A 71,870-nucleotide genomic window follows, 5' to 3' on the forward strand; every position below is an offset into this window, starting at 1 on the left:
TGGGATGACTGAAGCCATTGTTTTCGGTCCCTGCTCCAAACTCCAATCCCTAGCTACCAACTCCATCCCTCTCACTGGCAACATTCTAAGTTTAAGCCAGAGTATTCACAACTTTGGTGTCACATTTGAGCCCGAGAAGAACTTCCGACCTCATATTCATGTGATCACGAAGACCGCCTATTTCCACCTCCATGACATCGCCAGACTTCGCCCCGATCTTAGCTCAGCTGCTGCTGAAATCCTCATTCATGCCTTAATTACCTCTAACCCTGACTATTCCTGTGCACTCCTGGCTGGTCTCCCACTCTCCATAAACTTGAGGTCATCCAAAACACTGCTGCCCGTGTGTTAACTCGCACAAAGTCCCATTCCCCTAGCACCCCAGCGCTCGCTGATCTACATTGGCTCCCTGTGATGCAACATCTTGATTTTAAAATTTTCATCCTTGTTTTTCCTCCATGGCTTCACCCCTTCTTATTTTTGTAATCTCCTCCAGCCCCACAACCCTCCGAGATATCTGTGCTCCTCTAATTCTGGCCTCTTGTCCATCCCCAATTTTAATCGCACCACCAATGGTGGCCACATCTTCAGTTGCCTAGGCCCCAAGCTCTGGCATGCCCTCCCTACACGTCTCCAACTCTCTACCTCGCTTTCCTCCTTTAAGACTCTCCTTAAAACCTACCTCTTTGACCCAGCTTTTGGACATCCGACCTAATAGCTCCTTATGTGACTTGGTGCCATACTTTGTTTTATAATTCTCCTGTGAAGCACCTTGGAATGTTTTTTATGTTAAAGACACTACATAAATATAAGTTGTTGTTGGATGTGAGTGTCGCTGGCAAGGCCAGCATATATTGTTTGCCTCTAATTGCCCTTGAGAAAGTGGGGGTGAGCTGCCTTCTTGAACCGCTGCAGTCCACGTGGTGTAGGCAAACCCACAGCGCTGTTAGAGAGGCAGTTCCAGGATTTGGGCACAGCGACAGTGAAGGAACGGCAATATATTTCCCAGGATGGTGTGCGACTTGGAGGAGAACATGCAGGTGATGGTGCTGCCATGCGTCTGCTGCCCTTGTTCTTCTAGGTTAGGGGCGGGCTACCATTTTTCCCTGAAATGCTTTTATTTTAAATTGCCTAAAATTAAAAACTATTGGGAGTCACAGGATGAAAATTCTGCGTTTCAAAAACCAACTCTCTGGTCAAGTTCATAATTTGCATATATAACAAATAGAATACATGTGCTAAATTTATGTATCAATAGAAAAATAAACAAAATTAAAAACAGACCTACCTCTGAATTATTGCATATTCTTATCATAATTTTGTCAGTAAAGTGATCTTTAAAACAAATTTTAACTTAGAATTAAGACAATATTTTTGTATATTGATTCTCATGATAACAAAAACCTTTAGCAGCACATTCAGCCATATTAGAAACAAAAGTCATAACCATAAAACCTGTTCCTTGAACAAAAGGCATTATCTATAACCACGGTGTAAATATACCACTCGAACATGTTTATTTAGAGCACGATAATGTATTTCATTAAAATAATCATTTGAAACCGTAAAGTGCAGCAGAATGATTAGCCTTTTATCTACACAATAAAAACATGGCTCTTACTTTTCTTGACTTTTTTAAAGGCTTTTTTCATGTTAATATGATCCAACTGGAAAAGGTTGGGAGCTGCAAATATGTTAAACAGCTGCATGCAGCTCTGGAGCATCAGGTTGCAGACCTGTCGTCTAGTTGGTAGAGGTCCTGAGTTCAGAAGGTGCTGTTGAAGGACCCTTGGTGAGTTGCTGCAGTGCATCTTTTAGATGGTACACACTGCAGACACGTTGTGCCTATGGTGGGGTGCCAATCAAGTGGACGGCTTTGTCCTGGATGGAGTCGAGCTTTTTGAGTATTGTTAGAGCTGTACCCATCCAGGCAAGTGGAGAGTATTCCATTGTACTCCTTTCTTGTGCTTTGTCAATGGTGGAAAGGCTTTGGAGAGTCAGGAGGTGAATCACATGCTGCAGAATACCCAGCCTCTGACCTGCTCTTGTAGCCACAGTATTTATGTGGCTGGTCCAGCTAAGTTTCTGGCAATGGTGACCCCAGGATATTTGATGGTGGGGGATATGATGATCGTAATTCCATTGAATGTCGAGGTTGGGGTTAGATTCTCTTGTTATAGATGGCCATTGTGTGGCACTAATGTTACTTGCCACTTATCAGCCCAAGTCGGAATTTTGTCCAAACCTTACTGCACACGGCATGTAGTGCTTCATTATCTGGAGTTGCGAATGGAACTGAACACTGTGCAGTCATCAGCGAATATCCTCACTTCTGATCTTATGATAGAAGGAAAGTAATTGATGAAGCAGCTGAAGATATTTGGGCCTAAGACACTACCCTGAGGAACTCCTGCAGTGATGTCCTGGAGCTGAGATGATTGACCCCCAACAACCACAACCATCTTCTTTTGTGCTAGGTATGGCTCCAGCCAGCGGAGAGTTTTGCCTCTAATTCCCATTAACTTAAATTTTACAAGACCTCATTGATGCCACACTTGGCCAAATGCTGCCTTGATGTCAAGGGCAGCTACTCTCATCTTACCTCTGGACTTCAGCACTTTTATCCATGTTTTCTCCAAGGTCTGGAGTCAAGTGGTCCTGGTGGAACCCAAACTGAGCATCAGAGCAGATTATTGGTAAGTAAGTGTCGCTTGATAGCACTGTCGACAACCCCTTCCATCACATTGATGATTGAGAGGAGGCTGATGGGGCAGTAATTGGCTGAATTGGATTTGTCCAGCTTTTTGTGGACAGAATATACCTGGGGAATTTTCCACTTTGTTGGGATGGCAGCTGTACTGGAACAGCTTGGCTAGAGGTGCAGCTAGTTCTGGAGCACAAGTTCTGCAGCACTACAATGGGATGTTGTCAGCGCCCATAGCCTTTGCCGCATCCAGTGCGCTCAGACATTTCTTGATTATCAGGTGGAGTGAATCAAATTGGCTGAAGATTGGCTTTTATGATGGTCAGGAAGAGGCCGAGATGGATCATCCACTCCACCCTTCTGGTTGAAGGTGGTTGCAAATGCTTCAGGCTTGTCTTTTGCACTCTTATGCTGGGTTCCGCCATCAATAAGGATGGGGAGCCTCCGCCACCTGTTAGTAGTGTAATTGTCCACCACCATTCAGGACTGGATATGGCAGGATAGCAGAGCTTTGATCTGATTCGTTGGCTTAGTGGCAGGAGGCAGAGATGATGGTTGAGGGTTGTTTTTGCGATTGGAAGCCTGTGACCAGTGGTGTACGTCAGGGATCGGTGCTGGGACCCCTGCTGTTTGCAGTGTACATTAATGATTTAGATATAGGTTGATATAGGAGGTATGATCAGTAAGCACGCAGATGACACGAAAATTGGTGGTGTTGCAAATAGTGAGGAGGAAAGCCTTAGATTACAGGATGATATAGATGGGCTAGTAAGATGGCCAGAGCAGTGGCAAATGGAATTTAATCCTGAGAAGTGTGAGGTGATGCATTTTGGGAGGACTAACAAGTCAAGGGAATATATAATGGATGTTAGGACCCTAGGAAGTACAGAGGATCAGAGGGACCTTGGTGTATAGGCCTGCTCAGGTTGGAAAAAAGAACCTGACCTGAACCCAACCGAACCCGAGCCCGACCTGGCCCGAGTCCCTCCAATTTTGCACCGACCCCGACTCGACCCGAGCCGAGCCCGACCATCCATTTACTTACCTTCCAGACACCGACCCTGCAGGAAGTTGCAACGTTATAGTGATGTCACTCGTTCACGGCGCAGACCCAGTTTTGTCTCGGACTCTCAGCTCAGCTAAGTTTTTTTAATTTCAATATTTACAGCAGAGCACTTACCATGTGTGTCCGGCCCGACCCGACCCCACCCGACCCGGGCCCGAAAACCAAACCCGCAAGAGGGGCCCGAAAACCAAACCCGACACATGGCGTCAGGCCCCGTCAGGTTCTGGTCAGGTTGCAGGCCTTTACCTTGGTGTACTTGTCAATAGATCACTGAAGACAGCAGCACAGGTAGATAAGGTGGTTAGAAAGGCATATGGGATACTTGCCTTTATTAGATGAGGCACAGAATATAAGAGCAGGGAGGTTGTAATGGAGCTGTATAAAACGCTAGTTAGGCCACAGCTGGAGTACTGTGTAAGGTTCTGATCACCACACTATAGGAAGGATGTGATTGCACTGGAGGGGGTGCAGAGGAGATTCACCAGGATGTTGCCTGGGCTGGAGCATTTCAGCTATGAAGAGAGACTGGATAGGCTAGGGTTGTTTTCCTTAGAGCAGAGAAGACTGAGGGGGGGATTGGATTGAGGTATACAAAATTATGAGGGGCATTGATAGGGTAGATAGGAAGAAATTTTTTCCATTTGCGGAGGTGTCAATAACCAGGGGGCATAGATTTAAGGTAAGGGGCAGGAGGTTTAGAGGGGATTTGAGGAAAAAATTTTCACCCAGAGGATGGTTGGAATCTGGAACTCACTGCCTGAAGAGGCAGGAACCCTCACAAGATTTAAGAAGTATTTAGATGAGCACTTGAAACACCATAGCATACCAAGCTACAGGCCAAGTGCTAGAAAATGGGATTAGAATAGATAGGCTTGATGGCCGGCACGGACACGGTGGGCCGAAGGGCCTGTTTATGTGCTGTATAACTCTATGACTCTAAGAACATAAGAAATAGGAGCAGGAGTGGGCCATTTGGCTCCCCGAGTCTGCTCCGCCATTTAATAAGATCACGGCTGATCCGCAACCTCAACTCCACTTTCCCACCCAATCTCCATATCCCTCAATTCACCTACAGTCCAAAAGTCTATCGATCTCAGCCCTTTGGGGTAGAGAATTCCAAAGATGCACGATCCTGAGTGAAGAAATTTCTCCTCATCTCAGTACAAAATGCCGTCCCCTTATCCAGAGGCTTTGTCCCTGGGCTCTCCAGCCAGGGCAAACAATCTCTCAGCATTTACCCTTGTCAAGCCCTCTCAGAATCTTAGATGTTTCAATAAGATCACCTCTCATTCTTCTAAACTCCAGCGAGTGTAGGCCCATTCTACGCAATCTCCCCTCTCATCCCAGGAATCAATATAGTGAACCTTTGTTGGTACCCCCCTCTAAGGCAAATATATTCTTCCTTAGGTATGGAGACCAAATCTTCCCACAATAATCCAGGTGTGGTCTCACCAAAGCCCTGTTCAAGTGCAGCAAGACTCTAACCCCCTTGCAATAAAAGCCAACATATCATTTGCCTTCCGAATTGCTTTCTGTACCTACATGTTAACTTTCTGTGTTTCTCGTAAAAGAACACCAACTCCCTCTGAACAGCAACATTTAATAGTTTCTCACCATTTAAAAATAATTCCGTTTACGAATGAAGGATATATCTGCTATAGAGCGAGTACAATGAAGGTTCACCAGACTGATCCCTGGGATGGTGGGATTGTCCTATGAGGAGAGATTGAGGAGACTGGGCGTATATTCTCTAGAGTTTAAAAGGATGAGAGGTGATCCCATTGAAGCAACTCAAGGGTCTTTCGACAGCATCTTCCAAACCCATGACCTCTACCACCTAGAAGGACAAAGGCAGAAGATGCATGGGAACACCATCACCTGCAAGATCCCCTCCAAGCCACACACCATCCTGATTTGGAACTATATCACCATTCCTATATCGAAGGAATGGCGATATAGTTCCAAGTCAGGATGGTGTGTGGCTTGGAGGGTAGCTTGCAGGTGATGGTGTTCCCATGCATCTTCTGCCTTTGTCCTTCTAGGTGGTAGAGGTCATGGGTTTTGGAAGGTGCTGTCTATGGAGCCTTGGTGCGTTGCTGCAGTGCATGCCACTGTGTGTCAGGGGTGGAGGGTTGTGGATGGGTTGCCAATCAAGCAGGCTGCTTTGTCCCGAATGGTGTCGAGCTTCAAATGTTGTTGGAGCTGCACACATCCAGGCAAGTGCAAAGTATTCCATCGCATGCCTGACTTGTTCCTTATAGGTGGCAGAGAGGCTTTGGGAGTTCAGGAGGTGAGTTATTCACCACAGAATGCCCAGCCTCTGATCTGCTCTCATAGTCACAGCATATGTGTGACTAGTCCAGTTGAGTTTCTGTTGATGGTGCAGGATTTGATGATAGTACAGCATTTGATGATAGTGATGCCATTGAATGTCAAGGGGACTAGGTTAGACTCTTTCTTGTTGGAGATGGTCATTGCCTGGGCTTTGTGTGACTCAAATGCTTGCATGCTGGTGAACGGAGACTAGTGAGAAGGGAGCAAGGCAGTGAGCAGAGATTGGGGAGAAGAGTCGAGCAGCGTGGTCCCTTTATGCTTGGTGATTGACGGGTCCGAGGTGATTGGAGTCTAGCTTTCCCTTCGAGAATGTGAAGCTCCCTTAGCTATGTCCCAGTTTACTGGTGACCAAAGATGTCAATTATCATAACTGCCCAGTTAGAGTGGTTTAAATTAGCTCAAACATGAAAGTTGAAACAGAAAGACAGAGGGAAACCATTGCTGGGATCTTCCTACCAACAGCTGGTGTTGAATATGGAATAAACAGAAATTACACTGAAATAAATCAAGTTGTCCACTTTCAAAAATGCCTTTCCAAGTTACAGCCAGTGATCACTGTAATTCCAGTACAGTAATTCCTCGAGTGGCTCAGTGTGATGCAGCAGCTCCTCTCTCTCATTCATTGTATGGCAGGTTACTCCTCAGTCCCGATCACTGCGATTGAGAGTGACCAATAATTCAACTTGCACATAACACTGTACCAGCAAAAAACACAGAAACTGTTTAATCCTAAAAAAAATTATTTTCACACTACATGAATAAAAGGATTAGAGACTCCACATGCTCTCGACTCTTCCTTTCCATCTGTTTTCCCTCTGTATATCTTCCTGTCAAGAACCTTCTATCTCTGACCAGACTTTATGGGATCTCTATAAACACAAACACAGAGACTGTCCAATGTGCAAATGTCAGCAAACAGTTTGTGCTATCTGCTGCGGCCACATGACCCCACAGAGCTGGAAGCGAGATGCATGGCTTATCAAAATATGTTGCTTATGTTTGTCAACCCTACTCTGGATCTGGGCTAGGACACTATGCTTTGTGAATGCTAACTAGAACACAGTAGGAAATGAAAAATAACCTAAATAAACACAAAGTGCTGAAAACTGGCCACAGGAGTTGGGAAGGGAGGGTCTTTAATACTAATGTCCCTCAGAGACTTGGCCTTGTTCTTACAAATCCTGAGTAACCCTAGTCTGTCACATTCCCTCAGTGAATCCGCTTTACTCCCCTAAACATATCGGTTCTCTGGAGGGGCCACAATTCCCCTGGCTCTTCCCAACACCTATTTACTGCAGTTCCAGTAGTGCTAATACTGTTCAGTCAGGCTGTGCGTTTATTTCATGAATACTGGAGCTGAAAGCACAACAGAGAGCCACTGTTTGCATTTCTGTAGGACATGGGGAGTCCAACTATTTTTGACACATAACACCCGTTCTCAGAAAAGGTATTGGCTTTTATGATGGAAGATGTTGGGAATAAAACTCCAAAAGGGGCAGTGACAGTTTGAGTCTCTGATTACAATAAAAACGCCACAAAGGCTTGAGATCCACTGACAAAAACAAACTGAAATGTGGGGCAGGTTATGTGAAATGCTCAATGTATTCTCAAACTGTGTTAATGCTGAGCGACTGTTTGCAGGTTTGTTCTACAACCAGTCAAAACCAATAACTTCTAGTGAGGGATAGCAAGCAGGGGTATGAAAGCTCAGAAACAGCAGGAACCACTCAGCCAACTCCTGCCATTTCTCCACATCCTTTCTAACCTTCATTTCCCAAGTAACTCTCTCTTTTAAAGCTTTTGCATTCGGGGTTCTGAGGGGCAGTGTTTCTGCATTCTCACATCCTTTGAAGAGGTCTTTCCTAAATTCCCTGATTACCAGCTTCATTCAAATTCTAAAATATCTACAACCAGTTCACTGCAGGGTGAGTATGATTCACAGCCAGGTCCCCTGTCCGTCCCTTCCTACAAAGCTCAAGGATTGAACCTTATTGTTTGCTTTCCCACCTTTTCCTCACTTCCTCTCTGAAGGACACTGACATTTCAAGGGTTTCTGCTCCACAGGTGAGAGTGTGTCAGCAGGTAATTATACCATCACAGCTGAACTCAACCTGTCCCAAGCCACAGTCCATGCATGCATACATCCAGTAAGATTACCCCCTACACAGAGCATAAAGACAATTGCATTAGCTCCTCGGTCACCCTGGCTGCGATGGGCTGGCAGCATGGACTGGGGATCAAAACCCGGGACTTGAACAGAGCTGGAGCTTGATTTACACCTAAAACTACTGCATCCAGCCAACTCGAACTGAAATGGAATTGGGTAGCCAGGTACCTCCAGCATCCACAGGTTACATAGGGTCTGATTGTTATGGGATGGGGTAGCCTTGTATCTCTAGAATCTGTGGGTTATGTATGGTCTGGTTATTTAAGAGATGGGGCAATGTTTTATCTCTAGAGCCTACAAGTTACATATGTTCTGGTTGGGATTTGGTTATTCTCGCACTAACTTCACAACTGACAACTACATAACGATCCCTTTGTACTAAGCACTTGGAGAATTCTATGAACCATTATATACAGAGCAAAAACATGGGCCATCCCTGCTGCAATATTCTGAGGAAGGTCAGATTGTGGTGTAGCAAACAGTCTAACAGCGTTCGCTGCATGCACTCAGATGCTAAGCATTTTAATTAAGGATCAACAAAAGAGACAGCAATGTATCGCGTGCCGCTGGTGGTTGGAAGACCCTCGTGGTAGTGGGTCAGTCGCCCTGGGTGCATGAGGGCCCAGCCCTTCCGAGGAGCCTGGATGGAACAGTTGTACCTGATGAATCTGCAGCCACCTCCCTGCAAGAGACAGAACAAGCCTCAGTATGACAGCAATGGTCTGCTACGTCAGAGCAAAGGCTAAATGTATAATGAGCCAACCTATATTATAGACAGACACACTGGTGTCAATAAACTCCACACAGACTTAAATCAAAACTGGACCCTTTCTGGCCATTGTGTCTATTGTACTAACTAGATAAAGTCTTTTGGCTATCAGGAGAGCCTGAAGAAATGTGTACTTGGACACCACAATACAGAGTAAAAGGATGAAAAATTTAACATCCAACATGAACAGAGACTTGACTGTAAAGATGGCTCTGATATTACATCCTCTCCACAACACACGTAGAGCAACTGAGCACTGGCTGCAGTTGGGGTATGGCACTGGATTCAGGGAGTTGGGATCTGGGGCTGGGAACTGGACACCGAGGCCTGTGTGCAGGGACAGAGTTGTCTCCAATAACACTGCTGTAAACCAGAAGCACCACATTGGATCCACACTGAGGATTAAAGAGTGGCTACGCGACCTGACGACATGTGTCGTGTTCGGGTCGGGTCTCTCTTCCTCCAGTATTCGGGCTCAGGTCGGGTTGGGCTGGACGTGGATAGTGCTGCCTTGCAGAAGTAATCTTCAAATGAACATTCGGGACGTCAAGGCGGGAAACATGCAGTCCGGACTCTGCGCTCTGCAGTAAAGCCTGGCTACCCGACCAAACCTGACTACATGTGTCGGGTTCCGGTCAGGACAGGCATTTAAAAAAATTAAAGGACTCAGGCCTGGGTCGGGTTTTAACTTTATACCCAAGCCAGGCTTTACCAAGGATCACTGTTTCCTCTAATGCTAAAGCTGATGCCAGAGAAAGCAGATGCTCTATCTGGCCCCAGGACTGTCTGACATGCATTTCCCACCCAACTGTAGTTAAGACAAGTGGTGGAAGGGTCAAGTAGACTTGGAATGTGGATCCCACTCTATAACTACCCCAACATAACACCCAATTGCATAAACTCAAATTATTCCCTCTTCACACCCAAGATATTGGCAACTCTTAAAAGCCATAAATTAACATTCTCCTTGAGAAGTCATTTTCATTCAGAAAAGTCCTGATAAAGCAGGTCAGTAATCTTGAGTGCAATGGATTACAAATGTTAAACTGATAGAGCTATCCTTTAACTTAGAATTTCTGTGTTTCTGGTTCAGAAACTGGGCCCTTATTGTTCAGTGAACCTTAGGGGTTTTACTTTTACAATTATTTTGATCCTCAGTCTCAATCTTCACTTCCTAGTTTGGTGGAGACAGGGGGAATGGTACTATCGGTCCACAATAACCCCTTCAGTAAAGGTGGCAGGATAAACAGAGACAGACAGATTCAGACACAGACAGACTGACAGACAGGGACAGAGGCAGACCGACTGTCAGAAATACAGGATGAGGGGTTCTGATATCTTGTCTGAAAAGCACAAGTTGGATGCTTAACAATCCAGAGATAAACAGCAATAGTTAATATTGGAATGAAAATCAAGAATAAATATTTCATTCATTTTATTCCTCAGGGTCTTGTCTCAGCAGGAACTGTCCCATCTTGCAGGGAGGGGGGTGCTTGACTGTCTTCAGTCCATCTGGACTCTCACTGTGAATGGTGAATGAGGAAACCACTGGAGTGAGTGAAAAGGCCAGAATTGGATGGACAGGAATTTTGTTTTCAGACTAGCTGGAAAATCAAATTAAATGAAATGTTGCAGGTAAACAAGTTGCAGACACTGGGGTCAGTGACACAGCCTCTGTGCCCAGTGTGAGGGGGTATCCTGGGATCAACTCAACTTGACACCAAAAATCACAACTGGTATCAGGAGCTCTGATTCAGACAGTCCTGCTCATGAGTGTGAGAATCTCACAAATCTTACCGTAAATAAATATGGAAACACCCAGTGTGAAAATCCAGCAACACCGTGAAACGAACGATTTATCAGAAGCCATCCCACAGCTGAGTTAGGTCAGAGTCCTGACACAGCCTTTCCTTCCCCACAGCATTAAAGACCACCATTAGTTGAATCATCAAACATCAATCTGCGCTGACTGTTAATAATTAGAACGACCATGCAACCACCGAGTTTGGAACATTTCACAGCTCAAACATATCATCAGAAACATGCAAGACCAGAACAAAGAGGAAGAATTGATTTACCAAACTGAGGACTTTGCGGAGGATGACTCAGTAAATGTCAGTGTAAATATCAGAGCCATGCATTGATTCTCTGTGCATGCTCCAGTGGAAGAGCCCAGGAAACCCGCTCTGTACTCAGGCACAGAGTGAACCAGACAGGCCCGTCCCCAAGCATCAGCCATACAATTTACCTGGTAGTCAACTCCAACCTTGTTGAGTGCAATGTTTACAGTAAAAGTGGAAGCATCATGATGTGGCATTAAAGATGGCTGTTCATCAGGTTTATATCTAACTACAAAGGCCAGGTCAAAGAGCGCCTGCAAGAAAGAAGAGGGGTGTGAAGCAATACCATGCAGCATCCATTACAGAGCAACATTGGGTAGAGAGCACCAAATCCCATCTTACAAAGCCCTGTGTCCTCAGGCCATGACTTCATCTAGGCCTCAGCTACCTCCATTGTCATGACAACTAGGCCTTGTACTTTTCCTGCATACAGCAGCAGCCAGGTCTCAGGCTTCATCCCAGGCAAATCTTCCTGCTGTAATCCAGTGAGACTGAACCGGTTTTACCTCATAATCAACTCCTGCCCTGTTTAGAGCTACGTTAATAGTGAAGGTTGAGGCATCATGGTGGGGTTCAAGCGAGGGCTGCTCCTCAGGTTTGTATCTCACTACAAAGTTCAGAAATGAGTACGCCTGGGAGGCAGAAGTTTAACATGGAAGAAACAAAACCAGCGTTAGTAACAATGGTGATAACAGTTATCAGTTGTTACAGTTTATCATTTTATAACAGGCTTTTAGTCTTTTAGATGTTCATTTTAATCCCTGTTCCTATTGGTTTGTGTCTCTAATCACTTGTTTATTAATGTAATAATTATGTTTATTACTAAATGGAATGGTTTGGAATTAGTTTTCTCTCTGTTATTTTCACAGTGTCTTTCTCCTCACTACCTCTTGTGCTCAGTGCCACAGATACTTCTGCCTCTGTTACCACAACCAAAGGGGTCATGTATCATACTTGACCCTGCCTAGACAAAGTCATCAAGTAATTCAACTGTGGCAGCATCAGAGCAGAGTCCGATCCTGACCTCAGCTGGCTGACACACACGCATGTACATCACAGGACAGAGATCAGGAGCAGGAGCCTCAATCACACACGGGGAAGGAACCATGGGCACTCTGTCTCAGGGAGGGGATTCCCAGTCACTCTGTGCATTGTGGGAGGGGTGGATTCCCAATCACACCTGGCGATTGAAGAGTAACCACTTGATCTGCTGTGAGAAACCTGGGAGATAAATCACAGGGGCATTAAGAAAATTATATGTTTTTTCCCCAACATCTCTGAACACTTTTGTTTATTAGTTACAAAGATATTGGACATGGCATAAGGCTGTTTCACCGGTTGGGGCAATTGGAATCTGTAGGTCATATGATGAAACCTCTAGGAATATGTCCGACCAGAGTTGGCAACTTTGCCCCAGGAAAGGTTTGCTGTGACAAGTTTTACTTCATGCTCGAGCCTCAGGCCTCAAACCTCAACGTCCAAGTCTGTGCCCATACTTCTTGATGTAGAGACTCTGAAAATGAAACATTTCCACCCTGCTGCTCCATTAGTCACATTTTTTAAAAAAAACAAACACCATTAAGGAACAGGTAAGGAACAGGTTAGGAACAGTTTTAAATGGATTCAACACATTTTGGTCTCCTTATTCTCCAACTCATTCTCTCAGTTACTAAATCCCCAGAGATAATCAACAGGAAGTTAAACTAGGGTCTTTGCAGGAACAAACTTCCTGTAACTTATTATTTATTCAAAGTTACATTCACCATGTCTAAAGGGGTAGTCCCTTCAGTGCAAATCGATGAAGCCACGTCATTTGGTAATCAGCTTTGCAAAAAGCCTTTTATCTGTCCTTGGACCATTCTTAGTTCTCATCTATATGCTGCCCCTCAGCGACATCATCCAAAAACACAACAATTTCCACATGTACACTGACGACACCCAGCTCTACCTCAACACCACCTTTCTCGACTTCTCCACCATCTCCGATTTTGCATGTTGCTTGTCCGACATACTATATTGGATGAGCAGAAACTCGCTCCAACTAAACATCGGGAAGACCAAAGTCATTGGCCGGGATTTAACGCACATGCCCTGCCCACTGGCTGGAAAGTCGGGGCCGAGCCCGCCTCCGCCAGCTCTGGAAGCCACAGTGCTATTTTGTGTGGCTCAGGCAGTTAATTGCCTGATGTCATGGCTTCTGCCCCTCTGAGGCAGCATGTCCTGCCTTCAACAGCTGCTGGACAATCAGAGCGCTGGCAGCAATTCAGTCCCAGTAGTGGCCACTGCTGGGATTGCAGCAGGCCACAGACCAAGCCAGTGATGGAGGCCAGAGAAGAAGGTGTGGCTCACCAGGGAGTTAGTCACCAAGTTTGGGGGCAACCATTGGGTGGCCGATCAGGATGGATCCCGACCCACCCCAAATATGCAGGGAGGCCACCAGGCAAAGTGCCCATCCGCCACTGGTAAAATAGCAGTGTGGGCGGGAAGAGGCCCTTAAGTGGTCACTCCCCTGCTGCTGGTAAGATATCGGCAGAGGCTGGTAGGTGATGGGCGCACCATCCCACCCAAGTTTTGCACCCCCACTCCCACCGCCTGCTCCCGGGGAAGTGAGTGGGGGAGGGGGCATAAAATTCTGGCCATTGTCTTCAGTTCCCATCACAAACTCCATTCCCTAGACACTACCACCTCTCTCCCTGGCTACTGTCTGAAGCTGAATTGGACTGTTTGCAATCTTGGCGTCTTATTGACTCTGAGCTGAGCTTCTCTCCCCAGATCCACTCCATCACAGAGACTTACTTCCACAACTGTAAAATTGCCCATCTCCGTCCTTGCTTCAGCTCATCTGCTGCTGAAACACTCATCCACGCATTTGTTAGCTCTATACTCAACTATTCTAACACACTTCTGGCTGGCCTCTCATCTCCCACCCTCAATAAACTTTAGCTCATCTAAAACTCTGCAACATCCCATTCATCCATCATCTCTCTGCCCACTGTCTGCTGCCCATGTCCCATCTCGCACCATCCCATTCATCCATCACCTCTGTGCTCACTGTCTGCTGCCCATGTCCCATCTCGCACCATCCCATTCATCCATCACCTCTGTGCCCACTGTCTGCTGCCCATGTCCCATCTCGCACCATCCCATTCACCCATCACCTCTGTGCTCACTGACCTAAGCAACACTTTGATTTTAAAATTCTCATCTTTGTTTTCAGATCCCTCTGTTTCCTCACCCCTTCCTATCTCGCTAACCTCCTGAAGCCCTCAGAGATCTCTGTGCTCCTCCAGTTCTGGCCTCTTGGGCCCCCCTGATTTTAAGGGCAGATCAAACACAGACTCCATTTTGACCTAGCAACTGATGTTCCAGCAACACTCCCAGTCTCTGGTTGTGATTAAAGGGGACCAACCCTCAGGCTCTCATTGGGTTTGAGTGGCTATTAATGCTGGTGAGGGGAAACAACTGCCCAATCATGCAGAACCGGACAGCAGGACTGACCTTGGTGTAATAGCCCGGGTAGATCTTCTCTGTTAAAGGTGCAATGTACTCTCTTAAAAACTTCTGCCATTCTCTCTCATATCCAATCTGATTCATGTGAATGTCAATTGTTGGCACATTTTCATACCCGCCCTGAATACGCATGTCCTGGGACAGAGATGGAGAAAACATTTCGAACATTTAGGAGCTGCGCACGAATACGCGGCAGTAATACATGATTCTGCAGTGCCACCTGACCTTTAAACCCGGTCGCTCTCACCTTATTGTTTCCAGTTGACCATTGTCCAAAATGTTCCATCTCCTCAACAATGTCGTCACAGGCTCGTTCAGTGAAAATAGGGAACCAATAAACATCCGGACAAGGCTGTAAAACAACACCAACATGAAGCAAATATATGGCTTGGAAACTGTGCCGTGCGGCCGGCTGCCAGTCTATCGGCCCGAATGCCTTTCGATCAGTACCCCTCATGCTTGATCACGCACTGGGCCATGCCAATCAGTGTCCATGCAGCTGGATTATCCCAAATCTGTCATGAGACCATATGCAACAATTCAGAACAAAATGGAATTTTACAGCCTTGTAACACTTGCAGCTGCTGTGTGTGACCCTCATCAGAACAACACTTCATTGCTGGAGTACACAGCCTGCACTGCACACCTTTTACTATCACACATTGTTGTTAGACACTATTGTCACACATGAGTATTACACACAACTGTCACACACAATTTTAAAAATTACAAGGCTTTTTGTGTGCTGCAGCACCAAAGATTAGCGATGGATTGCCAGCTCCAATTGCTAATCTCATTGCTGCCATCAGAGGACTGCATTCAGCAGAGAGCTGGGGGTGAAAGCGGGTTGCATTGCAACAGTTTTCCCCAAAAACACCCCACATTACAGCAACCTCACTGATCAGCTTCTGTCGCAGGCTGGATCAGGAAGAGCCCATACTCCAGGGTGCTGGTCCTGCAGTAGCCTATGCCCTCACTCACACAGCAGGTCCTTACCTGTAAAAGGATCTTGTTTTCGATGATTGAACTCCAGTTCTGATGAATGTACTTCTCCTGCCAATCCTGCAACACAACATAAAAGGAGAATGAATGGACGCCGTGCCGTGGTTCTGCTCCTTCTTCAGAGAGTGTAGCTGGACCCTCAGCACATCTGTCCTGAACAAATCAGTCACGTATCAATAAAATAAACAGGGAGGGAGCTGGCATCAAAATATTATTTTTTGATTAGATTTCAATTGGTATTTTTAAAAGGAAAGTGAACAAATATTGCAGTAATTGTAGCACAAATATATAAATAATACACTAGAATATACTGCTTCTTCCTCCTTGTCCCTGCTCTTCCAGAGGCCATAAGTCACTCCAGGGACTGTTCCGCACTTCAGTGTCCTGCTTCACTCAACACTGGACCAGACTGGAACCCTGGGATTCAGGCCCAGAACCCTAGGCCTGCAAGGCTCAGTCGAAACTTCACGGTGCATCACCCACAAAATCAACTCGTCCGTTCCCTTCGCTCTGCCTCAGGGTCAAAGGTTTGTCTCCCACTGACTCCCCGCTCGCTAATGTACCTGTGGGTTTTCAGTGATTTGCCAGAGGTCGTTGTGGAGGTGATCAGTATGGCAGTTCGCCACTGAGAGAATGTGTCCAAACTCATGCTTGTTGGTGATGTACATGAAGATTCCCTGCGGAGATAAAGCACAGATTAATCCTGACACTCATGGAGACCAAAACTTCCAATCACTGCCAAGTAGAGAGGATCCATCAGGATTTCCCACACACAAAAACTCTCCATCCCTCCTGGGGAGCTGCTTTAGTGAACTGCTCAATCCCAGGGGGAGCTGTGCTCTCACCTGTTCTCTGATATTGTGACAGAAAGCCATGTCCGAGTCCAGGTTGCTAGCATGGTAGAGATCTTTCTCAGTCAGGACTGACTGCAGCAAAGAGCCTTGGATCAGATACACACTGGAGATATATGGAACATTCCAGAGACCACTGCACAGAAATGGAGCGCATTAATTTCAGAAAACAGCAACAATTTAAAACTTTGGCACATTACCCAGCTCACTGTTCTTACCAACAAGTACACGAGTGTCCAGTTCCAACATTAGCTCCTGTCTAGTGCCCTTCGCCCTGCCTGGAGCTTCTATGAGCGATGGTCATACTGAAAATGGCATCAATATTGTCCCAGTGGGGAACTGCTCCATTTCCTCACTGCCGAGTAACAGTGAAACCACCGTCTGTAGGGTCAGTCCTTTTTATAAAAAAAGTATTTATTCATAGGATGTGGATGTCACTGGCAAGACCAGCATTTATTGTCCATCCCTAATTTCCCTGAGGTGGTGGTGATGAGCCGCCTTCTTGAACCGCTGTGGTCTTTGTGGTATAGGTACACCCACAGTGCTGCTTGGAAGGGAGTTTCAGGATTTTGACCCAGTGACAATGAAGGAATGGCCAAGTCCAAAGATCTATTCTCACGTCTGGAAATAGGGATTAAAATCCAGCCCGGAATCATGGCAAGAGAATCTTCCTTCACCAGCTGTAATGGTCCAATGAGTGAGTGAGTCTGGAGTGGATCCAACCCAGCTGTGATTGTCCAATGAGGAGTGAGTTTGGAGTGAATCTAATCCAGCTGTAAGTGGCGATAGATCCACAGCACAAACTGCCCACAGGTCTGGGAGTAATCAGCAGCAAACTGACAATTTTATTCACAAGGAGCCCCAAAGGAGACTGATGCTGGATATGTTCTACTCGTGAAGTCGATTTGATAAAGGCATGTCGTTCAGACAGAGTTACCCTATGTTATGAGTCTGTGTCACATGATGTGCAATAGGTTCTACTCTTCAGTGTCCTTCAACTCAATGAGAACAAATGTTACCCAATACAATTACACAAAGTAAATAGCGCCGCTATCCCAAAGACAGTAGGGAGAGGAGACACAGGGCTTTTCAGTGTATTGAGGTAATTTGGACTATTCAGGGGTTGATTGACAAAAGGCATACGAGAGACTGGAAAGTTCTGAGCACAAGAGGGCTGAAATATTGTACTCACATCCTCCGTCGTTGAACAATATCCACATAATCCTCTGACCGGGCATAATATCCATCGACACTGAGTGCCCCCCAGAAGTTAGACCACAGCTTCTTGTGGCGACTGATGAGAGGCGCCAGTATTGATCTACAAAGACCATAGAATCATAGAGTCATAGAACGCTTACAGCGCAGGAGGCCATTCAGCCCATCATTCTGTGTCGGCTCTTTGCAAGAACAACTCGCCTAGTCGCACTCCCCCGTCTTTTCCCCGTACTCCTGTAAATTTTCTTTCTCCAAATAATTATCCAATTCCCTTTTGAAAGCCACGTTTGAATCTGCCTTCACCACACTCTCAGGCAGTGCATTCCAGATCCCAACCACTCGCTGCATAAAAAAAGATTTTCCTCATGTTACCGTTGCTTCTTTTGCCAATCACCTTAAATTGGTGTCCTCTGGTTCTCGATCCTTCTACCAATGTGAACAGTTTCTCTCTGTCCAGACCGCTCGTGCTTTTGAACACCTCTGTCAAATCTCCTCTCAATCTTCTCTCTCCAAGGAGAGCAGCCCCAGCTTCTCCAACTGACCCACATAATTAATGTTCCTCGTCCTTGGAGCCATTCTCGTGAATCTTTTCTGCATCCTCTCTAATGCCTCAACATCCTTCCTAAAGTGTGGTGCCCATAACTGGACACAATACTTCAGCTGAGACCAAATCAATGTTTTATACAGGTCTATCTTTTATACTCTATAACCCTACTTATAAAGCCAAGTATGCTTTAAAAACCATTTTCTCAACCTGCCCTGCCACCTTCAATGATTTGTGCATATACACCCCAGGTCCCTCTGCACCTGCACTCCCTTTAGAATTGTACCCTTTAATTTATATTGCCTCTCCTCATTCTTTCTATCAAAATGAATGACTTCACATTTCTCTGCATTAAATTTCATCTGCTACTTATCTGCCCATTCCACCAGCCCTCTTGAAGTTTATCCCTATCCTCCTCACAGTTCACAATACTTCCAAGTTTTGTCTCATACACAGATTTTGAAATTGTGCCTTGTACATCCTAGTCTAGGTCATTAATATATATCAGGAAAAGCAGGGGTCCCAACACTGATCCCTGGGAAACTCCATTGTATACCTTCCTCCAGTCCGAAAAACAACCATTCACCACTATTCTGTTTCCTGCAACTCAGCCAATTTCGTATCAATGCTGTTACTGTCCCTTTTATTCCATGGGCTCTAACTTTGCCGACAAGCCTGTTATGTGGCACTTTATCAAATGCCTTTTGGAAGTCCATGTACACCACATCAACCTCATTACCCTCATCAATTCTCTCTGTTTTACTTCATCAAAAAACTCAGGCAAGTTAGTTAAACACAACTTGCCCTTAACCAATCCATGCTGGCTTTCCTTAATTGATCCACATTTGTCCAAGTGACCATTAATTTTGTTCCAAATGATAATTTCTAAAAGCTTTCCCACCACCAAGGTTAAGCCGACTGGCTTGTTCTTGCTGGCCTCAACCTTATGCCCTTTCTTGAACAAGGGTGTAACATTTACAATTCTCTAGTCCTCTCACACCACCCCTGTATCTAAGGAGGTTTGGAAGATTATGGCTAGTGCCTGCACAATTTCCACCCTTATTTCCCTCAGTATCCTCGAGTACATCTCATCCGGTCCTGGTAATCTATCGCTAAGTACAGTTCGTATCAAGATCATTAATGACAATCTATTATACAGTTAGGGCCATGTCTGCACATGAAACAACCTTTACAATTCTTCAGTGATTACCAATAATAAATTCCCATATCTGAGGGAATGTGGTTCCCAATTCCAATTCTACTTTTAAACCAAATGTGCTGTGTTTTTACTTCGATTCTTACTCTTTTCAACTGGTTTATCTGTAGCCCAGGTCATAGCAGCCAACACTAATCCCACTTGACAGTGTCAAGATCATCCACATCTGTTCCACTGAGTATTGCATAGCCCTCTACAAAGGCTGTTACCCATTAACATTACAGCCCTCTATAAGACGCTTTCCATTAATCAATTATTATAGCCTTCTATAAGGGTGTTTCCCATTAACGTACCAATATTATAACACTCAATAAAGCACTTCCCATTAACACAATATTACAGCCCTCTATAAGGGCACTTCCCATTAATATTATAGCCCCCGATTGGGATGTTTCTCATCACCTCCCATCCACCTGAATAATAGAAATATTTAATACTGATCACCAAGGCTGTGCACAAAAGAGTTTGGGTTACTTTAGATTAGCCTATTCTGAGCTGTGAGAAGCTGCTGAATCAGGTATATTTAAGAACATAGGAAGAGGCCATTCAGCCCTTTGAGGTTATTGTGCCATTCAATTAGATCATGGCTACTCAATCTCTATCCTTGTCTTTAAAGGAGTGTTTCCTAACTTATCTCCTGAATAGCGTGGCTTTGGCTTTAACAGAATTACAGAATTGTTACAGCACATAAGGAGGCCATTCTGCCCATCGTCATGTCTCCTTATCATAGACTCCCACACTAATAGAAAAAGTTTCTCTTCATCTACCTGATCAAAATCCTAAAAACCTCAATCATTACCCATTACCCTCTGTGTTACAAGGAATACAAGCGCAGATTATGTAATTTGTCCTCATAATTTAACAGTTGGAAACTTGGTAATTTTCTGGTGAATCTGCACTGCACTCTTTCCCAGGCCAATATATCCATTTCAAGGTGTGTTGCCCAGAACTGCACACAGTACTATAGATGTGGTCTAACCAGGAATTTGTACAGTTGTAGCAAAATGTTCTTCCTTTCATATTCTAGTCCTTTAGTTATAAAGACTAACATTTCAATAGCCTTTTGGATTTTTTGTTCCTGAATTTACTGAAGCTTTTTACCTTATTTTTAGTTCACATGTTCTAACACAGAATGCCGAGGAGGCAAAGGTGTGTATCAAAAGCCCCCATTTCAGGAATCTGAAAATTGCTCTGAGAATTTAAACTGTTTTGTTAGTTTGGTTCCAGAAAATGGTTTAAAATATTGTTGAACTTTGCAGACTGTTCTTCTTCTGCAGATTTATTTTGCTTTGTTATTGCTCAACAATAAATGTAATTTATATTTGGTCCTGAAAACACATGACTGCCAGTTTAGAACTGGAGTGATCAGGAGAGTGCAGGAAGCATTCCATACATCTTTCAAGGCTGTACTTGAGGAAAGGATCATTGTTGGTATGTGGCACACTAACCATTCGCATTATAGTCTTCAGTTGGTATCCCGGGAATTATTATGAAGCTGTGTAATGCATCTCTGTTCAGCAGTGGTATTGGGGGAGTGGTTGGGGAAGTCTCAGAGCAGAGCTGATCTCTCACATGCAGGAGATACATGGCCTGGCAATCCAGGGGGGAACATTACCCTCAATAAATGAAGAATATTTAAACATTGAGATAAGGGAATCTCCCCTTCATTTAGTGACTCCTGGTCTAGTTGGTGAATCAGGTGCTCTTGATACGGTCGTGGTCAAGGGACCAAAGACCATACCATCGACTGACAGTTTGTTTCAATATACATTTCCTGCTTTGAACATGATAAACTGGATTCCTGATGCTTTCCCACAAGGCAGACTTTAATTCCACCTGTGGGAGGAACTGGACCCAGACAGCTCGGTCTGTCCGCCTGATGGTCTTGCTTTCTTTAGTTTAACACATTTCTCTCGCCTATCCTTCCCAAACGGAAAGCAACTGGAAAGCTACAGATAGAGAGCTGGGTGTGAAGGGTTTGTTCTGACCTGTTCTGTTCAATGAGGAGTTTCAGGATGTCACGGTTCAGCAGCACGACTTCAATATCAACACTGAAGTAATAATCACACGTCACATCCTGCCGGCACAGGTCACTGAGGGAAACAGTCGGACAGACAATCATACAGAATTACATTACAGGCTTGGCAAACAGCAATTTCAATTCACACAATCAGAACAACATGCAGATGTACCAACAACAACTTGCATTTATATAGCACCTTTAATGTAGTAAAACATCCCAAGATGCTTCACAGGAGCATAATCAGATTAAATTTGAAAGCAACCCAAAGGAGGAGATATTAGGACAGGTGAAGATTTTAAAAAGTAGCTTTTAAGGTTCGTTTTAAAGGAGGAAAGAGGGGTAGAGAGGCGGAGAGGTTTAGGGAGGGAATTCCAGAGATTAGGGTCTAGACAGTTGAAGGGAAAGCCAGCAATGGCCCAGCGACAATGATGGGACGGCGATATAGATCCATGTCAGGATGGTGTGTGGCTTGGAGTGGAACTTGCGGATCGTGGTGTTCTCATGCATCTGCTGCCCTTGTCCTTCTAGGTGGTAGAGCGCGCGGGTTTGGAAGGTGCTGTCTAAGGTGCTTTGGTGCATTGCTGCAGTGCATCTTGTGGATGGTACACACTGCTGAATGTTTATGGATGGGTGCCAATAAAGCAAACTGCTTTGTCCTGGATGGTGTTATTGGAGCTGCAGCCATCCAGGCAAGTGGAGAGTATTCCATCACACTCCTGACTTGTGCCTTGTAGATGGTGGACAGGCTTTGTGGAGTCAGGAGGTGAGTTACTCGCCACAGGATTCCTAGCCTCTGACCTGCTCTTGTAGCCATGGTATTTATATGGCTACTCCAGTTCAGTTTCTGGTCAATGGTAACCCCCAGGATGTTGATAGTGGAGGATTCAGCAATCGTAATACCGTTGAATGTCAAGGGGAGATGGTTAGATTCACTCTTGTTGGAGATGGTCATTGCCTGGCACTTGTGTGGCGCGAATGTTACTTGCCACTTATCAGCCCAAGCCTGGATATTGTCCAAGTCTTTCTGCACGGACTGCTTCAGTATCTGAGGAGTCGCGAATGATGCTGAACATTGTGCAATCATCCGCGAACATCCCCACTTCTAACATTATGTTGGAGGGAAGGTCATTGATGAAGCAGCTGAAGATGGTCGGGCCTTAGACACGTCCCTGAGGAACTCCTGAAGTAATGTCCTGGAGCCGAGATGATTGACCTCCAACAACCATAACCATCTTCCTTTGTGCTAGGAATGACTCCAAGCAGCGGACAGTTTTCCCCGATTCCCATTGACTCCAGTATTGCTAGGGCTCCTTGATGCCATACTTGGTCAAATGCTGCCTTGATCTCAAGGGCAGTCACTCTCACCTCACCTCTGGAGTTCAGTTCTTTTGTCCATGTTTGAACCAAGGCTATAACGAGGTCAGGAGCTGAGTGGCCCTGGCAGAACCCACACTGAGTGTCAGTGAGCAGGTCATTGCTAAGCAAGTGCTGCATGGTAGCACTGTTGATGACACCTTCCATCACTTTACTGCTAATCGAGAGTAGGCTGATGGGGCGGTAATTGGCCGGGTTGGACTTGTCCTGCTTTTTATGTACAGGACATAACTGGGCAATTTTCCACATTGCAGGATGGATGCCAGTGTTGTAGCTTTACTGGAACAGATGGGCTAGGGGAGCGGCAGGTTCTGGAGCACAGGTCTTCAGTACTATTGCTGGAATGTTGTCAGGGCCCATAGCCTTTGCAGTACCCAGTGCCTTCAGTCATTTCTTGATATCACACGGAGTGAATTGAATTGGCTAAAGACTGGCATCCGTGATGCTGGGGACTTCAGGTGGAGGCCGAGATGGATCATCAACTCGGCACTTCTGGCTGAAGATTGTTGCAAATGCTTCAGCCTTATCTTTTGCACTGATGTGCTGGGCTCCCCCATCATTGAGGATGGGGATATTTGTGGAGCCACCTCCTCCAGTTAGTTAGTTGTTTAATCGTCCACCACCATTCACGACTGAATGTGGCAGGACTGCAGAGCTTAGATCTGATCCTTTGGTTATGGGATCACTTAGTTCTGTCTATTGCATGCAGCTTACACTACTTGGCATGCAAGTAGTCCTGTGTTGTAGCTTCACCAGGTTGACACCTCATTTTGAGGTATGCCTGGTGCTGCTCCTGGTATGCCTCCTGCACTCTTCATTGAACCAGGGTTGGTCCCCCGACTTAATGATAATGGTAGAGTGGGGGATATGCCGGGCCATGAGGTTACAGATTGTGGTTGAGTACAATTCTGCTGCTGCTGATGGCCCACAGCGTCTCATGGATGCGCAGTTTTGCATTGCTAGATCTGTTCGAAATCTATCCCATTTAGCACGGTGATAGTGCCACACAACACAATGGACGGTATCCTCAATGTGAAGGCCGGACTTCGTCTCTACAAGGACTGTGCGGTGGTCACTCCTACCAATACTGTCATGGACAGAAGCATCTTCAGAAGGCAGATTGGTGAGGACGAGGTCAAGTATATTTTTCCCTCTTGTTGGTTCCCTCACCACCTGCCGCAGGCCCATTCTAGCAGCTGTGTCATTTAGGGCTCGGCCAGCTTGGTCAGTAGTGGTGCTACTGAGCCTCTCTTGGTGATGGACATTGAAGCCCCCACCCAGAGTACATTCTGTGCCCTTGCCACATTAAGTGCTTCCTCCAAGTGCGGTTCAGCATGGAGGAGTACTGATTCATTAGCTGAGGGGATTGGTAGGTGGTAATCAGCAGGAGATTTCCTTGCCCAGATGCCATGTGACTTCATGGGGTCTGGTGTCAATGTTGAGGACTCCCAGGGCAACTCCCTCCTGACTGTAAACTACTGTGCCGCCACCTCTGCTGGGTTTGTCTTGCTGGTGGGACAGGACATACCCAGGGATGGTGATGGTGGTGAAATTGACTGTAAGGTATGATTCCGTGAGTATGACTATGTTAGGCTGTTGCTTAACTAGTCTGTGGGACAGCTCTCCCAATTTTGGCACAAGCCCTCAGATATTAGTAAGCAGGACTTTGCAGGGCTGACTGGGCTGGGTTTGCAGTTGTCATTTCCAGTGCCTCGGTCGATGACGAGTGGTCTGTCTGCTTTCATTTCTTATTGACTTCGAAGCAATGAGATACAAATGAGTGGCTTGCAGGGCATTTCAGAGGGCATTGCAGTGGGTCTGGAGTAGGCCAGACCAGGTAAGGACAACAGATTTCCTTCCCTAAAGGACATTAATGAAACAGATTGATTTTTACAACAATCGGCAATGGTTTCATGGCCATCATTAGACTAGCTTTTTAATTCCAGATTTTTATTAATTGAATTCATGGATTCAAACCCATGTCCCCAGAGCAATACCCTGGGTCTCTGGTCAAGTGACAATACCACTACGCCACCGCCTCCCCACATAATGACACAGTAAGAGAACACACACTTGGCGCGCACACAAACCACTAACACTCAGATGTGAGGAAATCAGTAAAAGAGACAATTGAAGACCCCAACTAAACAAACACACTCTCAATTCCCTATGTGCAGTAGGGCCAATGTTTGCCCATAAAGAAAGAAGGCTTGCATTTCTATAGCGCCTTTCAAGACTTCAAGGTATCCAAAAGCACTTGTAATGTAAGAAACACAGCAGTCAATTTGCACACAAGATTCCACAAACTGCACTGAGATAATGGGCAGATAATCTGTTTTAATGACATCAGTTGAGGGATAAATATTGGCACAGTTCACTGGGGAAAATTCCCTGCTCTTCAAAATAGTGCTGTAGGATCTTGAAAGTCCACCCGAGAGGATAGTCAGGGCCTTGGTTTAACACTGCATCTGAAAGATGGTACCTCTGACAGTGCAGCACTCCTTCAGTACTGGAATCGGAGTGTCAGTCTGAATTATAGGGTAATTTCTCTGGAATGAATCTCGAATCTGCAACCTTCTGACTCAGAGGCAAGAGGGTTGTCACTGGATAACATGAGACTCCATTCTATTTCCCACCCTTTGTTACTCACATTCCCATGTTGCGAGCATCTGCATTAACAATCTCCTCCTCTGGTCCAATCGTTCTTGTACTCTGATACTTATCCCCATGTTGCTCTATGAACTGCCACACATGCTGCTCGTGGTGTGTTTGCTGTTAACAGAGAGAGAAAGGGAATGTCACAACATAATGCATCAAATCCAAGTCAAAGAGTCCCCACTCCAGCCCCCATGCTGAACCACTTCCAAGACTGGCACTGTCTGATACAGCATCAATCAGAATATCAATTGCTGTTATTGGGAACCATTACAAAATATTACAGAAATAATTTAGTGAACAAAGGAGAATTTTATCCACATTTCCAGCAAGGCAAGGACCCCAACAGCAGAGTAAATAATCAGAATATGAGTCAGCAAGGCTGGCACTAGCCCCGTCCTCAGCACTCACTGTGTTGTGGATGAAGATTCGGAGTTGCTTCTTCGGGAAATTCAAATTCACTAAACGCTCAAAAAAATCCTCTACGAAGGGCGTCGGCTGCTCAATGAAGACTCCAATGAGGACGGTGGGAATCTCACTGTCCTAAACACAAGAACGCAACATACTACTAAATAAAAATACCCACCAGTTTGCACAATTATCAGAATCTGCAGTCAGATTTATTGAGTGTATGCAATTTATTGCCAGATATGACTCAGAGCTGGAGTATGTGGGGAGACCTCAGAAATGTATCTGCCACAGGCCACTGGGTCTAGGACCATCAGTACTATAAGCCCCAGATCACATTGGACCGAGGAACGTCAATATTATCAGCTTCAGGCCCAGGAGTGGCTGGTACAGATACTGTGGGGAGCAGAAAACCAGTGCAACAAAAAAAAAGGGACCAGAGTCTCTCACCTTCTTTTGTGCCAAACTTATTGTGTCTTTTTCACATTCTGTGCAGCCAGTTTCAAAGGTCCAAACCTTTGGAATGTAGTTCCCCAAATAGTTGAGCTGCATCTTCAAAGTAAAGAATTCAAACAGTTACAATAGTCTGAGAGAAACAAACAGAGTGTGTGAATGAGTGAGAGGGGGTAGACACGAGAGAACGAGAGGGAGTAGAGGCAGAGTGTGTGAATACGTGAGAGTGACAGTGTCAGAGAAAGTGACATGATCAGAGTGAGAGGGCAAGAAAGGATGAGAAACAAATTGAGGATGTGAGATAGTGACAGAGAAAAAGAGAGTGGAGAGGTGACAGAGATGGAGAGCAAATGAGTAACAATGAATGAATGACTGGCAGAGAAAGTGACAGGGACATAGTAAAAGAGTCGCAGAGGAGTGACAGAGAGAATGAATGGGAGTAAATAACACAGAAGGAAAGGGACATTGTGAGTGGACGTGACAGCAAATTGAGATATAGGAAAACTAATGATATTACAAAGAAGTGCAACACAGGAGGAGGCCATTCAGCCTATCATGCATGAACCAGCTGTTTGAAAATTCGATCCAATTAGTCCCACTTCCCTGCTCTTTCCCCAAAGCTCTATCGAACACCTTCAAAAAGTTAAACACTTCTAACAGGCCTCCTCAGTTTTATTTTTTCCAGAGAAAAGAGTCCCAGCCCGTTCAGTCTTTCCTGACTATTGCATTCTTTCAATTTTCCATTTGCGACTCCTCAGATACTGAAGCAGTCTGTGTCCACATGCAACAAGACCTGAACAACATTCAGGCTTGCACTGATAAGTGGCAAGTAATATTTGCGCCATACAAGTGCCAGTCAATGACCATCTCCAACAAGAGAGAATCTTATCTTCCCTTGATATTCAATGTCATTACCATCGCTGAATCCCCCACCATCAACATCCTGGAGGTTACCATTGACCAGACATTTAACTGGACTAGCTATATAAATACTGTGACTACAAGAGCAGGTCAGAGGCTGGGAATACTGCAGCAAGTAACTCACCTCCCGTCTCCCCAGAGCCTGTCCACCATCTACAAGGCACAAGTCAGGAGTGTGATGGAATACTCTCCACTTGCCTGGATGAATGCAGTTCCAACAATCAAGAAACTCAACACCATCCAGGACAAAGTAGCCCGCTTGATCAGCACCCCATCCACCACCTTCAACATTCACTCCCACCATTGCCAGCGCACAGTGGCAACATTGTGTGCCATATGGAAAGTGCACTATAGCAACTCACCAAGCCTCCTTCGACAGCACCTTCCAAACCTGCGAACTCTACCACCTAGAAGGACAAGGGCATCAGATTCATGGGAACACCATCACTTGCAAGTTCCCATCCAAGTCACACATCATCCTGACTTGGAACTATATTGCCGTTTCTTCACTGTCGCTGGGTCAAAATTTTGGAACACCCTTCCCAACAACACTGTGGGCGTACCTGCACCAGATGGACTGCAGCGGTCCAAGGCGGCGGATCACCACCACCTTTGCAAGGTCAAATAGGAATGGGTAACAAATGCTGGCCTTGCCAGCAATGCTCACATCCCATGAAAGAATTTTAAAAAATTGTAACAACTTGGTTGACCTTTTCTGCACCTTCACAAATGCTTCAGTATGCTTTTATTAATATGGAGATCAGAACTGCACTCAATATTCCAAGCGGAGTCGCACCAAGTTTATATAACACGAGACAAACACGAGGGGACATAGCTTTAAGTTGAGGGGTGATAGATATAGGACAGATGTCAGAGGTAGTTTCTTTACTCAGAGAGTAGTAGGGGCGTGGAGCAGTAGTAGACTCGCCAACTTTAAGGGCATTTAAGTGGTCATTGGATAGACATGTGGATGAAAATGGAAAAGTGTTGGTCAGATGGTTTCACAGGTCGGCGCAACATCGAGGGCCAAAGGGCCTGTACTGCGCTGTAATGTTCTAATTCTAATTATATTAACATAACTTCCCTGCTTTTGTATTCTATTCTTCTAGAAATGAAACCAAGTATTTTGTTTGCATTCTTTATGAACTCATTAACTTGCGAAGCTACCTTTATTTATTTATTTATTATTTATTTAGAGATACAGCACTGAAACAGGCCCTTCGGCCCACCGAGTCTGTGCCGACCATCAACCACCCATTTATACTAATCCTACATTAATCCCAATACCCTCTCACATCCCCACCTTCCCTCAATTTCCCTACCTATACTAGGGACAATTTATAATGGCCAATTTACCTATCAACCTGCAAGTCTTTTGGCTGTGGGAGGAAACCGGAGCACCCGGTGAAAACCCACGTGGTCACAGGGAGAACTTGCAAACTCCGCACAGGCAGTACCCAGAATTGAACCCGGGTCGCTGGAGCTGTGAGGCTGCGGTGTTAACCACTGCGCCACTGTGCCGCCCCAACCACTGCGCCACTGTGCCGCCTCAGTGATTTGTGTTCCCAGATCTTTGCTCCTCCTTCTTACTTTCTATGGGATAAGTGGCCTCCTTATTCCTCCTGCTAAAATGAACCATCTCACACATTGCTATAATTGAATTTGATTTGCTATTTATCCACCCACTTTGCAAACCTGTTTACATCTACCTGCATTTTGGTGCAGTCCTCCTAATTATGAGTCATATCTCCCCAATTTGGTATAATCTGTGAATTGTGACACTGTACCTCCAATTCCCAAGTCGAAATCATTTATGGATATGGTAAACAACAATGGTCTCAGCCCAGATTCCTTGGGACACTACCACCCACTCTCTGCCAATCTGAGATACTTCCTTTAACTGCTACCAACCCTGTGTTTTCGGTTTTGTAGCCATCCTTCAATCCATTCTGTTATTTGGCCCCTGACTCCACATGCCCTGACTTGTCATGAGACCCTTATGTGATACTTCTGAATGTCTATGTATACCACATCCACAGCATTGTCCTTGTCTACGCTGTTGCTCTTTCAAAGAATAAATGATTGGTTAAATATGAACTTCCGTTTAAAAATCCATGTCAACTATTATTTATTGTATTCTCCAAGTCTAGATGTTTTGCTATTTCATCTTTTAAAAAAGGTTCCAGTATCCTTCCTTCTAATGAAGTTAGACTAACTGGCCTATTGTTCCTTGTATTCATTTCATCTCTTTTTTTGAGGGTAGGAATATTATTTGCTGTTTGCCAGTCCTCCAACACTATTCCACTTCAATTGAATGCTTATATGTAGATACTGGTGCCTCTACTATCTCCTCCCTAGTTTCTCTTAGTTTCGGCTGATGCAACCCAACTGGATCCAGGTCCTTGTCCTCTAAGTTAGTCTGGCATTACCTTTCTTTCTCTTAACTGTTGTAATATTCTTCTTGACTTTTTTCATTTCCTCTCTAGTAGAAAACTGAGGCAAACTATCAGTATCCTTCCCATTTCAGTTTTAGCTCCTGTGCCTTTTGTTCACCCTTTAGTGGCCCTGTCCACATCTTAAATGGTAATTTTAAAAAAACATAATAATGCAGATGGAGTAAATTTTTAAATAAAAACAGAAAAGGTTGGAAATGCACAGCAAGTCTGGCAGCATCTGTGGAGAGAGAAGCAAAGTTAACATTTCTGAACAAAAACCTTTCATCAGGTCATCAACCTGAAACGTTAACTTTGCTTCCATCTTAAATGGTGTGAGACATGAGGTATAAATCATTAATAGAAAGAGAATACACCATTTAAGAAACAATTAGATGCCACAAATGGGGATGTTTAAATCTTACTAATGGGCGGAATGTGTTTCCTGATCTGTAATGAACTCATGATCATGACCTAAGTGCCACACTTACCTTTGTGGGGCCATTACCATGGATGATGACAGGCAGCGAATTATATGCCAAGTTTCGTGCCCTCACTTGCGTATCCTCAAATTTCAGAACCACTTCATCTGCCAATCAAGAGAGAGACCAGCGACTAAGAGACTGTCTGCGCATTGTTAAATCCCAAAGTTAACCCTCACCACAGTAGGAACTTTCACTCTTCATCCATAAATTCCATTTACTTCCTTTGAAGCTATGTTATTAAATCACCGCCTCAGAGATTAAAACAAAAGGCATAAAACTATAGTTGCAAAAAATCTAAAATAAAACAAAAGTTCTGGAAACATTCAGAGATCATTCAGTGTCTGTACAGAGGGAACCTAAAACATTTGTCGCTTCTACTAAATGTCTCCAGTGTTTTCTATTTTTACTTCTCTGTACACTGAGGGGAGAGAACATAGAATGTCCAACACTCAGTGACTGTTGCAATCTCAGCCTTTATTGATAGCCAGTATGCAGGCAGTTACTAAATTCCATTGTCTATTGCAGGCTGACCTTCAGTCGGTAACAAGTAACCGGCACAAGGACAGCTCTGCCCCAGATTGATAACTTCACCAACACATTGAATTTTTATTCTAACATCTTGGGCAGCCACAATGACATTTACTGGTGAGATGTCACTCCCCGAACACACTCCTGGTGACAGTTACTGGCCAGGGATCACTAACCTGCGGAATTGGCCTTGAATATCAATTGTATGAGCTTATGGGCTATTTTTCAGAGCTGGGACCCACTGCTTGTTTGTTTGGGTTCGTTGAGTGGATGCCTTGTTGTGCGACTCCTGACTGTGATTCAGTAAATCCAGAAAACATAATGACCCGAGACAGGATCCCAACCCTCACCTACCCAGTGCTCCATTCAAATTCTGGAATATCCGACACCTGTGGTCCAGGGTAATATTCAAACTTGCCTGGAGAAAAAGCATAAAGGTGGCAAATGTGAACAGGAGGATCTCACTGCGTGAATAAACAGAGTGTTACAGGTCACAATGTTACTGACTGTAACCTTACTATAATTTTCCACTATTATCCACTGAATTTTATATTCTTTCAATATTCCCTCCAGCTCCTTACCCTCTTCTCTGGATCCAGATATGCTTTTGTGTAGAAGAGTTGATCATCATCTTTGTCCTGTAGATCCCAGGGTTCCACAAGTTGGTAAATATTTGGAGCAAAGCCGATAAATCCTGAAATTCCCAAAATAGTTTATGAAGTTGCATCACACCCTGGCACTGTAATCCTAATCCTGCCTCCAGCGGAAATTACAGAGGGATTGAAACAAAGTAGCAAAGAGCTGCTTTACATGTACGCACAGACACCCATGTGAACACATACAACATGAATACAGACACCTGTACACATATACTACTCCCACATAGACACACATGTGCATGCACACATATTTCCGCATAAGCACGAGTTGTTTTACGGAGACACATACACAGACATACACACAGATACAAATAAAACCTTACACCGTGCCTGTTATACCCAGAGGCTGAACTTTGTACAACGCAAACACTGAAACTCACCTCCAGAATTGAGGAATCGTTTGCCGTCCCGTACATGAGGGTACTGGACTTCAAGGTGGCGATTGGGCCAAACAAAGACCTCGGCAGCGAAGACCACGCTGTGCTTTGTCTGATGAAATTTCTTCAGTAATTCTTCAGGCCCTGAAGCAAATATCACATCATAGCTGCAAAACATCACAAGATCAGGCAGTGAAAGAAAGATAGATTTGCATTTATATAGCATCTTTCACTACCTCAGGATGTCCTTTAGTGCTTTAAGTGTAGCCACTATTGTAAAGTAGGAAACATGGAAGCCAATTCGCACACAGCAGGATCCCATAAACAGCACTGTGATGAGCAGATAATCTGTTCTAGTGATGTTGGTTGAAGGATAAATATTGGCTAGGATTTGGGGAGAACTCCCCTGCTCTTCTTCAAAATAGTGCTCTGGGATCTTTTACACCTACCTGAGTGGACAGATGGATCCTACCCTCTTCTGGGAGAACCCTACCTTGTGTTAGAAGAACCTTGCAACCCCACCCTGTGCTGGGAGAAACCCACACAACCAGACTGTACCTGTCCACAAACAGAATAACCAGCTCCTCTTCGGTGGCATGCGGTTTCAGAGCTTGCTTGAGAATCCGTACTTTCTGCCCACCTCCTGAAGTTTTTGTCACATCTCCACCTGTCCAGTCCTCGCCCAGACCCAACACCTGGAAACACAAAAAGGAACAACCTCAACAATTAAATGCTCAGAGCTGGAACGAAGCAATGGTTAAACTGCCTTCAAATGCCAGGCCAGGAATGAATGAACCTGCTTATTAGGAGCAAGGATTCGGTGCTGAGCAGAGGTCAGCTAAAGCGTTCTGACACTGTTCTTTAGTGGACCTGTTATATAAGTCTGTCCGGGGGGGTGGAGGTGTCTGAGCTTTTTTTATTCATGACCCTTGGTCGGGGGAGGGAGGGCTGATTTTTGAAGTATTGTACTTGATTCCAATGGAGACCTGACCCACTTGCAACACACAAGATGATAAATCAACTGGTAATTCCCCACAGTGCGCCTGTGATTTCTTGATAGCCTGGCCAAGGTTTCCTCTTGGCAACACACACTATTGCCCTTATAAAGTTAAATCCCTGCTCTTGGTAATTTGCACACAGCTGAACTCGCTGAACTCACTGAAAATAACAGATCCTCATGTTTGGAGTCAGGATTTATTTAACAATGACGTGACAGCACTGAGAACATCCCTTTCCCAACCTCAAATCCCAAATCATTCAAATTGAGCAAACTGGCCAATCAGAACCTTAAAAGCAGTGAGTAGCTGGGTTGGCTACAGCCTGCAGTTTGTACACTATCAGAACATTAAGTGCCTGATCAGAAACTTTATACAAATAACATTACTGTGCTAAAAGAATAACAGCCTCAGTTAGCCAAGCAGGAGTTAGTTTGACAGAGAAACATTTTCCATTAGTGAACCAAGCCTGGTTGACCTCGGACATCTGTTGTTGATTCGTTCTCATTGGTTGTTACTGTTAGTTGATGAGTAATTGGTTACAATTCACATCACCTTAACTGTGTAATTGAAGAAGTTTGCAGATCTCATGAATCGCTTGAAACCGTCTGTCTCTTTTGTGGCAACAGTGAAAACCAAGAGATTTTCTGTAGCAAACAAGAAAGGAGAGTTTGTACCAGAGTGAACTGACTCACAGCCCACACCCTTTCCACTGTAACCCACAGTAAAAGAAAACTTGCATTTCTATAGCACCTTTCATAACCTCAAGGTATCCAAAAGCATTTTACAGCCAATTAAGTATTTTCTTGAAGTGTTACTGTTGTAATGCAGGAAATGTGGCAGCCAATTTGTGCACAGTAAAGTCCCACACACAGCATCTGCACTGGTGATATTGGTTGAGGGATAAATATTGGCCAGGACATTGGGAAGAACTCCCCTGCTTTTTTTCAAATTCATCTGAGAGAGCAGCAGGGGCCTCGGTTTAACATCTCATCTGAAAGATGGCACCTCTGACAGGGCAGCACTCCCTCAGTACTGCACTGGGAGTGTCTGCCTGGCTTATGCTGGAGTGGGACTTGAAACTACAAACTTCCTAGTCAGACGTGAGAGTGTTACCCACTGAGCTACTGCTGAGCCTAGTGTTCCTTAGGCAGAAATTATATGGAGAGAGACTGACTTGGGAGAGGTTGCAGGGTGGAATTAGTGGCTAATGAGTAGGCCTATTGAAGGAGTTTGTACTTATTCAGATTAACTTTGAAACAGCAGTCGTCTCTTGTAATTTATGCTGCATATGTACATTAAACTTAACAATTATACCCAGTTGGCTATGAAGTTGACTTGTGCAGGAAAAGTCTGAGAGCAATGAAGGCCCCCACATATAATCATGTGGAGAGATCAGGGCTCACATCTTTCTCCGACAGTGACCCAAGGTTTTCTCCCAGTCAGACCCAAACTCCTCAGAGTCCAACCTGGTGTAGCATGAGCTCACACATCAGGAATCAATTCACTCAGACCCAACATCTCGCTGAGCTTGACATACTTTACATCCTTAATTTGTTAATTCCAATTGTTTCCAAAACCATTAAACAAGATTGACTGGCGCTAGGAACTGCAGTGACTCGGTGAATGTAATATGTGCCCACAGGCCCACTCCGGGATTCTCGCCCAGGGCATTTGCTGAGTAATTATTTCAATAGCTAAGCAACCACTTTGCATCATTCTTAGCAAGACCGCGCAGCTCTGGGTTGATCAGACAGTACTACAGGGCAAGAGGTGGACCGGGAATAGGGAACAGAAATCTTCGGGACAACAGTCAGAGATTTCTCAGCTCCTTATACTGACCTCCCATCAAAAGAAACGTTGTAAGAATTAAGAGTTATTCAGCTAATCCACCCGCCCGCCCTTGGCTTGATAACACTGATCCTCTGTCTAACTTCGTTCTCAAGGTTTCCATCTCAAACAACATTCTCACCCCTTCTCCAAGTTTACACTGAAACGTAACCTGGAAAGGTGGATCGGGGCAGGTGACCTACAGATCTCGGGCTATTCAGCTGCTGGAGGAGAAATATTTTATACAGAAGCAAAGTTTTAATAAAATGTTCCTCCAATGTATCAAATCCCATCGGAGATGAGTTTAAATGGTTCGGAGCAGGGGGAAGGGTTGGATCTGGAAACATCTACAGATTGCTGGAATATTATGAATCAATCTCGGTGAGTGAGTTGATATTTTGAGTGTTTGGGATCCTCTGCTCCTGACCCACAGCTCTCGCTCCAACCTCAAAAACACAAACAAACACACACACAACGTCAGCTCCAGTACAACTTGGTCCCTCCCATTCACACACACCCCCTTTCGGCAAACTGCCCCTCCCCCACCCGTTCCACGTCAACACCTTCACCCGCCCCCCCAAAAAAAATCAGTAAACTCAAAAGTGCAAATGTGATTTAAATTCAGTTCAGGGTAGAGACACATTCCGACGCGGAACCCTGTATCCTCACCTCCCCAGCCACGTCCCCTTTCACTCTCCAGTTTACTAACGAATCGGGTCATTTCTGCCTCCATTTCCTGGCCCCTCACCCCTGGCATTGGATCCATGTAGGCCACCAAGTCTCCCCTTTACCCCCCTTTCCTTTACCTTAACCCAGGCTCTCCCCTTTAACCCACTAAACTAACCTCCCCCCACCGCCACCTCCAATCTCTCCCCTCTGATGCCCTCTCATCACCTCTTCTCTCCCTTGAAAATCCTCCGCCCTTGTGCCTCTTATCCCCCACCACATCCCAGCCTCTCCCTTCTCTCTACAACACTCATCCCCCCAAAATCTCCCAAACCCCCGGCTCTCTTCCCCCCCCCCCATATCCTCCCCCGAGTCTCTCCCCTCTATGCTTTCCCCATCCCCATGTTTCTTCCCTCCATACCATCTATTCCCCACTCGCCCCCACCCTCTCTCGAGTCTCTCCCCAAGGCCCACTCCCCTCCTCCCGCAGTTACCTTTCGGGACCGGATTTTTCCGAATTTCACTTTTACAACCGGAAAATTGGGAGAATAAAATCAGAGGCAGGATCGGCAGGACCAGAAACTGCAAGCAAACTCTTCGAGTGTAATCCATCGCAGCCTCCGCCTTTGTGTCTGCATTCACTCACTCACTTTCTTCCCGCTCGACTTTCCTTGTCAGAGCTTAAACTGGGCCCAGAGATGCGGCATCATCATCTTCGATAGGACAGCACGTCACTTTAAACAGGCCGGCCCCTCTTCCTGGGCTAATTCCGCAATAGCCCCCGACTCACGTACACACAGAAACTGCAGACAGACTGAACCAACACTATGCATACATATAGAAAAAGCTATCTAATTAATCAGAATCCCCTGCTCAGCCAGTATTACTGCTCCCCAACACTGTCCAGTGACCCCTGGATTCGAGAGGGGAAAATCAGCCAGGTTTCCTGCTCCTGATCACTGTGACCCTTGGTTTTTTTTAATTTCCAAAATATACTTTATTCATAAAAATCTGTAAAAATTACATTCCCAAACAGTTTAAAACAGCATCAAGTCAAAAAATACAAACAGTGCAAAGGTGATCAGTTTCCTTCAATACAATCATGAGTTGCCTCACAACTCTTCCATTTCATTGTCATGCCATTAACATTTTTACATTTACAGCACACAATATTTTCCCGATACAGTTCGAGGGGTTTCCCATGGATCCAGCTCCTCAGTTCAGCTTGGTGGGGGACCTGACACAGTGGTCTTTCCCCATTGAGCCTTTGCTGCGGCTTCCCCAAGCTTTAGTGCGTCCCTCAGCACATAGTCCTGGACCTTGGAATGTGCCAGTCTGCAACATTCGGTGGTGGACAACTCTTTGCACTGGAAGACCAGCAAGTTTCGGGCAGACCAAAGGGCGTCTTTCACCGAATTGATAGTCCTCCAGCAGCAGTTGATGTTTGTCTCGGTGTGCGTCCCTGGGAACAGCCTGTAGAGCACAGACTCCTGTGTTACAGAGCTGCTTGGGATGAACCTCGACATAAACCACTGCATCTCTTTCCACACCTGCTTTGCAAAGACACATTCCAGGAGGAGGTGGGCAACCGTCTCTTCCCCACCACAGCCACCGCGGGGGCATTGTGCGAAGGGGGCGAGACTTCGGGCGTGCATGTAGGATCTGATGGGGAGGGCCCTTCTCACCACCAGCCAAGCTACATCTTGGTGCTTGTTTGAAAATTCTGGTGATGAGGTATTCCGCCAAATGACTTTGACGGTCTGCGATTGCAGGGGAAGGTGCCATGGGAAGGGGACGAGGTGTTGGGGGTAATGGAGGAATGGACCAGGGTGTCATGGAGGGAACGATCCCTTCGGAATGCTGACAGGGGAAGGGAGGGGAAGATGCGTTTGGTAGTGGCATCATGCTGGAGGTGGCGGAAATGGTGGAGGATGATCCTTTGGATATGGAGGCTAATGGGGTGGAAAGTGAGGACAAGGGGAACCCTGTCACGGTTCTGGGAGGGAGGGGAATGGGTGAGGGTAGAGGTGCGGGAAATGGGCTGGATGCGGTTGAGGGCCCTGTCCACCACAGTGGGGGGGAATCCTCGGTTGAGGGAACAGGAAGACATATCAGAAGCGCTGTCATGGAAGGTAGCATCATCAGAGCAGATGCGTCGGAGATGGAGAAACTGGGAGTATGGAATGGGGTCCTTACAGGATGCAGGGTGTGAAGAAGTGTAGTCGACGTAGCTGTGGGAATCGGTGGGCTTATAATGGATATTAGTAGACAGCCTATCCCCAGAGATGGAGAGAGAGAAGTTGAGGAAGGGAAGTGTCAGACATGGACCATGTAAAGGTGAGAGAAGGGTGGAAATTAGAAGCAAAGTTGATAAAGTTTTCCAGTTCGGGGCGGGAGCAGGAAACGGCACCGATAACAGTCATCAATGTACCGGAAAAAGAGTTGGGGGAGGGCGCCTGAGTAGGACTGGAACAAGGAATGTTTGACAAATTCCACAAAAAGACAGGCATAAACTAGGACCCATGTGGGTACCCATTGCAACACCTTTTATTTGAAGGAAGTGAGTGGTGTTGAAGAAGAAGTTGTTCAATGTGAGAACAAGTTCAGCCAAGCGGAGGAGGGTGGTGGTGGATGGGGACTGGTTGGGCCTCTGTTCAAGGAAGAAGCGGAGAGCCCTCAAACCATCCTGGTGGGGGATGGAGGCGTAGAGAGATTGGCCGTCCATAGTGAAGAGGAGGCGGTTGGGGCCAGGAAACTGGAAATTGTCAAAATGACGTAGGGCGTCAGAAGAGTCACGGATGTAGGTGGGAAGAGACTGGACCAAGGGAGAAAAGATAGAGTCAAGATAGGAAGAAATAAGTTCAGTGGGGCAGGAGCAGGCTGACACAATGGGTCGGCCGGGACAGTCCTGTTTGTGGATTTTGGGAAGGAGGTAGAAGGGGCTGTCCGGGGTTGTGGGACTATGAAGTTGGAAGTTGTAGAGGGAACATCTCCAGAGGAGATGAGGTCAGTGACAGTCCTGTGGACAGCAGCTTGATGTTTGGTCGTGGGCCTTCAATAGAGAAAACTGGCAGAAGAGCCGGTGTTAGTGTGGCTCTGACTATATTCTGCTGCTGGCCAAGGGCCGAGCTTCACTGCACCGTAACCCGGGGCCGTTCTGGATTCTCCCCTGGTTTTAATCGTAAGCCTCCCTCCGGGGGCGTGGCCAGCGTCGGGCGGGGCTAGTGCCGAGAGTGGCCTGTGCGCTCGGCTCTTTCTGGCTTCCATTCCGCCAAGGCCGATCCGAGCTGTCGCAAAGCGGAGACTTGGCGACGCTTCCAGGTAAATCTCACTGATGGCAGCAAATCCGGCAGACGGTAGTGTTTTATGAGGGTGACATGAGTAAAGAGAATAAAAATAAAATTAGATATCGACAGAAATAGGACTGGGTCATATAACTACTGAGAACCAGAGTTGAGAAATAGAATTCGGGTATTGGAAATACTGAGAGATGGAGAAAAGATCAAGAGAGAAATGGTGGAGAAACAGATAGAAACAAGTGAAACGTTGATGGCAACAGAGATAGAGATAAACTGAGAGGGAGCTAGAGAAAGGCAGAGAGAGGCAGAGAGAGGGAAAATACGGAGAGGAGAGCAGGGGCAGAGAGAGATTGAGAGGAGAACAGGGGGAGAGATAAGGACTTTAGATCACAGTGAGTGTGGGTGACAGCGATCTTGTTGTCTTTTAACTACTAGTCCAGAGAAAGGATTACTTTGATTTAACTAGTTTAAAAGAGGAGAATAAAGCGGCATTAACACTGAAGGTAAAATTACAGGGTTGCCCTTGTAAGGGCATATTGAGGAGAAGGGGTACAATTAAAATCTTAGATAGGACACAAAAGATAGCTGTGTTGATGCATTTTTCTCCTGTGCTGTTGCCCTCTTTGGAGAGCTGACAGAAAGGGAAGTCTTACACGGAAGCGGAGAGACACTGCAGAACCAGTTGACAGTTTTGATTAGAAGCTGGAAGAGAAAGGACGAAGGGAAGGAGCCAGTAGTCAGAGGATGTGGCTGCAACAACGTTTGAAAGGGTTACCGATGCTGCTGTCCAGCAGTTGGGCCAGGAGAATATTGGCAGGCCTGGGCATCCTGCTGATCTTTTACTGGTACCTGGCATCAGAAGGTGGGTTCAGGTTGTTTCCTGGCCCTGAGGATCCCAGAACAGTGACAGACAGTTGCCTTCAGATAGAAACCCAACGATGGAAGTCAACCGTAGACAACAGCAATGGCCTGATGAGTCAGATTGGTGGAGAAAGCCCAGGACAGTTATCTGGCCCAGCTGTGGTTGGCAATGGTTATCTGGTTGTGGATACTATCTCCAATCAGCTTTGGGTGGCATCATCTCCTGCCTCGGGCCTCGCTGCCATCCACCTGACGGACTATATGCCACTGGTAGCTCTGAAATCGCTCAGTGTTCGTTCAGTATCCAGAGCTGCACTCGTCCACTTCCAGGAGGGTCTGGTTCGGTTGTTCCAGTGTATTCAGATGGGATTATCCCACAAGTCCCGAGAGTGTGTCACCCTTCGTGAGGATGTGATTGTGCATCGGAGCAGGCCCCACCTCATACTGCAGAGGATTCACATCTCCAACCCCAGTGACAGGGCCACAGTTTTTGAAGTCAACAGCAAGTCATCCATCATTGGAAACAAATTCTCCTCCAGCCTGGAGAAGCACAATGACCAAGAGTTTCTCCTCTTATCGGGGAGAGTGCTGACAGAGAAAAAGGAGACCATTCTAATGGTGGTGGCCACAGAGAAAATGGCCCCCAGGCTGCAGTTGGCGGCAAAGTCTGAATTCACTGAACACGTGGTGTCAGTGGTTTATACCCTCGAGTTAGTGGATTTAACAAAGTTGGAAGAATCGTTCAGTAAGCTGAGGGATGCGGCAAAAGCAGAAATGTTTGAACTGCTGAGGATGGGAGCAGAAGAACTGTACCGTGAACATCAGAAGGTGTGGGGCGATTTAATAATCTCAGGTAAGCTTTTATGGACAAGATTGGGCTTCACTGTGACACTTCCAGTCGTTCAATAACCTGATGACACGTGCTGCTGAGTCTTGTGCAGAACAGCCATTGTGGCCCTAGAAAAGACACAAAGTGCTCGTGAGAAAACAGCCAGAAGCCCTTGTGTTAACCTGCATTGTGACCTGAGACACCAGTTCTCCTCTTCCTGTAATCTAATTTATATTTATTTTCTGCTGAAATGGGGTTCATTTAAGTATTAGAACAGAAAGGCAACCTGAAAAGTTGTCTTTTTTTCCCCTTTCTACAGATGCTGAGTGTTCCCAGCATTTTTTGTTTTTATTTCAGATTTCTAACATCTGCAGTGTTTTGCTTTTGTTTCATCTAGCTATTGATCAGTTCATTCCAGCCTGTTTGATCCTGTGTTTCTGTTAAATGCAAGTTAGTGTTAGGTTTTCCTCAGTTCTGCTGAATATTGAATCTGCCCTTCAGCAACAGGTTGGAGTGAACTAATGACACTGATCCAGACAGCCAAACTCTTGATGATGTGACCGGTTTTGTCATGGGGGAGGAAATGATGCAGAATTTAGTGCTGTGACATTTCGTGGTGAACTGACACATGGGGACAGTAAAATCAACCAAGGACATGGCTGGTGCCGAGCCTCAGTACTAGTCAGGGAACTTGCTTCTGAAACTCTTGTTACTTGTAGCCTAGATAAATGAGAACCAGTGGATGTGGTGTATTTGGATTTTAGAAGGCTTTGATAAGGTCCCACACAGGAGGTTAGTAAACAAAATTAGAGCACATTGGATTGGGGGCAATATACTGCAATGGACTGAGAATTGGTTAACAGAAAGCAGAGTTGGAATAAATGGGTCATTCTCCGGATGGCAGGCTGTTACTAGTGGGGTACCACAAGGATCAGTGCTTGGGCCACAGCTGTTTACAATTTATATAAATGACTTGGATATGGGGATCAATTGTAATATTTCCAAATTTGCATATGACACAAAACTAGATGGGAATGTAAGTTGTGAAGAGGATGCAAGGAGGCTTCAAGGGGACTTGGACAGGCTAAGTGTATGGGCAAGAACATGGTAGATGAAATATGATGTGAATAAGTGTGAAGTGATCCACTTTGGTAGAAAAAAACAGAAGGGCAGAGTATTTCTTAAATTCTGAGAGGTTGGGAAGTGTTGATGTCCAAAGAGACCTGGTGTCCTTGTTCATGAGTCACTAAAAGCTAGTATGCAGATGCAGCAAGCAATTAAGAATGCAAATGGTGTGTTGGCCTTCATTACAAGGGCATTTGAGTGCAGGAGTAAAGATGTATTGCTTCAATTGTATAAAGCATTGGTGAGACCGGACCTGGAGTATTGTGTACGGTTTTGCTCCTGATCTAAGGAAGGATATTGCTGCCATAGAGGGAGTACAATGGAGGTTCGCCAGACTAATTCCTTGGATGGTGGGATTGTCTTGAGAGATTGCAGAAACCGGGCCTGTATCCTCTAGAGTTTCAAAGAATGAGATGTGATCTCATTGAAACTTGCCAAATTCTTGCAGAGCGTGACAGGGTAGATGTGGATAGGATGTTTCCTCTGGCTGGTGAGTCTAGACCAGGGGACACAGAATAAGGGGCAGGCCATTTAAGATGAGGAGGAATTTCTTTACTCAGAGGGTTGTGAATCTGTGGAATTCTGTACCCTAGAGGACTGTGGAAGCTCAATCGTTGAGCATGTTCAAGACCAAAATCGAGAGATATCTGGATACCAACGATGTCAAGGGTAATGGGGATAGTGGGGAAAAATGGCATAGAGGTAGATGATGAGCCGTAATCTATTTGAATGGCAGAGCAGGTTCAACGGGTCGAATGGCCTACTGCTCCTATTTCCTATGATCCTATTCTTATGACTCTGAAAACAGGAGTTATCCCCACCACCCCAAGACAGTTTCAGCACCCCCCACACCTGACAGTTACCCTTTCCCTGAGGTGCTGTTGTGTGGTTTATAACTGTTCTCCTTCTTTGACCCATGGCTATTTGGTGAGAGGCTGAGTCTTTCCCCACTGAGTAAATGGCACTTGTTAGTGCATTCACTAGGTGGGGGAATTGGAGATTTGCCACCTGCTCTGTGCTGACCCAGGCTCCTGGCTGCCATGCAGGGTGTTGGGACAATTCTGCTCTTCTAAGCATGCGTGTCAGTTTCACTGTGATGCATCTGCAGTTAAATAACCCCCTACACTCGAGCACCGAGAGGGAGAGTGGGTGTGGGGAGGTGTAGTAGGGGAGAAGGGGAACTGACATGATACCCAAAGAGCTGCTCGATGTCATGCAGTGGTAGAACTCGTGTCATGGCATCTTGCCCCCTTCTCGTCCCCTTTCTCTTGCTCCCACCTTCCTCCTGCTTGTCCCTTCACTTGCTTCAGCCCTCCTCTTGCTACCACCTCCCTCTTGCTTGCCCCTCGCTCCTGACCAACTCATCCCTCCTTTCACCCCCCCCCCCCACCCTCCTGTCACAATCTCGCTCCTCCTCCTCTCACTTGCACTCCCCTCACCTGCTCTCTTCTTGCTTGCTCCTCACTCTCACTCCCCATCTCCCCTACTTTTTCTACCCCACCCCAGTCTGGGTCATCCTGACCGGAGGCACTAGCCTCTCCTGTGGATGTCCGTGTGTAAGTTGGCTCATGTGGTATGGGGCTGGTGGGATGAGTGAAGTTTGCCTGAGGTGTCCGCTGTGAGCTGCCTCTTTCTGTTCCAGGTGTGGAGATGAAGAAAATCACAGATTCGCACACCCCTTCCAGCGTGACTGTGAACAGAACACTTTTCTATGTTCTTTCCACATCACCAGCTCCTCTCCTTGACCTGCGGAGTGGGGCTGAAGACCGTGAGAAGCTGGAGGCCAACCTGAATTATGCGGATCATTGTTTTAGTGGTCATGCCACGATGCATGCAGAGAACCTGTGGCCCGAGCAGATTTCCGATGTTGCTCGCTTGCTGCAGCTGTCCAACCTGTGGAGACTCACGCTGCAGAAACGAGGCTGCAAAAGCCTGGTGGCAGCTGGATCACATGGCATGCTGCAAGGGATGGTGATGAGTTTTGGGGGCCTCCAGTTTACAGAAAACCATCTACAGTTCCAGGCAGATCCCTCTGTCCTGCACAACAGCTATTTGCTGCGAGGGATTCATTACAACAAGGATCTCATCAACCTGGCAGTGTTGCTGGACGAAGAGGCCAAGCCTTTTCTCCATGTCTCCGTTAAACCTCAGGACAAACCGGTCAAACTCTATGGCTGTGAGGCAGGCTGCATGAATGACCCGGTGGAGCTGACCTCCGAACTTAAAGGTCACATGTTTCCCGTCATGGTAACACGGCCCATCACCCCCTTGCTCTACATCTCAACTGACCTGACTCACCTGCAGGCACTGAGGCACACGCTGCACCTGAAGGCAATCCTTGCTCATGAGGATCACATGGCTGAACAGTACCCTGGTCTCCCCTTCCTCTTCTGGTTCAGTGTGGCATCGCTCATCACCTTGTTCCACCTCTTCCTCTTCAAACTCATCTACAACGAATACTGCGGCCCGGGTGCCAAGCCCATATTCAGGAGTAAGGTATAAATCTTCCGCGGGACTCCTGTCTCTGCTTGCTAGCTGGGAGCAATGCTTTGTTCTGACTCTGACAATCTTTCTCATGAGATGCGAACACTTGTGAGACTGTGGTGCTAAGAGGGATTTGTTTTTCTTTTTTGGTGAGACTTATTAACCCTTTTGCCAGCACAAATACCCTGATTCAAACTTGGAACAGTACATTTCCTGAATAACGTAAATCAATTTCTTAGTTTGCACTACAAAGTTTAGATTGAGCAAAATCAAAGCTTATGTTTGTGTGCGTCTCTGGCTCAATAATAACTCACTGAAAAATGAACCAACACAAGTTATTTGATACACTAGCTTTATCCCAGCTCGTTATTCTGAGTGTTTGTGATGTCCACACACAGTGTAGGCGAAGGGGATACTCTTTGCTCCGTGGACATTACATGCTGGGGGATTTGATGTAATGTAAGGGGGATGTAGAATGAGAGATAGCATTTCTGACTTATTTGAAGCAATACCCAAATTGAAGAGCTGCCTTGTGACACCAGTCTCAGTGGGTCTGGGGCTTGGGATGTGAGTGTGAGTCTCTGGGTCTGGGGATGAGGGTGCAGAGCACGGTCTGAAGGTGTGCAGTGGGAGTCTGTGACTGACTTCACAGTTGCTCACTGCTTCAGCCTGATCTGATGGGATCCTGCTTTTCTGCTGAGCTGAGACTCAGTCAAATTTCACCAAACCTAACTGTTCTAAATCCCAAATCATCCCAGTCTCTGAAATGATTTCCTGAAGCTGGAAATTCTATACGGAATGCAGTGATGACCAGGTTAGGGTTTGATATAAACTGGTAAAGTAAACTTGTGGTTAATCAATGTCAACGAAATCCCCGAGACATGATCTGGTCTGTTCTCTCTAATGTAAGCAAGCGGAGTTTTGGAGCAGGTGGGGGATCTTACTCCATTATGTTTTGCAGGTGGGAGTAGGATGGACAGCCCCTATGACCAATCACAATTTTTAAATAGAGCACCGCCGGGCCATAAATTGGAGGTTTTTGACTGTGTTACCAGGGAGAGTGGACCTTGTGTGTATCCTTAGTGCCTGATCAAATAATCAGACATCAGAAAATCCAAAACATTGCACTTTTGTCTTTCACTGAAAAAAAAGCTGTGCTGTGAAATGGGTCAACAATTGGACCATTGACACAGAGTTGCAGGACTGGGTGTCAGAGAGTTCATCAAGTGAGGTGCCAAAACATTCAGCCCAGCAGGCTCCCACATTCAGTCTCCAGCCCCTGGGATTCCTGCTCCTGCTTGCTGATGTCTGTGGATAACAGGAGCTAACAGGCTCTGGCTTAGCATGCAATGCCCCCACAGTTGAATAGCCAGCCTCTACCGCTGTCTCTTATGATGTCTGAGCCTGACATCATTTGCAACAAATAGATAGGCACTTGGATGAGGTACCAGAGGGCAGCTGATGCTCACGGGATGGTATGGGACTGTACCCTGTTAATGCCCCCCCCCCCCACCTCACCAGCTTCACTCAAATCGGGAAGTCACTGCCCCTTCAGACTCCCTTTGGGCAGGGTTTGCTGGGGGCTCTTGGGCTGGCGGTGAATTTTTTTTTAACCCGCTGTAGTCGGCTGTGAGTGAGATTTACTGATTTATTTATGGACTGTGCCTATGTTTGCATGTTCCCTGTGTCATATTCACTTCACAGAGGCTTCTGCAGTGTCCTACAAATACAATTTGAGGCAAGGAGCTGTAAATAATCAGGCTGACAAACATAGTTTGTCTCTTAACTCTCCATTAATGCACTAGTAAACCTTGCTCTGAAATTGCTGTTATTCCAGGATATAGAGGGAGCCATTCTTTGCCCTTGCGGCTTTATAATCAGCCTCTGTTCATTTATTTCATGGTTAACCAAGGAGTAAAAGAGAGTGTGTTTGCCCAAGAGCAGCCAACGGTTTCTGCACAGCAGGTACATGGGGAAGTGCCATTGTGCTACTGGAAGGACACCCTGAGCTCTGTGAAATACAGATACTTAATACTCACCCTTCAGACCAGACTCATTTAAACAAAACGTTTCATGTTGCTGACCCTGTTCATTCAGCAGCAGCTGGTGAATAGATGAAAACAAACTAACCATCAAACCAGCCGTGATTCATTTACAGGAGGGATGTTATTTTTCACTTTTATTGTCTTCCACTTTGGTGCCTAAGGGTTATTTACTATTACAGATGGTGCAGATCTTCAATCTGCCCAGCAGTATGTGGGCCTTGGTCCTGACATTGTCCACTCCTAGAGGCTGTAGTCTCAAGCCCATTCTCTCCAGTTCCTCAGCCTGCTCTTTAGGCAGCTGCCAAGAACAAATGAAACATATCCCCATATTGAGGGACAATCAGATGAACAGTTTCTCGTTCACTTTCTCCAGCTGTGCTCACTTGTGCCAGTTTACAAAGCAGCATCCACGGGGCCTGGGACCAGTTTGGCTGAAAGAACTCCTGGCTGTATAATGGTGTGTGTTGGAAAATAACTTCAAATTAGAGTACAAACCAGACCGAAAATAATTATTAGTACCATTCATTTTCACTCCCCTTGTACACTGGGAAGTTCCCTGATTATTAATGCCTTTCATTGTAAATGCCCCGAATGTTAGTACCATACTTTGTTATTACCTTGAATCTTGGTACTATTCATTGTTACTGCCCTGAGTGTTTGTACTATCCATTATTCCAACCCTAATAATATCAACCTTTGTTACCGCCCTGTGTTATTACTGCCCTGATCACTTTTACTAGGGCTCCAGTCAGGATAGTAGAAATTCCCTTGCCTTGTCTGATCTGATTTCCTGTTGGACTCTGGCTTCTGGCTTGGTTGAGTTGCTTTTTGCAGGATGATAGTTTCACAAGTTTCCAAGTCCGTTGGTTACAGTTTTCTCTCTTGTCAATTAAACAGGATATCATAAGAATTTGATGAAATGATACTTGTCCCTTTTCATCATCATCTCGTGTGGCTGTTAACATCTATAGGTTTAGAGGATTAGAAGGTGACGTGGCCATCAGCATCGGGTGAGAGTGTCTACAAACCAATCTTTCTTTTTCAATAAATAAAGGGCACTGCATTAATTTATTTGCTAAAAGAATGTGAAATTGAATTAGACACTGGATGTTAGACAACCTGCAGTGAAGCTCTCGCTTGTAGCCTTGTGTGGCTTTAACTGATCATAGCTGAGATTGAACTGGGATTCCAGACAGAAATCCACCTGAAAATCCATGGCTTCATCGTTATCTCCAGTAAAAGTCGCCTCACATTTTCCAGCATGATATGGGATGAGCAATTCCTTGTGCTGGATGAAAGAATCCTTTTCTGAATCAGTTGTGTGACTTTTTCATTGCTAGATTCAAAATTGTTATTTGGGGAGAGAACTGTGGGAAATAGTTTGATTAGAAGTGAATGTTGTGGGGTGAAATTGCTGGGTGATTTTTTAACAGCGCTGTTAACCGTTTGAAATAAACACCATTGTGACAAATGACATCTGCTTCAATTCTGGATTGATTGAGAACTGGTTACATATTTGTGGCTTTTTTACAATTATTTCATGAACAGCATTACCAACACTGGTAGCTTTTAAATATGTTATCTTCTATTTTTCAGTGTTAATTACATATTTCAGTGAGCTGTGCCATTTTCTGTTGTCACATCAAACCTGAGGCTGTTGCTCAGTGTCTGTGAGAATTTCTTGAACACAATGGCCAGAGCTACCTGCACTATTTCTATAACCTCAAACGTTAATTTAATTCACTGTCCTATTTCATTTTAATCCCTGCTGTGAAACGATTTATTGTGGCATCGCTGCCATTTATGGACATTGAAAGAACCGCTCCCGGTTCTTCAGTAGCTGAGCCATTAACCGGAGGTGCTAAGTTCAATCCCCAGTCCACGCTGAGTCAGCTTACTTTTGTCAGGGCACCGGCTCAAGGGTGGCTAGAGTTGGGTTCTGTATCCCGGCATTAGGGAGGGGAGAATGAGCCAAGGTTCCTGCTCTTGATCAGTACTTAGTACCTCCTATCAGACAGCGTATGTATTTGGATGTTGGTCATGGATGTGATGCATCCTGCAGTTGAATAAACCTGTCAACACTCAGCCTAAACTCTCAATAAATAATGGCACTTGGGTGAGGTAACAGGATGTCCAACTCCCATCGACCCATACCCGAGTGATAGTTAATACCTGTGGATCTGCAGCCCAGTGAGAGTCAGAAATGATGGAATAGTGTAGAGGGAGAATTACTTTACCCTGTACTATACCTGACCTGGGAGAGTTTGACAGGTATACTACAGATTCACTGGATGATGCCTGGTGTGTATGTATAGTATACACAAATCTAAAGCCTCAACATCCTTCCTATAATGTGGACCCAAAACTTCTCTCTCCAGTTGTGGTCTTACTGAGGTTTTATACAGATTCACTGTTACATACCGATTTCTATATTCAGTACCACTTGCCATTAAAACCCAGTATTCCATTAGCTTTTTATGACCTTATCCACTTGAGGTGCTGTTTTTAATGCTGTGAGCCTGAACCCTCAAATCCCTCTGCTCTTCTACATCATCCAGCCTTCCCCTAAAGTATAATTATTGCTTACATTTTGGTAAAAAATACATCACCTCACATTTACTGCTGTTGAGTTCCTCCTGCCACATCTTTGCCCATTCCAACATCTTATCTGCTACAGAAACTTTTGAAACCCGATGGGATGTGTAAGACACGATTAAAACAGCCACCATAAAACCTTAAATACACTAACACTGAGATCCAACTTTACAAGTGGGTGGAGCAAGTTTGAAATTTGGTATCGAATCATGGGTTTCAGAATAATTAAGTAAGAAGAATGAAGATTATCTAAAGTTGGATTACATGATTATCTTTTACTCTTAACTATCTCTTTGTAATGAAAGCTAAAAGAAGTCTATTGATAATTAAAAGTTACAGAAATAAGAGGAAAGTATGTAATGTTACTAAATTCCTGGCGGAGTGAGACATTTTATAGTCAGAAAATGGAATTTAAGAATTATTCACACAAACATGTTCCCAGGTAACTAGTTCAGGGTGTCATGGTATTGAGAGCAGACGGTACAGCATGAGGAGGACGTGTTAGAATCTGAGCGCACAGGCTGTGGGCTTGTTGAATCCGCCAGGAGGCCTTTGTGCAACTTGAAATGACAGCAAGAGGCTGCAGGCCAGTTCTATGCTGGCTCCAATGGCTGTTAGTAATGATGCTACCCCAGCATTTCTTCCTGGGCACTCACCACTGAAACTCTTATGCCGGGATAAATGTTAATGAAAATCCAACCGACACTCCCCTGTTTACATTTGAGCAGAGGGAATTTAGCCTCTCCTGTTTCTCTAGAATTCAGAAACAAAACCCATGGCAACGTCGGCAGGTTTTTTTTTCCCCAAAAGTATACTTTATTCAGAAAAATCTGTTAAAATAAAATACATTACAAAACAATTCAAAACAGCACCAAGTTGATATTCCAGAAAGTGCAAAGGAAATCAGTTTTCTTCAATACAGGAGTGAGTTGCCTCCCAACCCTTGCATTCCATTTTACATAGAATGTACATTTTACAGCAAACCCATATTTGGTGTATACAGCCCGAGGGGTTTTCCATGGGTCCAGTCCCTTGGTTCACTGGCGGGAGGACCTTACACAGTGGTCTTTCTCCATTGAGCCTTTGCGGCGGCAGCCCCAAGCTTTATTGGGTCCCTCAGCATGTAGTCCTGGACCTTGGTCTGCAACACTCAGTCATGGACAACTCTTTGCACTGTAAGACCAGCAAGTTTCAGGCAGACCACAGAGCATCCTTCATCGAATTGATGGTTCTCCAGCACCAGTTGATGTTTATCTCGGTGCGCGTCCCTGGGAACAGCCCATAGAGCACAGACTCCTGTGTTATAGAGCTGCTTCGGATGAACCTCGACATAAACCACTGCATCTCTTTCCACACCTGCTTTGCAAAGACACATTCCAGAAGGAGGTGGGCAACAGTCTCTTCCCCACCACAGCGACCTCAAGGGCAGCCTGTGGAGGTGGTGAGATTCCAGGCGTGCAGGAAGGATCTGACGGAGAGGGTCCTTCTCACCACCAGCCAAGCTACATCTTGGTGCTTGTTTGAAAGTTCTGGTGATGAGGCATTCTGCCAAATGACTTTGGCGGTCTGCTCGGGGAACCATATGACAGGATCCACCATCTCCTTTTCCCGTAGGGCCTTGAGGACATTCTGTGCAGACCACTGCCTGATGGATTGGTGGTCAAAGGCATTTTTCTGTACAAACTTTTCCATGAAGGATAGGTGGTACGGCACAGACCAACTGGATGGAGCATTCCATGGCAATGTGGCCAGTCCCATCCTTCACAGCACCGGGGACAGATAGATCCTCAGCACGTAGTGACATTTGGTGTTTGCATTCTGGGGTTCTATGCACAGCTTGATGCAGCCGCACATGAAGGTGATCATTAGGATGAGGGCAATGTTGGGTACGTTTGTTCCGCCTTTATCCAGAGGTTTGAGTATCGTGTCCCTCCGGAACCGGTCCATTTTGCATCTCCAAATAAAGCGGAAAATGGCTCAGGTGACCGCCATGGCACAGGGGTGGAATTTGGGACAGACCTGCGCCACATACAGCAACAACGTGAGCGCCTCACACCCAATGACCTGTTTCTTACCCGCAATGGAGAGAGATCACTGCTCCCACATGCTGAGTTTATGGTGTACCATGGCTAAGCGCTCCTTCCAGGTTTTTGCGCACGCCCTGGCCCTTCCAAACCATATCCCCAGCACCTTTGGGTAGTCTGACCTGACGGTGAAGGGGACAAGGGATCGGTCAGCCCAGTTCCCAAAGAACATGGCCTTGTTCTTGCCGTGTTGTACTTTGACTCCCAAGGCTAGTTCGAACTGGTCACAGATGCACAGTCTGTGGATGGACAGCAGATCCAAGCAGAAGACGGCAACGTCGTCCACGTACAGGGAGGCTTTGACTTGACTGCCTCTGCTGCCAGGAATTGCCACTCCTCTTATGTCCGCATCCTTCCTAATGGACTCAGCAAAGGGTTCGATACAGTGAACAAACAAGACTGGAGAGAGGACAGCCCTGTCTGACTCCAGATGTGATCGGGAAACTTTCTGATTCCCACTCATTGAGACTGTACTAACGATGTTTGTGTAGAGCAGTTTGATCCAATTGCGGATTCCCTCCCCAAACCCCATTTTGGAGACCACGTCCATCATGTATGTGTGCGATATCCTGTCAAAAGCCTTCTCCTGGTCCAAGCTGATGAGGCAGGTGTCCACCCCCCCTGTGCCGTACATAGGCCATCGTATCCCTGAGTAGCGCAAGACTATCAGAGATCTTCCTGCTGGATACAGTACAGGTCTGGTCAGGGTGAATCAGCAACTCCAGAGCAGACTTGACCTGACTGGTGATGACTTTGGACAGAATCTTGTAGTCTACATTAAGCAGTGAGATGGGCTGCCAATTTCTGATTTCCGCCTCCTCTCCCTTCCGCTTGTAGATGAAGGTGATGATGCCTTTCCTCATGGATTCTGACATGCTGCCGGCCAGAAGCATATTCTCGTACACTTCCAGCAAGTCTGCACCGATCCAGTTCCACAGAGTCGAATACAACTCAACCGGTAAGCCATTGCTTCTGAGAGTTTTACTCGTCTCAAAGGACCTGACAGCCTTTGTCAGCTAGTCCAGAGTTAGCGGTTTGTTCAGATCCTCCCGTATGCTGTCATCTAAGACCTCCGTGATAGATGACAGGAAGGACTGGGAGGCCGTGCTGTCCATGGGCTTCACATTGTACAGTCCAGCATAAAAGGATTTGCTAATCCTTAGTATGTCAGACTGCGAAGGCGTTACCAAGCCATCCTCTTTCTTCAGGCTGCTGATCGCAGAGCTCTCTGTGTGTACTTTTTGGAAGAAGAAACGCGAGCACATCTCACCCTGCTCATCGGAGAGGACTCTGGACTGGAAGATAATCTTGGTGGCCTGCAATGGCAAAGAGCGAGGCCTGCTGGCTCTTCACCTCTTGGAGATCCTCCTTGACCTCGACACCCATCGACTGCAGCCGGAGCAGATTTTGCATTCTTTTCTGGAGTCGTGACATTTCCCTCTGTCTCTCTCTCACCCTCTGAACACCTTTGAAGATAAAGGACCTCTTGATGTTCGCCTTGATCGCATCCCACCAGTGCACCAGAGACTCAAAGAGGGGTTTCATGGTTCTCCAACCTTTGTAATTCCTTTTGAGTTCCTCAGTGTTCTCTGGGGTTAGCAGTGTAACATTTAGCTTCCATGTCCCCCTGCCAACCCACTGGTTGTCCTATAAGTGACAGTCAGCCAGTAAGAGGCAGTGGTCAGAGAAAAACACTGGCTCGACGTCGGTGGATCTGACTGTGAAAGCTTGGGACACAAACAGGAAGTCAATCCTGAAACAGGCAGACTCATCCGGTCTTGACCAGGTGTATCTACGCTGTGCTCCGTCTGCAGGTTTGCTGAAGACGTCGTGCAACTTGGCATCTTTTACTGTTTCCATTAGGAATCTGGACGTAGCGTCCAGTTTGCTGTCATCACTGCCGATCGTCCAGCTGTGTTAATGATGCAGTTGAAGTCACCGCCGAGAATGAATGGCCTGGATGTCGCCAGCAGCAGTGGGACCTGCTGGAAGATGGTCAGCCGCTTGCTGTATTGAACCGGGGCGTACACGTTGATTAACCAGAGCAGAGCATTGATGTACATTACATCTGCATACGAGGAGGCGACTGCCCACCACCTCCTGAACTGCAGAGATAGTGACGTTGCCTCCCCGCAGCAGAATACCCAAGCCGGAGGAAGGAGAATAATTTCTCCCTGACCAGACCAGCCCATTGGACCACCATTGCCTGTAGGTGCTGATGTGCAGAATTCCACACTCCTGCAGAAACAGCAGGTCGGCTTTGACCTTGGCGAGGTAGTCCAAGGTTGTAACACATTGCGTAGTGGATTTAACGGTATGCACGTTAATCGAAGTAATCTTTATACCCATTTTACAGTTGGGTGTTGCTTACCACACCAGGTGTCCTTGCTAGTCCCAGTTCTTGAGTATGTTCCTGCATACCCATAATGTACACAAGCTGTTTCACATTTGTTAGACTCAGAAACCCCTCCTGGTTACTCATGGGGGGTTTGTTCCACTGGGGTGACATCGGGGGGGGTCTTGTAGGCAGCAAGGCTTGGGCTATCCTCTGCTGGTGGTGTCTTTCCCCTCTGTCCCTCCTCGAAGCCATCACTGCTCCCGGCTTCCCGGAGCTGGAGTGCGCCAGACGCTTCGCTGCTCTCAGACTCCCGGAGCTGGGGTGTGCTGGGCATCTCGCTGGGTTCAGCGCTTTGAGGTTGGGGCGCGCTGGGCCCGTCACAGCTTCCAGTGCCCGAGAGCTGGGGGGCTTTCTCTTCCAATTCCTTTGAGTTCTGCCGCTTCTTTTGGAGGTGCCGTCTTTCCGGCCCTTCCTCATCCAATGAGGAGAAGCTGCCGTAGTCTGTCTCCTCTTGCCACTCGTTTGGGTGGTGACCTGTTCCTTTTTTGGAGGCTTCTTTGTGGTTTTCCTTTTCACCACTTGCCACTGACCAGTTTATCTATCTGCTGCCTCCGCCTCCATTGATATTGTCTGTAGAGGAGGAGTTTCCGGGCACGGGGTAGGTGTTGGATTGCTGGTTGCAGCTGCCTACCCTTTCTTCTCCTTCTCAAATTGACTTTCCTTGCTGCGGGGAGGATTTCTTGTCTCCTTCCCAGCACCAGATGCGTTCACCGTTCCTTCTCCCGGCCTTTCCTTGGACCTTACCGCCTGTGCATAACTGAGGTAGGTTTTGTCGAGGTGGTCTGTCCCTCTGCACAGATTGCAGCACTTACTCTGTTTACAGTTCTTGGTCTCATGGCCTTCCTTCTTGTAGTTCTTGCAGACGACTCTGCTGCAGTTGGCCGCCACAAGACCAGATTTGCCACAGGTACGACAAACTCTGGGCTGCCCCGCATAGACCAGGAAGCCTCGACTTGCCCTGATAGTGAAGCTGGAGGGAGGACGGATGATGGCTCCATTGGCATCAACCTTCAAGGTAACCTTGACCTGCCGTTTGCTGGTCCAAATCCCAAATGGGTCCTTGACATCAGCGTTGCTGCCGGCCACCTTGACGTATCTGGCAAGGAAGATGAGTACATCTGTGACAGGAACATGGAGATTGTCATCACCCGGTCGTGTTGCAACAGCAGCGTGAAGAGTGGCTCCACTGTGAGGATCGACAGTGGCACCTAGTTTCCACTCTCCTTGAACACCTTCAGGAACTTGATCCCGCCACATTCATGAACGTCATGTTGAAATATCCACTGCTGGGGAAATCCTGCAGGCAGAAGATGTTTGCAGCTTGGAATCTGCAGCAATCCATAAGGATTTTCTTAATGAAGAAGGTGCGGTCAACTGGTGCACCTCCTTCATTACCCTTCACCTTCACCCGAAAGGTGTTAAGCACTCCCTGGCCTGAAGCTCTAGAATTGGTTACAGCCATTTTGCTCAAAATTTACCTGGAACATGATCAAAGGCCACTGATCATGGTCTCTCCCTTGCCAGGTAACTCGGCAGGTTTTTTTTTTCTCAAAAATATACTTCATTCATAAAAATCTGTTAAAAAAAATATATACATTACAACACAGTTCAAAACAGCACCAAGTTGACATTCCAAAAAGTGCAAAGGAAATCAGTTTTCTTCAATACAGGAGTGGGTTTCCTCACAACCCTTCCATTCCATTTTACATGCCATGTACATTTTACAGCAAACCCATATTTGGTGTATACAGCCCAAAGGGTTTCCCATGTGTCCAGCCCCTCAGTTCACTATGGTGGGAGGACCTTACACAGTGGTCTTTCCCCATTAAGCCTTTGCTGCGGCTGCCCCAAGATTTAGTGTGTCCCTCAGCACATAGTCCTGGACCTTGGAATGTGCCAGTCCGCAACATTCGGTCGTGGACAACTCTTTGCGCTGGAAGACCAGCAAGTTTTGGGCAGACCAAAGAGCATCTTTCACCGAATTGATGGTCCTCCAGCAGCAGTTGATGTTTATTTCGGTGTGCGTCCCTTGGAACAGCCTGTAGAGCACAGACTCCTGTGTTCAAAAGCTGCTCGGGATGAACCTCGACAAAAACCACTACATCTCTTTCCACTCCTGCCTTGCAAAGACATATTCCAGAAGGAGGTGGGCAACTGTCTCTTCCCCACCACAGCCACCTTGAGGGCAGCGTGCAAAGGGGGCGAGACTCTGGGCATGCAGGAAGGATTTGACAGGGAGGGCCCTTCTCACTACCAACCAAGCTACCTCTTTTTTTTCCCCCAAAAATATATTATTCATAAAATTTGTAAAAATACATTAAATAACACTTCAAATTTGGCATCACTTAAAGTGCAATTCAGATCAGTTTCTTTCAATACAGAACATGAGGTGCCTCACTACACTTGCCATTACAGGTTATATTTACAGTGTACATTTACATTTCATGTCAAACACTCTCTGGTGTATACAGCTCAAGGGGTTTTACACGGGTTCCAGCCCTCGGTATACTATGGCAGGAGGGTCTTACACAGTTGCCTTTCCCCATTGAGCCTTTGTAGCGGCATAGTTCTGAACCATGTAATGCATCAGTCTGTAATATTTGGTCATCGACAGCTCTTTGCACCGGAAGACCAGCAAGTTTCGGGCAGACCAAAGAGCGTCTTTCAATGAGTTGATGGTCCTTCAGCATCGAGGTCACGTTTCCGCACCAACGTATTTATGAGGAAGTTTGGAGGAGCTAGGGTTTGTAGCGTAATGTTTATCTCGATATTTGTCCCTGGGAACAGCCTGTAGAGTGGAGTCCTGCATTATGGAGCTGTCCCAGTGACACAGTGATGGTGACGCTAACACGGTGACAGTGATCAACAGTCATGGTGACCGTGATAGTTGTACTTCATGGTGACAGTGGGCTCCTCCCTCCTGGATACATGTTTTGTACAATTCCTGGTTCCCAGTTTACATTCAGCACAAACCTGCCCTCGAGGTCGCTGTGGTGGGGAAGAGACGGTTGCCCACCTCCTCCTGGAATGTGTCTTTGCAAAGTAGGTGTGGAATGAGATGCAGTGGTTTTTGTCCAGGTTCATCCCAAGCAGCTCTGTAACACAGGAGTCTGTGCTCTACGGGCTGTTCCCAGGGATGCACACCGAGATAAACATCAACTGCTGCTGGAGGATCATCAATTCAGTGAAAGACGCCTTTTGGTCTGCCCAAAACTTGCTGGTCTTCCAGAGCAAAGAGTTGTCCACGACTGAATGTTGCGGACTGGCACATTCCAAGGTCCAGGACTATGTGCTGAGGGAATCACTAAAGCTTGGGGCAGCCGCAGCAAAGGCTCAATGGGGAAAGACCACAGTGTAAGGTCCCCCCACCAAGGTGAACTGAGGGGCTGGATCCATGGGAAACCCCTCAACTGTATCCAGAAAATAATTGTTTTGCTGTAAAATGTACATAGCATGTAAAATGAAATGAAAGGGTCGTGAGGCAAACTCACTCCTGTATTGAAGGAAACTGATCTCTTTTGCACTCTTTGTATTGTTTGACTTTGTGCTTTTTGGAACTTTTGTAATGTATTTTTTACAGTTTTTATGAATAAAGTATATTTTGGAAATTAAAAAAAACAAACCTGCCAGCTTACCTGGCAGGGGAGAGACCATGATCAGTGGGCTTTGCTCCTGTTCCAGATAGGTTTTGAGTAAAATGGCTGTAACCAATTCTAGAGCTTCAGACAGGGAGTGCGTAACACTGTTTGGGTGGTGGTGAAGGGTAATGAAGGAGGTGCACTTGTTGACCGTACCTTCGGCATTAAGAAAATCCTTATTGATTGCTGTGAATTCCAAGCTGCAGACATCATCTGCCTGCAGGACTTCCCCAGCAGTGGATATTTTGATGTGACATTCAAGAACCTGGCAGGATGCATCAAGTTCCTGAAGGTGTTCAAGGTGAAGGAAACCAGGCGCTGCTGTCGATTCTCACAGTGGAGCCGCTTTTCACGCTGCTGTCGCAACGCGACCGGGTGGTGACAATTCACCCCTGTAACCTCCATGTTCCTGTCGTGGACGTGCTCACCTTCCTCGCCAGGTACATCGAGGTGGCCGGCAGCAGCACTGAGGCCAAAGACCCTTTTGGGATTTGGACAGCAAGCGGCAGGTCAAGGTCACCTTGAAGGTCGATGCCAACGGAACCTTCATCCATCCTCCCTCCAGCGTCGCTATCAGGGGAAGTCGAGGCTTCCTGGTCTATGCGGGGCAGCCCAGAGTTTGTCGCACCTGTGGCACGTGGCTTCCTGGTCACGTGGCAGCCAACTGCAGCACAGTCGTCTGCAAAAAGGAAGGCCATCAGACCAAGGACTGTAAACAGAGTAAGTGCTGCAACATGCTGCATTATTGCAACATTGAAAGAAACCTACCTGTCTTGCATTTTATGTAATGTAAAGTGAACTGTTATTTAATGTATTTTTACAAATTTTATGAATAAAGTATATTTTTGGAAAAAAATCACTGTCACTGTGCCACCATTGCTAAATCAGGGGTGGGTTGAACTTTTATGTAATGTACTTTTACAAATTTTATGAATAAAGTATATTTTTATATTTTTGGGAAAATAATTCTGCCTATCCAATATGAGCCCATTTCATGCTACTCTGGTAACCTACTTCACTCCTATAGAATGTTACTGCATAGCAATGGGCCATTCAGCCCATTAAGTCTGTATTGGTTTCTTTTATTTGAGCCACCCAGTTAATCCATTCTCCTGCTCACTCTCTGAATCTTTTAGTATTCCTTATTTTAAAGGCAACTATCCGATTCCCATTTTAAATAATTTATGAATTCTGTTTTAACAAGGGTTTGTGGCAGAGAATCCTACATTCTAACCACCCTATGTGCTTTTCAACCTCCCCTTTGATTTTTTTCATGATTACCTCCAATTTCTGGCCCCTCACTACCATCTCACCAATTGGTGGAAGTAATTCACTGGCAGTGTCCCAACATTTAGACAACTTTGGAAGCAGGTGTCTGAGAAACTGGATATGTACCATATGTTTCCTCACCTGTCTGGAGGTAGGAACATCTTTCCCTAACTCTAACTAACCCTATCTTGGGAGGAAGAACAAGGAGAGGCAAGATAAAACAAAGAAAACATTTTTAAAGTGGGTGCAGGAGCAGAGGGATCTGGGGGTATATGTGCACAAATTGTTGAAGGTAGCAGAGCAGGTTGAGAAAGCAGTTAATAAAGCAAATGGGATCTTGGCTTTATAAATGGAGGCAAGGAGTACAAAAACAGGGAGGTTATGGTGAACCTTTATAAAACACTGGTTCAGCCTCAACAAGAACATTGTGTTCAATTCTGGGAACCACAATTTTGGAAGGATGTAAAGGCATTGGAGAAGGTGCAGAAAAGATTTACATGAATGGTTCCAGAGATGATGGACTTTAATTACAATGATAGATTAGAGAAGTAGGGGCTGTTCTCTCTACAAAAGAGAAGGTTGAGAGGAAATTTGATAGAGGTGTTCAGACCTCTGAGGGATCTAGACAGAGTAGATAGAGAGAAACTGTTCCCATTGGTGGAAGGGTTGTGAACCAGAGGGCACCAATTTACGATGACTGGCAAAAGAACCAAAGGCAATGTGAGGAATTTTTTTTTTACATGGTTAGGATCATGAATGCACTACTTGAGAGTGTGGTGAAGGCAGATTCAATTATGGCTTTCAAAAAGGTACTGGATAATTACCTGAAAAAAAACATTTGCAGGGCTACAGGGAAAAGGCAGGGAGTGGGACTAGTTGAGTTGCTCTTGCAGAGTGTCAGCACGGAGATGACAGGCTGAACAGGCTCCTGTGTTGTAACAATTCAATGAATCTATCTCTTGCTGTTTCCTTGATAGCCCTCCCTCAGGTCACCCCTAGGCACACTTCTCAAGTTTCACCTTATTACTGTGACTCCCCATCCCTGGCAATATCCCAATAAATCTCCACTGCTCCGATTCCATTGTCTTTACCTCCTTCCAACAATGGAAGCTCAAAGTGTGTACAATACTCCAGCTGGGGTCTAATTGAGGAGATACAATTTGGAGTAGGATTCTTGGCTTTGGAGGAGCTGCTTAGCTCAGTTCACAGGTGCTGTGCATGACAGCAAATGATGGAATTGGGCGAGGGACTGTACATAGGGGCTCCATCCCTGTGCTGCAGCACATTGCCTAGTTCTGAATATGAGTAGGTCTCAGCTGGGCTATCTGTTCCTCGATCATGCCACCTCCAAACATCAAAGGGACATCTAGTAAATAGTGCATCGTTAGAACAAACAAGCTGATCTCCAATTGCACAGCAGTATGAATATTCAATCCCAGTTAGAAAGGACCAACAACAGATAGGGAATGATGCAGTGGGTGGGTCACTGTATAGAACAGAATTAATTAACTGGTTGAGGATTAGTCCACTTTGTAGATTTAACCAATAAAAGCACAAGTTCAGCTGAAAACCTTGTATCATGACATGTTTCTTACACACTGTTGATAGGACAAACTGCTCTTTTATTCCCAGCTTTAAGGACATATATATACACACTCCTTCCATCTGTTGCTGTAAATAGCAGCTCCTTCCCACCACCTGTTGAACAAAGGGTGTATTTGCAGTAGAGCTGGGTTTGATGCTTCAGTCCCAATTCAGGTTTGCCCCCTATTTCAAGTTAACACTTCAACTTTAGAATGGTTGTGAAGGGTCTCCTGGCTGGCTTCCCACCTTGCACCCTCCATAAATTTGGATTCATCCAAAACAGTCCGTATCTTATATGGTACCTGAGGTGCTTTGAGATGCTCCATGGAATAAGGCATGAGGTAAATGAAAGCATTATTTATTATACTGTATATGTATATTAAACAAATTGTGTTACCTCCTAATAATCAGCTATTATCAGTCCTTAAAATTACATGAATTATAATACATCTGTTAACCATTCTTCATTGAGATAATTGGACTAGCTCAGGTGTGTTGGATCTCAGCCTTTACTTACACTTATAAAACAAGAATCCAAAGATGAATATAACAATTGCATGGATTCAATATATATATGTATGTATCCTAAAAGTATTTAATTTAATTCGGAGGTTTAAATTACTGTGGCAATATAGAGTGTTTTACCAATGGTATATTATCCTTTACTTGGCTTATTAAGGTACCTTAAGGGTTAAAATTAAATTCACTTAAAGAAAACAGTGCAATCTGTTCAACAAACAGCCCCATGCAACACATTCCCTGTAGGTGAGGGTTATTAATCTGAAATAACTTCAACAGAATTCTTATTTACTTACTGGATTTGTTCACTCGACTTCATTCCAAAAGAACAACTGGTTGGTTCCACTAGCCATTAAATAACTTTTTGGTCAGCTGCATATAATTATATACTTTCCCAGTGGAATATTTACTTGCAGCATTTAGAATTTGGGCAGTATCCTGAGTTACCCATTAGGAGGCTCAGCCACTACCTATGGTATCATGTTGATGTTTGTCAGCTTGATAGAGTCCGGAAAAATACATAATTGATTTTCTTTTGTTCTCTAGTTGAACATCAAAGGAGTTAGAAAGGATATCTCAAGTATGCTTGTCTCAATTCAGGTGTCATGACAGAGACAGACAAATGGAGAGAAAGAGAGAGAGAGAGATGGCTCTGTGGAAGTTAGAAGTTATGGTGAAGAACCTCACTCCTGGGTATTTGTTATTCTACATATAAACCATTCAAGCCCCTTGATTAGGTTCCAGCCTGTAACTCACTCCTGCATATCCAATTCTCTACTTGGTCCCTGGATGTGAATGATCTTTACACCTCACTATTAAAAGAATTAATTAAAATTTAAAACATTAAAATTTCTGCTAACATTTACAACTTTAAAATTTGTTGTATATAGAAACTGGCACATTCCATACACAAAGAGACTTACTAATCCCTGCATTGTAACAACGGCTACACTCAAAAGTATTTCATTGGTTGTGAAGTGGTTTGGTATGTACTGAGGTAATGAAAGGAGCTATGTAAATTCAAGTTCCTGTTTTATAGACAGGACACTAAAGAAAACAATGTAGACTCTTCAGGATGATGTCCTGGATGGGAAATTACAGCAATGAGATACTGGGACTGTTTATGTTGGACCAGAGAAGGTGGGGTGGTTGGTGGGTGCGGGTGGTGGTTGTATATGTTTTATTTTAAATTATGAAGAATTTAAAGAGAAAGAATTAGGAAAGGCTGATTCCTCTGGTTGGGGAGTCATTGAGGAGGGATCATCAACTTAATAATGGCCCATAATTTGCTATCAAAATAATGGTGATGCTAATGGTGCTTGCCTTATAAATACGCAAATTCTACAGCAAATTTAGGTGAGTGCAGATGCACAGTTAAATGTGGAAATCCAAAAGTTACCATCTGACACACGCCACTCTGATGTTAGCTTCACAAAAATGGAGTCTTGCTGTCTGGTTCCCCATTGAAATGCATTGAATAACATAAAGCTGCTGTATTTGCACAGTAGATATGAACTAAATTTGCGAGAGAGTTGCAGCTGGTCTGAAGTGATGCAAAGACCCATTTTGGAGCTATTTAAGGTCCGCATATGTTTAATTAAACCTGGATGAGCTGTCATAGAGAGTCTTCTGACAATGTGCTAAGTGTTAATTAGTGCCAATGAAACTTTCTGGCACATAAAATTAAGTATTCTCATTCCTTCAGGTTTTAATTGTTGGATATTTTAAAATGTATTTTTGTCTTTTTTCTCGCTCTTGATCCAATTTTTCTTTCCCCCTCTTTCTGTATCAGTTTTGCCATTGAATTCATCCACTCCAATTTACACTTCCGTCTCCTTCCTTGTGCTGTTTATTTCTCAATCCATGAATTTGACTGGTTAAGGTTATACCCTGAAACAAAAACAGAAAATGCTGGAAATTCACAGCAGGTCAGGCAGCATCTATGGTGAGAGAAACTGAAAACTCTCTACAGATGCTGCCTGACCAGCTGAGTATTTCCAACATTTTCTGCTTTTGCTTCAGATTTCCAGCATCTGCAGTATTTTGCTCTTGTAAGGAGATACCCTATTGGTTGCCCTGTTTACTCAGGTCCCTGATACCCTGGGGCGGCGCAGTGGTTAGCACCGCAGCCTCACAGCTCCAGCAACCCGGGTTCGGTTCTGGGTACTGCCTGTGTGGAGTTTTCAAATTCTCCCTGTGACTGCGTGGGTTTCTGCTGGGTGCTCTGGTTTCCTCCCACTGCCAAAGACTTGCAGGTTGATAGGTAAATTGGCCATTGTAAATTGCCCCTAGTGTAGGTAGGAGAATGGTTGGGAATATGGGATTAATGTAGGAAGGGATGTGGTAGGGAATATGGGATTAATGTAGGAGGGGATGTGGTAGGGAATATGGGATTAATGTAGGATTAGTATAAATGGGTGGTTGATGGTCGGCACAGACTCGGTGGGCCGAAGAGCCTGTTTCAGTGCTGTATCTCTCTAAGATGCTGCACCATTTTCAGTTTGTGCTTGCAGACAAAAATATCGTTGAGATTAAACGAGCAAGGGCCAGTCTAACGTATGTCATTTATTGCTCGGATACAGGAAATCATTGGCCATTGTGTCACTGAAGGAGAGGTTAGGAGTAATTTTTTTGTATATTCGTTCCTGGGATCTGTGAGTCGCTGGCTAGGCCAGCATTTATTGCCCATCCATAATTGCCCTTGAGAAGGAGGTGGTGAGCTGCCTTCTTGAACCGTACAGTCCATGTGGGGTAGGTACACCCACAGTGCTGTTAGGAAGGGAGTTCCAGGATTTTGACCCAGTGACAGTGAAGGAATGGCGATATAGTTCCAAGTCAGATTGGTGTGTGGCTTGGAGAGGAACTTGCAGGTGGTGGTGTTCCCATGCATCTGCTGCCCTAGTCTTTCTAGGTGGTAGAGCTCGCAGGTTTGGAAGGTGCTGTCTAAGGAGCCTTAGTGCGTTGCTGCAGTGCATCTTGTAGATGGTGCACCCTGCTGCCTGTATATTTGCACAGGGAGTATTTAGAGCATGGATTACTTTCAGACAGGGAGTACATCTTCAATACCCCCACAATTCGCATGGAGAGCACAGATACTCTTACAGGTACTCACTGGAGTTTTATGAGACCATGGGGTAGACATTTCTCGCGGGCAGTGGCACAAAACAGGCGGTGTTGTATCGTTCGTCCATTCTCCCACCCACCCTCCTCTAACCAAAAAAAAGGACTCTGTTGTGTTGATAAGGTAAGCTTTTTATTTAAGAAGTTCTGTCTGTTGGATTGCTAACCTAACAAGTTTTGACTTTTTTTTTTGGTTTTTCAGTAGATTTGTTGGGAATTTAGAATAGAGGGAATGGAAGTTAAGGCAGTTGTATGTTCCTCCTGCAGAATGTGGGAGGTAAGGGTCGCCAAGAGTGTCCCTGCTGACTGCATCTGCGGGAAGTGCACCCAGCTCCAGCTCCTCAAGAACCGCGTTAGGGAACTGGAGCTGGAGCTGGATGAACTTCGGATCATTCGGGAGGCGGAGGGGGTTATTGAGAGGAGTTATGGGGAGGTAGTCACACCTCAGGTAAAAGAAGTAGGTAGATGGGTTACCGTCAGGGGAAGGAGAGGGAACCAGCAGGCAGTGCAGGGATCCCCTGTGGCCGTTTCCCTCAACAACAGGTATACTGTTTTGGATACTGTTGCGGGGGACGACTTACCAGGGGTAAGTAATGGGGTACAGGTCTCTGGCACAGATTCTGTCCCTGTTGCTCAGAAGGGAAGGGGGAAGAGGAGCAGAGCATTAGTCATTGGGGACTCCATAGTTAGGGGAACAGATAGGAGGTTCTGTGGGAACGAGAGAGACTCACGGTTGGTATGTTGCCTCCCAGGTGCCAGGGTTCGTGATGTCTCGGATTGTGTTTTTGGGATCCTTAAGGGGGAGGGGGAGCAGCACCAAGTCGTGGTCCACATAGGCACCAACGACATAGGTAGGAAGAGAGATGGGGATTTAAGACAGAAATTCAGGGAGCTAGGGTGGAAGCTTAGAGCGAGAACAAACAGAGTTGTTATCTCTGGGTTTTGCCCGTGCCACGTGATAGCGAAGCGAGGAATAGGGAGAGAGAGGAGTTGAACACGTGGCTGCAGGGATGGTGCAGGAGGGAGGGTTTTGGTTTCCTGGATAATTGTGGCTCTTTCTGGGGTAGGTGGGACCTCTACAAACAGGATGGTCTTCACCTGAACCAGAGGGGTACCAATATCCTGGGGGGGGAGATTTGCTAGTGCTCTTCGGGGGGGGGGTTTAAACTAATTCAGCAGGGAAATGGGAACCTAAAATGTAGTGCCAGTGTACAGGATGTTGAGAGTAGTGAGGTCAGGGATAAGGTTACAAGGACGCAAGAGGGCACTGGCAAGCAAGAACCTGGTTTAAAGTGTGTCTACTTCAACGCCAGGAGCATCCGGAATAAGGTGGGTGAGCTTGCAGCATGGGTTGGTACCTGGGATCTCGATGTAGTGGCCATTTCGGAGACATGGGTAGAGCAGGGGCAGGAATGGATGTTGCAGGTTCCGGGATTTAGATGTTTCAGTAAGAACAGAGAAGATGGTAAAAGAGGGGGGGGTGTGGCATTGTTAATCAAGGAGAGTATTACAGCGACAGAAAGGACGTTTGAGGACTCATCTGCTGAGGTAGTATGGGCTGAGGTTAGAAACAGGAGAGGTGAGGTCACCCTGTTGGGAGTCTTTTATAGACCTCCAAATAGTTCCAGAGATGTAGAGGAAAGGATAGCGAAGATGATTCTCGACAGGGGCGAGAGTAACAGGGTAGTTGTTATGGGGGACTTTAACTTTCCAAATATCGACTGGAAATACTATAGTTCGAGTACTTTAGATGGGTCAGTTTTTGTCCAGTGTGTGCAGGAGGGTTTTCTGACACAGTATGTAGACAGGCCAACCAGGGGCGATGCCACATTGGATTTGGTACTGGGTAATGAACCTGGCCAGGTGTTAGAGTTAGATGTAGGTGAGCACTTTGGTGATAGTGATCACAATTCGGTTAGGTTTACCTTAGCGATGGGCAGGGACGGGTATATACCGCAGGGCAAAAATTATAGCTGGGGGAAAGGAAATTATGATGCGATTAGGCAAGATTTAGGATGCGTAGGATGGGGAAGGAAACTGCAGGGGATGGGAACAATCGAAATGTGGAGCTTATTCAAGGAGCAGCTACTGTGTGTCCTTGATAAGTATGTACCTGTGAAGCAGGGAGGAAGTTGTCGAGCGAGGGAGCCGTGGTTTACTAAAGAAGTTGAAGCGCTTGTCAAGAGGAAGAAGAAGGCTTATGTTAGGATGAGACGTGAAGGCTCAGTTAGGGCGCTTGAGAGTTACAAGCTAGCCAGGAAGGATCTAAAGGGAGAGCTAAGAAGAGCAAGGAGAGGACACGAGAAATCATTGGCGGATAGGATCAGGGAAAACCCTAAGGCTTTCTATAGGTATATCAGGAATAAAAGAATGACTAGAGTTAGATTAGGGCCAATCAAAGATAGTAGTGGGAAGTTGTGTGTGGAATCAGAGGAGGTAGGGGAAGTGTTAAATGAATATTTTGCGTCAGTATTTACAGTAGAGAAAGAAAATGTTGTCGAGGAGAATACTGAGATTCAGGCTACTAGGCTAGATGGGATTGAGGTTCACAAGGAGGAGGTGTTATCAATTTTGGAAAGTGTGAAAATAGATAAGTCCCCTGGGCCAGATGGGATATATCCTAGGATTCTCTGGAAAGCTAGGGAGGAGATTGCAGAGCCTTTGTCCTTGATCTTTATGTCGTCATTGTCGACAGGAGTAGTGCCGGAAGACTGGAGGATAGCAAATGTTGTCCCCTTGTTCAAGAAGGGGAGTAGAGACAGCCCTGGTAATTATAGACCTGTGAGCCTTACTTCGGTTGTGGGTAAAATGTTGGAAAAGGTTATAAGAGACAGGATTTATAATCATCTTGAAAAGAATAAGTTCATTAGCGATAGTCAGCACAGTTTTGTGACGGGTAGGTCGTGCCTCACAAACCTTATTGAGTTTTTCAAGAAGGTGACCAAACAGGTGGATGAGGGTAAAGCAGTGGATGTGGTGTATATGGATTTCAGTAAGGCATTTGATAAGGTTCCCCATGGTAGGCTATTGCAGAAAATACGGAAGTATGGGGTTGAAGGTGATTTAGAGCTTTGGATCAGAAATTGGCTAGCTGAAAGAAGACAGAGGGTGGTGGTTGATGGCAAATGTTCATCCTGGAGTTTAGTTACTAGTGCTTTACCGCAAGGATCTGTTTTGGGGCCACTGCTGTTTGTCATTTTTATAAATTACCTGGAAGAGGGTGTAGAAGGGTGGGTTAGTAAATTTGCGGATGACACGAAGGTCGGTGGAGTTGTGGATAGTGCCGAAGGATGTTGTAGGGTACAGAGGGACATAGATAGGCTGCAGAGCTGGGCTGAGAGATGGCAAATGGAGTTTAATGCGGAAAAGTGCGAGGTGATTCACTTTGGAAGGAGTAACAGAAATGCAGAGTACTGGGCTAATGGGAAGATTCTTGGTAGTGTAGATGAACAGAGAGATCTTGGTGTCCAGGTGCATAAATCCCTGAAGGTTGCTACCCAGGTTAATAGGGCTGTTAAGAAGGCATATGGTGTGTTAGCTTTTATTAGTAGGGGGATCGAGTTTCGGAGCCACGAGGTCATGCTGCAGCTGTACAAAACTCTGGTGAGACCGCACCTGGAGTATTGCGTGCAGTTCTGGTCACCGCATTATAGAAAGGATGTGGAAGCTATGGAAAGGGTGCAGAGGAGATTTACTAGGATGTTGCCTGGTATGGAGGGAAGGTCTTACGAGGAAAGGCTGAGGGACTTGAGGTTGTTTTCGTTGGAGAGAAGGAGGAGGAGAGGTGACTTAATAGAGACATATAAGATAATCAGAGGGTTAGATAGGGTGGATAGTGAGAGTCTTTTTCCTCGGATGGTGATGGCAAACACGAGGGGACATAGCTTTAAGTTGAGGGGTGATAGATATAGGACAGATGTCAGAGGTAGTTTCTTTACTCAGAGAGTAGTAGGGGCGTGGAACGCCCTGCCTGCAGCAGTAGTAGACTCGCCAACTTTAAGGGCATTTAAGTGGTCATTGGATAGACATATGGATGAAAATGGAATAGTGTAGGTCAGATGGTTTCACAGGTCGGCGCAACATCGAGGGCCGAAGGGCCTGTACTGCGCTGTAATGTTCTAATTCTAATTCTATACAGGGCACCTGGTATTCAGTTCCAGTGCAGTCAATGGATTAAATATCAGGAACTGCGTATAACGGGCGGCCTAACATCGCCTGAGACGAATTTCTTAGAAAGTGAGCATTGGGTTTCTCTTCGTAGACTGCTGTTAAGTCAAGAACCAGAACCAGATTCCCCAATAAAATTAGATTGGACCAGCACACATGGGGCTAACACAAGGATATCCCGGGTAGGAGGGAGCTAGTCATAGAGTCATAGAGTTAAACAGCACAGACACAGGCCCTTCGGCCCATTGTGTCTGTGCTGGCTATCAAGCTATTCTAATCCCATTTTCCAGCACTTGGCCTGTAGCCTTCTATGCTATGGCGTTTCAAGTGCTCATCTAAATACTTCTTAAATGTTGTGAGGGCTCCTGCCTCTACCACGTCTTCAGGCAGTGCCTCCAGATTCCAACCACCCTCTGAGTGAATTTTTTCTCCTCAAATCCCCTCTAAACCTCTTGCCCCTTACCTTAAATCTATGCTAGGTTCTGGACTGGATCAGTTATCATTTACAGGCCAAGAAAACAAAAAGTCTTCTCACCAAAACAAACGTTGACTGGCAAAACACGTCAAATCGTAGCAGGTTTTAGACAAACATTGGTTCACAGTCCCTGGGATGCTCTGAAACTGGGGAATGAGAGGGGGCCCAGTGGGCTGAGTATGCGGCTGGGAGGCTGGAGTGTGGAAACTGCTGCACCGGAAGGGCTGCACAATGAAGATTCTTCCATCTCCCTCGATGACTTCATTGCCGTTCTCCCTCATTTCTCGGCCTTAAAGATCCTTCCACCCCTCACTGTCTCCACATCCTCTTTGTTATCTTCCTCTTTTAACACTCCAGACCCCTGGATTTCCTTCCACACCATCACCGAGCCAGGTTCCCGGTGTCTGCTTCAAGCTCTATGTTCCCGGGGTCGTCCTGCTGTCAGACAGGATTTGGCGGAGCTGAGAGAATCGGACGAGACTGTCGGTGGATTTTGTGCTGGGTTGAAATTTCCTCTCTTTATGGGTTGAGTCTTTTCTCGCTGTGTTTTGCGGATGTCTGCAGCCGGCGGGAGGAACAAGGACGGTTTCTCCTCGGATAAAGGAAAGTTCACCACAATCCAAGGTCGGAAAGTCAACCGGCCGCAAAAGCCGAGAGAACCGGAATGTGCGGGTTCGGCCTCGGACTCGCTCTGTGATATTTACAGGTAAACAGAACCACATTATCAGAATGTGACACATTAGCAAACTGTCACAGTACAGGCCCGTCAGCCCATAAACGGTGCGTATGGTGTACAGCGGATGAGTTTTAAAGAAAATAAAAACAGAAAATACTGGAAACACTCAGCAGGTCAAGGAAGCATCTGATGACAAGTTATTCCCCTGAAAGGTTAACTCTTTCTCTCTCCGCAGGTGCTGCCAGACCTACTGAGTGTTTGCAGCATTTACTGTTTTTATTTCAGATTCCCAGCAGTACTTTGGTTTTGTTCGAGTTTTAACTAAACATCAACATCCACGGGTCCGGATTCTAGCGGTCTAAACTTTACAAAATTTACTGGGATTTTATCAATTCACTTGAACACTGAAATGCGTCCACGAATCGAAGTTAATCTTGTATAAATTTGGGAGCACCGGGAACGAAATACGCGTCGGAGTGACAGTACGACCGGCTCCGGTCACCGACACACGGCGACAATCGGTGTGAAATCTGATCAAAGCCCAGAAACAGGCATCAACGGACGGGGCGGGAGCACGGGGGACCGGGGACAAGCGAACGGTACTCAGTGACAATATATCGGAGAGAACGTCCCAAAGAATCCGCCTGCCCAGATTCCGTTCATTAACGGAATAGAGTCACGGGGCTGGGGCCTGCTGGAAATAAACCCGGCAACAAGCAATAACGAGCCGGATAACAGATTGCATCTCGTTACAGAATCAAATATAATTTAAAATATCGAAATATGCAAATGTAAAACTAGGGGATCCCAGAAATTGGCGGAAAGAATAAAGAAAAGGGATGTCAGCGAAAGAGCTGAGAGAGGGACGGTGGATATTCGATAGAATATGTGAAAGTCTTGGAATGAATGAGACTGTTATTGCGGACTTCAATACTTGACAGAGAATTATGAAATAAAAGCACAATCTATTACTTCCATAAAGAGCTGAAAATGTGTCGTTAGACGGGACCGAGTATAGGCTATCGGTTCCTCCACGGGAACGGTCGGGTTAATAAGGATAATTCATTGCAATCCGGTCTCAGGTCTGAGAACAAAAATGAACAAAATATTAATTTACAAATGAATTTTATTCACACGGTTGTGAAACGAACGAACACGGAATCCCTGCTGTCCAGTCCCACAATTCCCGTCAGTGAAACGTATCAGAACTAGAGTGGGTTCCACTTCTCCGTCGAACCCTGAATATCACATAATCCGAATCAGAAACTACAATGGGATTAGTATTTTGAAGACAAATATAGAAGTTATTTAAAATGATCTCGGCTCGGTGTATGCAAGGACAGATACAAAGAGAGGCATCTGCAGTTGATCTTGACTTTATCCAATGGTATAAAACTGGTGACAGTATGTCGGCAGCCCGTTTTAAAGCTCACCTATTTTATTTCCATTGAAGTTGATGAGAGAAGTAAAGTGGGCTTGGAACTCGCTACCACACCTTATCCACTGTGGCACAACGTCAAAATCTGCCTGTGACAATGAGAGCAAGATACAGATGCACAATACTTCAGAGAAGCAGAGAGAGATAAGCAGAATGATATAGAGATAAAAACAGAAAATGCTGGAAGCACTCATCAGGTCAGGCAGCATCTGATGAAAGGCCATCCACCTGAAACGTTAACTCTGTTTTTCTCTCTCCACAGATGCTGAGTATTTCCAACATTTTCTGTTTTTATTTCAGATTTCCAGCATCCACAGTATTTTACTTTTGTATTAGAGTGATACAGAGACATGGTGTGACAGAGACATAGGGACAAGAGTAGGCCATTTTGCCCCTTGAATCTATTCCACCATTCAATGAGATCATAGCTGATATGCAACTTAATACAATATACCTGCCTTTGCCCCATATTCCTTAATACCTTTGGTTAACAAAAATCTCAGAATTAAAATTGATCTAGCATCCATTGCTGTTTGTGAAAGAGAATTTCAAACATCGTCCTTTAAGTGTAGAAGTGTTTCCTAATTCCACTCCTGAAAGGCCTGATGCTATTTTTTAAGATTATGCCCCCAGTCCTAGACTCCCAAACCAGCAGCAATAGTTTTTTTCAAAATCTACCCCATTTGTTCCTCTTAATATCTTGAAAGCTTTGTCTAAATTCCAGGGAATACAATCTTAGCTTGTGTAAGCTCTCCTCCTAATATAACCCTTGGTGCCCAAGTATCATTTTGGTAAATCTACACTGCACTCCCTAAGGTGTAATGCCCAGAAATGATCATATGGACATACAAATTAGGAGCAGTGGTAGACTACCCGGCCTGTGGAGCCTTCTCCATGTTAAGATCATGGCTGATCTGCTTGTAACTTCAACTCCACATTTCTGCCTACCCCCAATAACCTTTCACCTCCTTGCTTATCAAGAATCTATCTACCTCTGCCTTAAAAATATTCAAAGACTCTACTTCTACTGCCTTTTGAGGAAGAGAGTTCCAAAGACTCACAACCCTCTGAGAGAAAATATTTCTCCTCATCTCTCTCTTAAATGGGCGACCCCTTATTTTTAAATAGTGATCCCTAGTTCTAGATTCTCCCACAAGAGGAAACATCTTTTCCACATCCACCCTGTCAAGACCCTTCAGAATCTTGTATGTTTCAATCAAGTCGCCTCCTACTCTTCTAAACTCCAGCGGATACAAGCCTAGTCTGTCCAACCTTTCCTCATAAGACAACCCATCCATTCCAGGTATTAGTATAGTAAACCTTCTCTGAACTGCTTCCAACGCATGTACGTCCTTCCTTAAATAAGGAGACCAATACTGTACACAGTCCTCCAGATGTGGTCTCACCAATGCCCTGTATAGCTGAAGCATAACCTCCCTACTTTTGTATTCAATTCCCCTCGCGATAAATGATAACATTCTATTAGCTTTCCTAATTACTTGCTGTACCTGCATACTAACCTTTTGCGATTCATGCACTAGGACACCCAGATCCCTCTGCATCTCAGAGCTCTGCAATCTCGCACCATTGAAATAATATGCTTTTTTATTCTTACTGCCAAAACGGACTCTCATGGTACACTTGGTGTGGTCTAACTAGGGTTTTGTATGGCTTTAGCATGACTTCTGCCCCTTCTATTCCTGTAAATATAAAGGCCAGCATTCCATTAACCTTTTTAATTATTTTCTGTACCTGTTCATGACATTTTAATGGTCTATGTATATCGACCCACAAGTCTCTTTGGACCTCTACTGTTTCTAGCTTTTCACCAATTAGAAAGTACCCTATCTTTTTTAGGCCCAAGGTGGAGGGCATGGACTGTGTCAGAGATACGTACAGTGTCGGAGATACGGTATGTACCAGGGTCACAGTGTGTGACAGGAGCACAGACTTGCAGGCA

General features: G+C 45.6%; 2 protein-coding genes across 3 annotated transcripts; one reads left to right on the plus strand and one right to left on the minus strand.

The window, feature by feature from the left end:
• Window positions 1-6,809: 6,809 nt before the first annotated feature.
• Window positions 6,810-36,168, minus strand: plod1a (procollagen-lysine, 2-oxoglutarate 5-dioxygenase 1a). 2 transcript variants are annotated; one of them, XM_068017273.1, is made up of 20 exons: window positions 35,799-36,168; window positions 33,364-33,455; window positions 32,372-32,508; window positions 31,817-31,980; window positions 31,359-31,471; window positions 31,132-31,195; window positions 30,256-30,353; window positions 26,409-26,510; window positions 25,962-26,093; window positions 25,546-25,667; window positions 21,487-21,591; window positions 17,716-17,841; window positions 16,518-16,659; window positions 16,236-16,349; window positions 15,667-15,732; window positions 14,918-15,022; window positions 14,659-14,805; window positions 11,667-11,792; window positions 11,289-11,414; window positions 6,810-8,953 (listed from the first exon to the last, which is right to left on the minus strand). In XM_068017273.1, the coding sequence occupies exons 1-20, from the start codon at window positions 35,914-35,916 to the stop codon at window positions 8,798-8,800; spliced, it is 2,355 nt and encodes a 784-aa protein (XP_067873374.1). In that variant the 5' UTR covers window positions 35,917-36,168; the 3' UTR covers window positions 6,810-8,797. The 2 variants fall into 2 exon arrangements, with proteins under 2 accessions (XP_067873374.1, XP_067873373.1); XM_068017272.1 differs by lacking the exon at window positions 11,289-11,414 and having other exon boundaries at window positions 35,799-36,163.
• Window positions 36,169-38,597: 2,429 nt separating this feature from the next.
• kiaa2013 (KIAA2013 ortholog) lies at window positions 38,598-47,421 on the plus strand. Its single transcript, XM_068017274.1, has 3 exons — window positions 38,598-40,317; window positions 43,061-43,914; window positions 46,845-47,421. Exons 1-3 carry the CDS (start codon window positions 39,348-39,350, stop codon window positions 46,860-46,862), a joined length of 1,842 nt encoding a protein of 613 aa, XP_067873375.1. The 5' UTR covers window positions 38,598-39,347; the 3' UTR covers window positions 46,863-47,421.
• Window positions 47,422-71,870: the final 24,449 nt, after the last annotated feature.

Source organism: Heterodontus francisci, chromosome 37, assembly GCF_036365525.1.
Source record: "Heterodontus francisci isolate sHetFra1 chromosome 37, sHetFra1.hap1, whole genome shotgun sequence".
Lineage (NCBI taxonomy): Eukaryota > Metazoa > Chordata > Chondrichthyes > Heterodontiformes > Heterodontidae > Heterodontus > Heterodontus francisci.

What these genes read in the sequence shown, in the direction of transcription:
- plod1a (XM_068017273.1), bottom strand. Translation starts at nt 35,916, where the DNA reads ATGGATTACACTCGAAGAGTTTGCTTGCAGTTTCTGGTCCTGCCGATC. An exon ending in CTCCTCATTGAACAGAACAG is followed by an intron (nt 17,842 to 21,486) that starts GTCAGAACAAAC and finishes TGGTCTTTGTAG; the next exon opens with ATCAATACTGGCGCCTCTCA. An exon ending in AAAACAAGATCCTTTTACAG is followed by an intron (nt 15,023 to 15,666) that starts GTAAGGACCTGC and finishes GTTGTTTTACAG; the next exon opens with CCTTGTCCGGATGTTTATTG.
- kiaa2013 (XM_068017274.1), top strand. Translation starts at nt 39,348, where the DNA reads ATGTGGCTGCAACAACGTTTGAAAGGGTTACCGATGCTGCTGTCCAGC. An exon ending in GGGCGATTTAATAATCTCAG is followed by an intron (nt 40,318 to 43,060) that starts GTAAGCTTTTAT and finishes TTTCTGTTCCAG; the next exon opens with GTGTGGAGATGAAGAAAATC.